The following is a 71017-nucleotide window of genomic DNA, read 5'->3' as shown; positions in this document are numbered from 1 at the left end:
CACAGGATCGCCAGGGAGGTCCCTGCAATTATTTTTACTGTTTCCATTTTTATGAAGTTTTTGGCTTTCAGCTTGTTTCCCCCATTAGACTGTGAGCCCCTTGAGGGCAGAATAATGTACTGTGTTTACCAAGGTCCACACTGTACATCTACTGTCTGGAGGGTGCCAAGCACATAGTAAAAGAAAAAGTGTTAGCACATAGTGGAAAGTATCAGTTGCTCAGCCATGTTCTACTCTTTGCGACCCCATGTACTGTAGCCCATCAGGCTCCTCTGTCCATAGAATCCTCTATGCAAGAATACTGAAGTGGGTTGCTATTTCCTCCTCCAGGGGATTTTCCTGACCCAGGGATCGAACCTGGATCTCCTGCATTGCAGGCATATTCTTTACCATCTGAGCCACCAGGGAAGCCTGCCATAAAGCACATGCTCAGTAATCATAACATGCATTTATGGAGCACTTGTTTTCATTCATTGTGGTTAACAATTACATGTATGTATTAACTGACTCATTTGAGCTTCACACCACCTATCTATGGGCAGGCATCTTCATACAAGTGGAATCTGAAATACAGAGGCCAAATAATTCACCCAAGGTCACACAGCTTGGCTGTGTCTAACAGACATTCATTGAATCAATGGATGAGTGATTCCCTGGCATGCACCTTGCTCTCTTTGCCTCCAGGCTGTCCCTCATCTCACATAGTAGTATCCACAATATTGTAATTAAGTGGGTCAGACCCTGGAAGGGGACTGTCTCAGAGCCTTCAGTGAGTGCCTGAGGCCCACGGGCCAATGTCTTCACCCTTGGGGCTAATGTGACTGATCCTTTTTAATCACCTTTGACCCCTCCTGTAGTCTCCTCTCTTCATTCCCAGCTTTACACCCTGCACTTCCACAAGTGAACTACTCACAGGTTCCTAGATTCTTTCCAGCCCCCTGCTTTTGCTCAAGCTTTTCCCTATATGGGGACCATCCTTCCAAACCAGAGGTTGGAAGAGATAAATAATGAGATTCCATTATTCTGGAAGATGCTAACGGGAAGGTGGGTCAGTTCTTTAAGCCACACCACCCCATTTCTGGTGATACTCCAATGCCAGATTGTATCTGGTCTCCAGCCACCTTATGATGGTGATGGTGAGGGAGGTGCTTATAGAACACCGTATGCTCATCCCCATTTCTCTGGTGGGACACAAAGTCCCAGAGAAGAGAAGGAACTTGATAAAAGCAAAACAGGAGATGAGATTCGGAGTGGGGCTAGAATGCAGGTTGCTGGCCTCCCAGCCCAGAGTACTTTCTGCAATGAGGCAGCTCTGTCTGGCATCACAGAGGGTCTGACCACCCAGAAAGAGCACCTCGATTCTGAGCTAACAGTGCCTGAAGTTCCGCCACTGGAGATCTTTTCCTCTGGGGTGCTTAGGGTGTTGAAGGCTTCTCAGTCTTCAGGGAGCCCCAGCTAATGATGAAAGCCCCTGTGATGAATCCTCCACTAAGCTTATGTCAGCCAGTTCCCAGGAAGATGAGTAGCTGACAGGCAGCCAAGGGTGAGATGCCGTGGGAAGGAGACCTTGACTGAGAGCAGGAGGAATATGGGAAGCACGAAGGCAAGCATAAAAACGGGGGCGGGGCGGGGGTGTCAGCCACGGAAAGGGCGGGGCTACTGTGACCTTGGGCTCGGGACTCAGGAAACTTGGCTTCACCAGAAACTTGCTCTGTGATGCTGGACAAATTTCTTTCCTATGCCGAGCTCTGATCTAGGTCAGTGCTGTGGAACAAACTTGCTTCAGGGTTTATCTTAGGGCTCTTGGTGTCAGGAAGTTGGGGCTCTGGGTGGTAATTGCCATGACAACTATCTCTGAGGTGATGGTGACCAAGGAGACTGTTGCCAAGTCTATGATTACCAGGTACAAGAACCAAGTGATTGGCTCTCAGTTCTGTCTTGGGACAGGTTGCTCCCTGCCACCTCCTACCATCACCTGCTAAAGTTTAGTGTTTGTGGGGCCAGACAAGTTGACCCAGGGATTTGTCAGGAGTCAGTCATTGTGATCTAGCGCCCTTGCTTATGCTGACAGGCTGTGTGACCTTGGGCAAGTCTCTGCTTTTCTCTCCGCCTTAGTTTCCTCATCTGGAAAATGAAGGATTTGCGTAAGGCCCTTTCATCTCTAAATTTCTATCAATTTGCTTTTAAACAAGAGCCAAAGTGAAAGTGAAAGTGGCTCAGTCGTGTCCGACTCTTTACAGTCCATAGCATTCTCCAGGTCAGAATACTGGAGTGGGTAGCCTTTCCCTTCTCCAGGGGATCTTCCCAACCCAGGGATCAAACCCAGGTCTCCTGCATTGCAGGTGGATTCTTTACCAGCTGAGCCACAAGCGAAGCCCAAGCAAGGGGGTCATTTCCAGGAATGATATGAAAAGTGTTAACTGTGATGACTGCCACTCATTAATGTATCCACACATTATGGGCAGCTACTAAGTCTTCAGTGGCTGTAAGTGGGGAGGTCTGTGTGGTTCCAGGGGAGGGTCTGGGGTGGCCATTACTCGGGGTGGGGTACTTGGGGGCATTCAAGGCAGGGGTTCTTAACAGCTAGTCGCAATGTATCTAAATCTTTTTCACAACCAATACGACCATACTTTGCATCCTGGCTGAACACCAGCCCCAATCATATCTATGATAGTGGAATTGCAGGCATTGTGAGCAGCAAAGAGAGATTTTCCAGGCAAAGGGGCCGCACTGGTGAAACCAATGACTCTCAAGCCCAGCCCTGGTCAACATCTCTGAGAGTAGAATCAGTCCCTCTTCCTGGCCAGGGCACCTCCCTGAGTCAGCTGTGCACAGTCCCCAGAGACTCGGGTTTGCCAGTGTCTCAGTTTCAGGATGGCTGATGCCCAAACAGGCGGGCAAGGCACAGCAGGAGCTGGCAGAGCGGGAGAGCCCAAGGAGGAAGCAGGGAGCTCGGGGGACGCCTGCTCCTCCTCTCCCGAGAGACCAAGCCTTGGGCCGATGCCAGACCCTTGGCCTCCCGGATCTGGTCCCCTCCCCTCTGCTTTCACCTCCTTGCCTCTCCCAGCAGGACTTTGCAAACAGCCTCTCCGGATGGGGGTGGACAAGGCTGCCGCCTCCTCCCCGCGCACTTTCCATTCCCAGCCCTGAGCCTCAGCCAGGGTTTCTCAGGAAAATTGGCTGAAAGAGACATTTTCCATGCTCTTGACTCCTCTGCTGGGTGGCTGTCCCTGCCTCCACTCTCTTGTCTCTTCTGCAGCTGGTCACCCAGACCCAGCAGGAGGGGAAATATTTGGTCAACGGGTTGCTGCTCACTCACAATTTAATTTTATATGTTATTTTATCTCCCTGGACCTCAGTTTCCTATTCAATGAGATGAGCTAGCTACCCTGGGAAGCAGGTTTGGGAGTCAGACATTGTTGATTTAATCCTTAGCTCTGCAGGTTCCTAACTGGGTGACTTCGGACAAGATACTTAGTCTCTTGGAGCCTCGGTTTTCCTCACCTGTAAGATGGTGTTGTCTCTTACTGTTGTGAAGATGACTGAAACAGCTCTGGTAACTAGAAGAAAGAACACCCCTCTACTCCAGGCAGAAAAGTATGAAGAATGGAGTAGCCCAGGCTAAGATTTCACTCCAGGACTTGGAAGCTGCAATTTCAAAGCTTTACTGGGATTTTGGGCAGTGAATAGGTACAATCGTTGAAATATTGCTCAACTTTGGAAGAATCGGAGAAATGCAAGTCAACAGTGAGACACCTTTTCTCCCAAACTTCTTTCACCCTGTGCCTGAGAGAGAGAGTGTGTGTGTGTGTGTGTGTATGTGTGTGTGGTGTGTAGTGTCTGTGTTTGTGTGTGCTTCCTCATACCAACAAGCAATTCTTGGACACCTTGCTGGTATCAATTCTGACACCATCTACCCAGAGATAGCATCCAATCATGCAGGCAAAGGGCTCAGTCCCAACAGACCGTCCTCCATTTTGGATGCCAATTGCCAGTCTGGGTTGTTACCTATACTTCTGGCTGACTGGCTATAAATTAAAGGTTCCCACGATCCCCTTGGGTTTGGTGAATGGCGCACAGAACTCAGGAAACCCTTTTACTCACTAGCTTACTGATATATTACAAAAATATTAAAAGGACATGGAATCAACAGCCAGATGAAGGGTACGTAGGGTGAGGTCCTTGGAGTCTGCCAGGGAGATACATGGAAACGGTCTGGTTTCCCCAAACTGGAAGCTCTCTGAATACCCTCTGTTGGGTTTTCCCCTGGGCGTGATGGATTAACCCATTGGCCGTTGGTGACTGATTGAACCTTCAGCCCCTTACCCCTCCCTGGAAATCACAGGGTGGAAACAAAAGTTCCACCCCTCTATTCAGGGTTGGTTCCCCTGGCAACCAGGCCCCATCCTTAGATGCCTTCCAAAAGTCATCTTCATGAACATGTTGTGGTGACACAGGGTTTATGAATAACAAGAAACTCGTTTCATCTTTATGGTCTTGAAGCTAGTTTTCAAGAAACGAGGACAAGAGACCAAATATTATAACAAAACATTCTCCCATTGCTCTTATGACTTATCCCAAGAGTTTTGGGATCTGTGAGGCAAGAACAGTGGATGAAGACCCAATATATATGAAGAATGTATTTTGGTTGTCTGAATGACCAAATATATATTTTCTATAAATTACATTATAGCAACTGGTAAAATTTAGTGTGGGGAATTGGGCAGTGTTGATATGAATATAAATAAAAAGACCTCTCTTGGAGGGCAAGCTGGCAGTCTGTCAAAATGTAAATGTACATGCCCTCTGACTTAGTGAATGTGGATTGGGTAATTTCTCCTCTAAGTGCAAGAATATTTACTGCCACACTACAAAACAGTTACATTAACCTAAATTCACTCACCTTCGATTGGTAAAATATGTACATCCATATTGTAGAATATTTTGCAGCAATGAAAGAGAATAAGTTAAAGAAAAATGGACGGACTGAAAGGAGAAAAAGACCCATCACAGTCAGAAGATTTCAACACTCCTTTCTCACAAATTGGTAAAACAAGTAGACATAAAATCACTGAGTATGTAGACGACTTGAACAGCATGTTCAATCACTTAGACCTAATTGACATTTTAAGAAGACTACACCCAACAATGGCAGAGTGCATACTATTTTCATGCACACATGGAACATGAATTGTGATAGACCCTATATATAAAACAAATCTAAAATTCTCAGTTGGATTAAATTAGAAATCAATAACAAAAAGGCATATAAAAACCTTTCAAATACTTAGAAATTAATATATTTCTGCATAATCTATGGGAAGAAGAAATCACAGAGAAAAGGGAAAATATTTTGAACTGAGTAATAAAAACACAACATACTACAATTTGTAGGATGCATCTAGAGCACTGCTTAGAGGAAAATTTATAGTTGATAGCTTTTTTTTTCCAATATAGCTTTATGTGCTTATATTATAAACGAAGAAAGGTCCCCCCAAATAATCTAAGTTTCTATGTTAAGAAGCTAGAAAAAGAAGGACAAAATAAATCTCCAGATAATAAGGTTCATCTATATGTACTGGCATGGATAGAAGGGTGGGATAAATTAAGTGAATAAAGCAAATTATAAGGACTTCCCTGGTGGTCCAGTGGCTAAAACTCTGCACTTCCAATGCCGGGGGCCTGGATTCGATCCCTGGTCAGGGAACTAGATCCCACAAGCCATAACTGAGTTCACATACTGCGACTCACGCCACAGCTAAAGATCCTGCATGCCACAACGAAGTTCAAAGATCCCAAGTGCTGCCAACTAAGACCTGGTGCAGCCAAATAAATAAATATGAAAAATAAAAGCAGATTATACATAATATGTATAGTATCAGGGGAGAAATATCAATAACCTCATACATCCCTGGAGAAGGAAATGGCAACCCACTCCAGTATTCTTGCTGGAGAACCCCATGGATAGAGGATCCTGGTGGGCAAAGAGTCAGACACGACTGAGTGATTAAACAAATGCAGATGACACCACCCTTACGGCAGAAAGTGAAGAGGAACTAAAGAGCCTCTTGATGAAGGTGAAAGAAGAGAGTGCAAAAGCTGGCTTAAGACTCAAAATTCACAAAACTAAGATCATGGCATCCGGTCCCATCACTTCATGGCAAATAGATGGGGAAACAATGGAACCAGTGACAGACTTTATTTTCTTGGGCTCCAAAATCACAGCAGATAGTGACTGTAATCACGAAATTAAAAGACACTGTTCCTTGGAAGAAAAGCTATGACAAACCTAGACAGTGTATTAAAAGCAGAGACATTACTTTGCTGACAAAGGTCTGTATAGTCAAGGCTATGCTTTTTTCAGTAGTCATGTGTAGATGTGAGAGATAGACCGTAAAGAAGGCTGAATGCCAAAGAATGGATTTTGAACTGTGGTATTGGAGAAGACTCTTGAGAGTCCCTTGGACTGCAAGGAGCTCAAACAAGTCAATCCTAAAGGAAATCAATCCTGAATATTCACTGGAAGGACTGATGCTGAAGCTGAAGCTCCAATACTTTGGCCACCTGATGTGACTAGCTGACTCATTAGAAAAGATGCTGGGACAGATTGAAGGGAGGAGAAGGGGATGACAGAGGACAAGATGGTTAAATGGCATCACTGACTAAATGGACGTGAGTTTGAGCAAGCTCTGGGAGATGGTGAAGGACAGGGAAGCCTAGCATGCTACAGTCCATGGGGTCACAAAGAGTCAGACACAACTGAGCAACTGAACAACAACATCAAGGCAGCAATAGCTTGCTGCCCCTTGCTGTCCCTTCTTTCTTTAAAACATAGAATCCCTGATATTCCCTGATTTTGAGCTGGTATATGGCTATTCAGAAATAAAGTATCCTAGACTTCTTTGCAATTAAGTATGGTGATGTGACTAAGCTCTGGTCAATAATAGGATATAAGCAAAAGTGATACATACATTTTCTGAGAGGCAGTGTTTTTTTTTGAGCTCCTAACTACTTCTTGTTGGCTGAAATGTGGATGTGACTACTGCAGTATAATAGGTCAAAGATGGTGGAGTCACAAGATAGAAGGAGCCATGCCAGCCTTGGACTGTCTGCTTCTGGATTTCTTTTCTATGAGAGAGACACATACTTCTATCTTGTTTCCATCACTGCTATTTTGGATTTCATCTCTTCCAACTTTTCAGTCCCTTGTAGCTTTCATCCCTATGCAACTAAACACATATTACTATGACCCCATTTATGTGGGGAAATAGCAAACAAACGTATATATGTGTGCTAGATGGTTGATTTTTGACTTCGACACAGAAATCCCCAAGGTAATTTGCAAGATAATACATTATCTTACATAACAGTAAGTCCAGAGGCGAGACAGCTTCATAGTTGGCTCATTCAGTGGCTCAACTTCATCACCAAGGGCTCAGGGGCTTCCCATCTTTCAGCTTTGCCACCTTCTGACTAGATGCCATCATAATTGCAAGATGGGATCAAGCTCTGGGAAACATGTTCATACACTTCAATGACCAGAAGACAAAGGACTTCCCCTTTTTGCTGCAACTCTTTGTTTGCTTGCTTGTTTTTCATCTCTTTTTCAAAGGCAAAGAAACTTCTTCAAGAACCCTCCAAGTCTGTAGGTCCATCTTTAATTTAAATTAATTAATTAAGCTGTGTTGTGGGGCTTGTGGTCTATTAGTTTCCTGACCAGGGATTGAACCTGGGCCCTTGGCAATGTGAATGCTGAGTCCTAAACACTGGACCACGAGGGAATTACCAGGATTTGTTCTTTATTTCAAGGTGGAAAAGGAGAACAACAGGGCAAAATGTGACTCTTGACAGTGTGGAAGAAAAGAAATATGGCCAAATGTCTGCTACAGTGTATATCTAAGCGGGCTGTAAAATCACAATGGATACACCCCAAATTGCTAACAGTAGGTACTTTTGGGCAGAGGAGTGGGATGGGGGGAGAATGAAAGGAGTCATGTAGAAAGTACTAAAACTGTTATCCAATAAACCTGACCCGCTTCTCTGTTGCTTGCAAAAGGGATGACTCATTGGCTCAAGCCAGGTATGGTGATCTCATGCCTTTTTGACTGATAGTTGCTTTCTCAAAGTCCCTTGCAGTTAGCGATGGCTATGAGACTCAGTCTTGTAAGTGAAGATACAAAAGGAAACTGTCAAGGGAATAACTTTCTCCTTAATTTAATAAAAAGAAAACCTCTTTCTGTCCTTTCCCCGTCCATTCTTGCTTGAAATACTGGTGTGAGGATGTGATGCTTGGAGTTGTGGCAGCCATATTGCAACCATGAAGGAAATGCCTAGAGGTTTACGGGGATGCAGACCCAGTGTCCTGATATTATAAGGTGGGTGAATCAACCTTAGAATTGCTTACTTCTGGACATTCTATAAGAAAATATCCTTATAAGGATTTGTATCATGTGCAATTGAGGGCAGCTTAACAGATAAATGCATTTTTATTTTTACCGTATCTTTTATGTGGTTCTGATTTATCTTTATAATTAAAATGTATTATTTATGTAATTCAAAGTTCAATTTAAAAAATGTACCACTTGGCATTGGGCACCTTTGGAATCCCAATAAGTCTGAAGAGGCACTCTTGAACAAAAAGAACAAACTGTTCTTTATAATTAAGTACTAACTTCATGGTATGAGGGGTGGCCTTGCAGACTAGGGGGTGGCTTAAAATACATTTCTCTATCGCTATTTGGGTTTAGACCAGAGGTTACAAACTCTCAGCCTCTGGTCAGAATCCTTCTGGGGGACATGTTTTATTTTTCCTGTCTAGGGCTTAAAAAAAATTGGAATTAGCAGTAATTATTTAGGAATTGGGATACTTCACATAAATATCTGGCTTGTTGCCTTTCTTAGAAAAACTGAAATATCTGGTAACAATGGGTTCACATCCTAACAGGACTAACAGGAAGCTTAGTTCTGTCTCTCTAGGCAAGGCAGGACTTCAGTTTGCCACGGAACTTGATGCTTCCTAATGCTGTTACCCTGTTGACTTCACTGATTTATATTCTCTGATTCTGTGAGCACTTGCATTAGTGACCCTTTTTGGTTTTGGAGTCACTGTGCACATGTGCGTACATACACACGTGTATATAAGATGCAACTGTTTCCTAGACAACAGACTGTGAGAAAAGGCATGGAAACTTATTCACACAGGTGGGCAGACCTTAAAAAGGACTAAGTTTGGAGTGGTCACATTTACTGTGGGCTGTTTTGTAAGACTAGAAGCGGTAAAAAAGAGCCAAGAGCACCCTTGACTGCCCTGCTGGAACACCCGGGGTCTTAAGTGAAAGTTGCTCAGTCGTGTCCGACTCTTTGCAACCCCTTGGACTGTAGCCCACGAAGCTCCTATGTCCATAGGGATTCTCCAGGCACGAATACTGGAGTAGTTTGCCATGCCCTCCTCTAGGAGACCTTCCAAACCCAGGTCTCCCACATTGCAGGCAGATTCTTTACCGTCTGAGCCACCAGGGAAGCCCAAGAATACTGGAGTAGGTAGCCTATCCCTTTGCCAAGGGATCTTCCAGACCTAGGACTCGACCCCAGGTCTCCAGCATTGCAGGCAGATTCTTTACCGTCTGAGCTACCAGGGAAGCCCAGTAACTGGGATCTTAATACAACCCCAATAACTCAGACTTCTGAAGATTACTGCTGAGGGAGGGGGATAATTCTGAAGAAAGGCTTACATCTGTCAGTAGGGAGTAGGGTTTTCCGAAAGGTGAATGGAGATTTCCTCAGGGTAGGCTTGAAAAAGCTGGTGCTTTTGGAGAGAAGCATGGGCTTGAAAAAGGAAGACAAGCTCAGACTCTGGGGACAGTGTCCTATGTCCCTGACATCCCACTAGGAAGGAACCCCTTTACCTTAGGGCCTTCCTTGTGTATTCATTAGAATAAGACTGAGTTTGTGTGCTGGGAGAGAGTAAAAACCTAGCCACAGTCTTCCTACAGCCTCCACTTTATCCTGCCATGGGTTGGCTCCCCGCTCCCCTCAAATGTCCATGTCCTAGTCTTTGGAACCTGTGAATATGTTACACAGAAGAGGGAAATTGAGGTCACAGATGGAATTTCAGGTTGCTTATCATCTGACTTTAAGCCAGGAAGGTTATTCAGGATTGTCGGGGTGAGCTCGGTGTAATCACAAAGGTGGAAGTGTGAGGCAGGAGAGAGAGAACCAGAGAGATGGCAGCGTGAGATGGACGTGGCTCCACGATGCTGGCTTTGAAGACGGAGCAAGGGGTCACAAGCCAAGGAAAGCAGCTGACTTCTAGCAGCTGAGAAAGGCAAGGAAACAGTCTTCTCTAGAACCTCCAGAAAGTAATGCAGCACTGCAGACACCTTGGTTTTAGTCCAGTGAGACTCAAGTTGGACTTTTATTCAATGGAACTATAATAGGGCTCCCCAGTTAGCTCAGCTGGTAAAGAATCCTTCTGCAATGCAGAATGGGTTTGATCCCTAGATTGGGAAAATCCACTGGAGGAGGGGATGGCAACCCACTTCAGTATTCTTGCCTGGAGAATCCCCATGGACAGAGGAGTCTGGCCGGCTATAGTCCATGGGATCACGGAGTTGGACACGACTGAGCAACTAAGGATCCACGTAAGAAAATAAGTTTGTGCTGTTTTAAACCATTAAGTTTGTGGTAATTTGTTACAGCACCAACAGGTAACAAAAGCACCAGGCCACCGGGAGAGGCCACGTGTAGGTGAGACTCCACTTTACTGTCAGGATCAACCTCCTCCAACGTGAATGATTCCAGCTCCAGACGTGTGAGATCATTCTAGTCACTCTGGTCTTTGTCAGTTTCCCAGTTGAGGTCTCAGAGAAGAGCCGTACCCACTTTGCTCTGCCCAAATTCCTGACTCACAAAATCTACGAGTATAATAAAACGATTGTTTTTATGCCACCAACCTTTGGGTGGTTTGTTATGCAGCATAGAAACTAGAAGAGTGATCCATCTTAGCCTTGAACTTGAATCAGGTGGAACTGGGGAAAATGACACATACTGCTGAACCCAGAGCTCCCATCCCATCGTTAATATTATTTTTCACTAAATCCTGAGCTGAACAGAAGGAAACAGGGCCGAAATTGAAACTGAACTTGTATATTTCTTCAAGCTGTTCCAACTAGAATATTCAAATATTCTTGAGACAGAATTCTGAGAAAGAATTCTACCCTAACCCCTTCACTCCATATATTTTGATTTGCCTAAGGTTACCCAGTCATGGCACAGCTGAGAGATTCTTAATTTTTAAAAACAATTGAAAAAAAAACAACAACACAGCAGCCAATTGTGTCTTAACCCTCCTTAACTTCCTTCAGAGTACACAGTCTTGTCAAAGTTTGAATAAAGGAAGGACTGAACCGTGCCTGTGAGATCCCACCATCCAAAAATGAGGGAGTTCCAGCCTGAACCTGATTCCTTCCTTGGGGGTCCCTGAGTGGAAGCTCCATGCCCTTGGCTGAGAAGCTGGAACTTTCCATCCAGGCCAGGATCAAATACGGACCCTCAGTGTTTGAGCAGCCAGGCTGGGGTGTGTAGGGATCCAGGTGGCCCTCATCTCATCTGAATCGGGCCAGCACAGCTTGTGGCCCTCCCCTAAAGCAAAAGGAGGGGGGGAGACTCTGAGGAGACTTGGGGCCCCTGGGGAGACATTCATCTTTCCAGAGCTTTATCACTTTTTCCATAACAGTACCCTCCCTTCAAGGTGGAAAGTCCCAGCTGGCGGCTAAGGATACTCTCAATACGCTTTTGTTCTTCACCCTGCTCCCAGCCAAGGCAGCAGGGTGCTGGGCAGACACCAGCTGCGCTGAACTTTCTGCACCACTGAACAGCACCATATAGATGGCCCATCACAGCATGGGACTAGACTGCCTTGACTCCAATCTTGGCTCTGCTATTTGCTAACTATTTAATCCTGGCAGGGTTTGAACCTCTCTCTGCTATACTTTCTCCATCTGAAAACTGGCATGGTGATATGACCCGTTTTGAGGATTTAATATATGAAAAGCACTTAGCACAGTACCCGATACATGATAAGAGTGAAGGAACTGTTTTCTGTTTTTATTACGTAACCTTGGGCAATCCTCCTTTCTCTGGGCCTCTGTTTCCCCATATGTACAATGAAGATGGCAGTTCCTACCTGCCTCTTGACAACTTATCTGGTTGTGAATCCTGACTACCCTTTCTTGCTGTGTGGCCTTGGACAAATTTCTTTGGCTCTCTTAGCCTCAATGTGCTCATCTGTTATGTTACTTAATGATAACTATTAAGTAGATGGTGATGATGAAATGAGAAAATGCATACCAAATATGGAACATGGGGCCTACTACATAGAAAGAGCTAAAACAAAGTTAGCTTTCGGGTTTTTGTTTTTGTTTTTGTTTTTGGTTTGTTTTTATGTCTGAGAAAGAACTTTCTAAACTGTCATAGGCTATGTCCCTGGGAGGAATATTGTGGCTTTCTGGCATGCTTTCCCAGCCATGCCTTATTCATAGACTCCTAGAATCCGAGAGATTGGGATTGGAAGGGCCCCTTTACAGATTGGTTAATAAATCGATTCAGCAAGTATTTACTACGATGAGTAGTAATCTCCTACGATGACACAGGTTTTTTCCCTAAGGTTTTAAGATATGATAGTAAGAACCAGCATTTACTGAATCTTCCTAGACACAGGAACTGTTATAAGTCCTTTACACATCTTAAGTCATTTAATCCGCCCATCAATCCTGAGGGAAGGAACTGGCATGAATCTCATTTTATGGATGGGAAAACTAAGGCACAGAGAGATGGAGGGGGCAGGGGCTGAACACCGACCCCTGGTTTAGGGTCCATGCCCTCCCGCACTGGGTTGTCTGGCCGTGTTGACTGCATACCCAACCTTGTATGCAGTCTGCACTGTTTTATTTTTCCCTCCACTTCCTCCCCCTAATCCTGGTCTCAACAATTTTTCTCCACAATCTGAGTAGCTTCCCTTTGCTTTCTGGCCCTCAGTTTCCCCATCTGTGAATTGAGAGAATAGGATTATTTTCATGACCACCCTGATTTTTGGTGCCTTATCAGTTTGTAATTATTTTAAACGTATACTTGTTTTCTGCGCGTTCCAGGGAGTAACACCCTAGTCCTTCTGTTCACCACCGTCTCCCTACAATCTGGCACTCTGCCCTGTACCTAGTAGGCCCTCAATTAATATCTGTGGATGAAGAAAAGAAGGAATCGTGGTGACTGTCCCCAGATTTTCCCAAACCAGTTCCTGTGTTCTCTCCCCGGCCCCTCTTCTTTTCTCCGTGGGGCCTCCTCCTTCCCTCCCTCCCTCCCACCTCCCAGGGCCGGCTTGGGCCCTCCATCCGGCCTGCATTTTTCCGGGTTTGATATCATTTTTTCCACTCTCCCGCCTGCTGCCGGCTGCCTCTGCCAACTTTCCACAAGGATAGCCCCTCCCCCATGACCACAGGCCTCCAGAGACCGCTTGGGGTGGGGGAAGACCCTCCTCCTTTTCCCTTCCCCAGGCTGAGGTTGGGACAGGAAAGTGTGCCATCACTGCCCACCGGCAAGATTGGGGTGGGGGCAGGTCATAGCTGGAGGACATGGTGGCTCGCCTCCCTGTGCTTTGGTGTCCTGGCAGCAGGGACTTGGCCCACATGTGGGGCTGAGGCATCTGAGCAGGCAGCTGGACGGGGGCAGGGGTGTCAGGCATCAGGGACACAATGGTCCAAACCGTTTGCATCTTGTTCTCCTCTCAAAGTAGTGTGACACCACTTCCCCTTAGGCTGGAAACTCCTGACCTGACCCCCAAGGCCCAGCCCCAGCCAGACTGGACACCTCATTCCCTCCTACTTGTCACACAGACGTAGGAGAAGGCTGGGCTCTGGGGTCTGGTCCTTACTCTCACTGGCTGGATGGCTCCGGGGCACTCACTTCCCCTCTCTGGGCTTCAATTTCCACAGCTGCAAAAATGAGTGAGTGGGATTACATTGGGGATTAATGGATTGAATTTCATGGAGTCCACCCACCCCCTTTATATTGTATGCAAAACTTGTGTCTGAAAGTCCATTTCCCTGAGAGTCTATAGTTTTTTGTCACATTCTCCAAGAGAACAGTGGGAGAGGTGAGGGACAAGGAAGCCTGGTGTGCTGCAGTCTATGGGGTCACAGAGAGTTGAACATGATTTAGTGACTGAACACCACCACCACCAAGAGAACTATGGATAAGCTGGGCCCAGCCTTGTAGTCTCACAAGCCTGGACTGAATTCTGGCAACTTCACTTACAGCAGCTGCGTGATCTGCAGCATAAGCCTTCAGTTTGTTCCTCTGTTTTCTAACTAGTTAAACATGGGTTGTGAAGATTAATTGTTGTGACAGCTTAGTATCCAGTCAGCTCCCAACAAACACCAGCTATTATATTGCTAGGGTGCAGGCTAAAATTCCTTTCAGAGAATATTTTGTGGATTTAAACTAAAAAATGGATTAATGAGAAAATAGGAGGTTATCACACTGAACTGTGGGTGTTTGTACTCTACTAGGTCTCCCTCAGAGTTGTGGGGCAGGGGCTGTGCCCAGCAGTTCCGGGAGGAGCCTGAATATACAATTTGTCCAGTGATCTTACTGACTAACCCTGACACCCAGAAAGTGAAAGTTAGTCCTTCAGTCCTGTCCATTTGGATCATTCGGATACCATGGGTGGAAATCTCCAGGCAAGAAAACTGGAGTGAGTTGCCACTCCCCTCTCCAGGGGATCTTCCTGACCCAAGGATCGAACCCGGGTCTCCTGCATTGCATGCAGATTCTGGGCCACCAGGGAAGCCCCTACCCTGACACCCAGATCAGCAGGCTAACCCAGTCTGCAGCCCTGTGTACATGGGCAAGCAGGACATGGAGACACCTGGAAGAGCCCCAAAGAAGAGGTCTGGGCACTCAGACAGGAGATCCTTTTGGTCTGGTTTATTGTGGGGGGCATTTCTGAGGGTTGGCCAGAGCCCAAGGACAAAAACAATTTTTGTTTTTTGCCTTTTTTTTTTTTTTTTTTTAATTTTTAAAAGATACCCACCGCATAAAAAACCCAATTTAGGCTTTGGCCCCCTAGTCTGTCCATCACTTCCCTAGGGCAGAGAGGTCCGTGAAGCTGTGGCTGGGGTGACGCTCTGTCCCTTGGGGCAGCGGGCGGCCAAGACCCACGATACACACTCTAACCACCAAGTCTCTCCCCTCGGTGGTGCTAGTGGAGCCTAGAACGCACCCCAGTGTCTCGTCACCTCTTGGAGGGCGGGTGGGCGGCCTCAGAGCACGGCCAGGTTGTGGCAGGACTTGGAGCGGGCCTTGAGAGCCCGGCGGCGTGCGCTACGGGCTGTCAAGCGAGCCAGGAAGCGTCGAGCACGCTGCCCTAGGCTCGCCCTTCGTCTGGGCGCGGGCGGCTCCCCGACTGCGCAGTCCCGGCGGCGCAAGCGCAGTTGGCGCACCACGCCTTCGAAGAGCTCCGCTACGTTGTGCTGCAGCGTGGCTGACGTCTCGATGAACTTGCAGTCGAATACCACAGCGCAGGCGCGGCCCTCTGAGGGGGCGGGGTCAGATAAGCCGTGATAGAGCCACAACCGGAAAAAGGAGATAAAGGTAGCAGAAGGTGTGGTCAATTTCAACCAGGAAGCACAGTTTTTCCTTTCCCCATACCTCGTGCTCCATGCCAGGGGACTCAGACATAAATCTGGCTTTGAGGAGTTAGTTCACAGGCTAGTGATTGATACTGGTGGCAGAGATTAGGCTGGGAAGACAGGGAGGTTGGGAGCAGTTAGGTCCCACAAGTCTTGAATGCCAGAGAAGGGTCTAATCTGTGCATCAGAATTATCTGGGGGAGCTTGTTAAAATGCAAGTTTGCTGAGCCCAGCCACGGAGATTCTGATTCTGTAGGTGAGGCTTGGAACCTGCAATTTAACAGTCTCCCGGGGGGCATGTTGCAGAATTTTGGGATGTCTGCTTATAAAGCATATGGTCTTCCAGCTGCAGGATGCCACTGGACTGGATGTAGGGCCCTGGGGTCTAGTTCTCAGTGGCTGGTGACCTTGTGGAACTGGCTTCCCTGCTCTGGGTCTGTTTCCATAGTTTTTAGATTTTGCCCTATGAATAGGGCCATTTTAAGATCTGTATCTTGGGATATTCCCAAAGTGACACAGGGAATTATGGCAGCATTTGCCCCCCAATCTGTCTAAAGTATAAACCTCATTCCCATCCTACTAGTTAGATCATCCCAGCCCTTCTTCCTCAGCCAGGGTCTCAGTACCCTGAGAAAGACCTGTATCTGTCTCATCTGATACATCAATCATATTAAAATATTCTCCATCCCACTTTAAATACAATTTAAATATAACTTTAAACATTTTGGTTTGCAGTTGCTGGCTGACAAATATTATGTTTTGCAGACAAAGCTCTGTGAAATTTGAATTTGTAATTTTCTAACTATTTTGGAACCAATAATTGTCTTTTTCAGGTCTCAGATGTAAGTCCCTGAAAGCTTACAGGCACTGGGCCTGTCATGCCTGGTGAACTGTGTCTCTGACTAAGGGCACTGGGGCACACAGGGGAACTTTTAGGCAGAGAAGTGACAAAGTCCGCTCTAGTCCTGGAGAACTCTGGCAACTGGTGAGGAGAACCCATGGAATGGGGACAGAGAAGTATAGGGGTTGGCCCAGGCTAGAGTGGAGATGCCAGGATGGGGCAGAGGCTGTGGGCATGGCAGGGAGAGGGAATGTGGGGTTAAGGGAAGTGGACTTGACAGGATTTGGGGACTGGTTAGAGGGAGTGAGAGAAGAGGCAAAAATGGTTTCTAGCTTTCAGGTTTAGGCAAATAGATGTGGTGGCCAGGGGATGGGGTGGGGTGGGATGGAGGTAGGGGCTGGAGCACGAGTTACTGAGAGGAAGATCACTGGAGGAGACAGTGACAGTGGGGCTGAGAGAAAGGCGGAGAAGGAGGGTGGAGGGCTCACCTTCCACGGAGACTTCTCGGCAGCGTGCCAGATCTGCCTTGTTGCCCACCAGGATGATGGGCACGTGGTCCGCCTGGTGTGTGCGCCGCAGCTGGATGCGGAGCTCAGAGGCACTCTCGAAGCTGCCCCTGTCTGCGATGGAGTACACGATGACGTAGGCACTGCCCACCTGCAGGCATGACTCCTGGCTCCAGCTTTCATCCTGCAGGGCAGGGAATCAGAGGGTACTGAGGCCCTAGCTGAGAAAGGAAGGCTGGGATGGTCTAACGGGTGGGATGGGGCTGAGGTTTATACTTTGGACAGATTGGGGGGCAAATTCTGCCATGATTTCCTGAGTCACCATGGGAAACCACCAATCCTCTCTGAGCTGCAGTCTCTCTGCTTGAAACATCTGGCTAATGGCACTACTTCGCTTCATTCTCTCATTCATCGATTCCTTCTTCAGGCGGGACAGAGGGGCTTCCCTGGTAGCTCAGCTGGTAAAGAATCTGCCTGCAATGCAGGAGACCCTGGTTTGATTCCTGGGTCAGGAAGACCCGCTGGAGAAGGGATAGGCTACCCACTCCAGTATTCTTGGGATTCACTAGTGGCTCAGATGGTAAAGAATCCACCTGCAAATCGGGAGACCTGGGTTCGATCTCTGGGTTGAGAAGATCCCCTGGAGAAGGGAAAGGCTACCCACTCCAGGATTCTGGCCTGGAGAATTCCATGGACAGAGAAGCCTGGCTACAGTCCATGGGGTCACAAAGAGTAGGACATGACTGAGAGACTTTCACACACACATAGGCAGAACATTGGAGACAAAAGATCTATTTGGTTCCTGTTCCTTCTAAGGAGCATTCTGGCTTTGCCTGTTCAGCTCTTTTGTCTGGTTTGAGGAGGGGCTGGTCTTGGTGGACAGTTCTTTTGACCTTTTGCAGTCCAGAGTTAAGAGAGAAAGGAAGGGAGAGAAGTGAGGACAGAAGGCTGTTTTCCGGGGGAGGACTTTTTCTGGATAGTCTTGGAGAGTTGGAGGAGCAACGGTGGGTGTGAGGAAAGGGGGTGGGTGAGAGGCAAGTGGCCTTTTAAAAAGTGGAATCCTTTCAAGATGTTTGACAAGGAAAGGGAAGAACTGAAATAATTTTGATATTCTGTTTTGGATGATGGTCTTTTGACAGGGACAGCACTCAGACTGAACCACCTGGGTACGAGCTTTCTAAGTGTTTAATAAGACACAGTTCCTGCCCTCCAAAAGCTCATGATCAGGAAGGGATGCTATGGAAATGGAGATATAATGCAGTGTGATAAGTACCATTAAGAGAGGCATAGGCAAGTGGCTGCAGGAACCATGGGGCTTGAGGCAGGGGTAGACCAGAAGAGCTCAACTGGGCAGAGTTGAGAGGGCTTCCAAGCAGACTGGTAAGTGGGGTTAGAAAGGATGAGCAGGCTGAGCAGGAGGGGAGACAGCAGGCAGGAGTGGGAGATGCAGAGTGTGGTGGAAGCCTTGTTTGTTAGGGGCAAAGAAGCCAGGAAAGTTTTCTGATAACCAAATAAGGTAGATAAGTAGGGAGGCATTGCTATCCATTATTCTCAAAGTGGGTAAGTTCTCAACAGTCATACTGATCCTTCCCAGATAACTCTGAACTGAGTCAGACAGATGTGGGTTCTCATTCTGGGTTCTTAGCTTTGACTATGGACAGGTTCATTTCTCTCTCTGAGTCTGTTTTTTCATCTGTAGAATAAGAGGGTGGGTCTCGACCATTCACTCATTCATTGCACATATTTATTTGTGAAGGATTTGCTATGTGTTAGGATCACAAAAGCTGGTTGGTACATGGATTGGTAGGTAAGAACCCCTTGAGGGTTGATTAAAAATGTAGATTCAGAACTCTACTTTTATAGGTTCTATTTCATTAGGTCTGGGGTGAGACTTGAGACTCTGATTTTTAATACCCTCCAGGTGACCCTGATGGACAGCAAGGCTAAAGTACTACTGGTTGAACCAACAGCCCTCCCAATCCTGTCAGATTTTGCCTCTCTGATATAAAAAAATATCATCTAGCCCAAGGATGGAAAGAATGGATGCTTATTTCAGTAAGGCTGCTGCTGCATGGACCCTCTTTGGGAAATGCCTTCACAGACACTGGCCAGGGAATCTGCAGGGAAACCAAGGGCCAGACAAGAAGAAAACACTTTCTTAGGCCACACAACAGTTGGGCAATTCCTGCCACCTAGTCCAGTATTCTTCCTACTCTGTCTCCCACATGGGACTCTTAGTCTGATCACTCTTCTTAAGTCCCTGGACTCTGCCCCATAGGATTCTCAACTGTATCCAAAAAGTGATACCAGACCCCAGACCCCAGTCTGTGAGCTCCATGAGGCCAGAGGACACGTCTGCTTTATTCACTCCTGGGTCTTCAGTGTCCTGGTCCATGGTATGTATCCACCAAGGTTTCTTTCTTTCTCCCTCCTTCCCTCCCTCTCTCTTCCCTCTTTCCTTCCCTCCCTCTATTCTTTATTTAATAAAAAGCTTGGGGGTATGAATCAGTCATTGGATCCCCAAGGCTTTCCACTGGGGCAGAAGTATGTGGGACCCAGAAGGCTGCTGCCATGTGGATGACCCCAAGGGTGGCCATGTGCAATGGGGCTGCAGGGACCCAAGATCAGACCCTGGGGTGGGCCTTGCACACCTGGCCCTCCCCTTGCCTTGGCTGAGGTGTGGACCAGCCAGTATTTCTTAATGAACAAGTGAAGGAGTAGAACCTTGGATGGAGGTTCAGAAGGTGATGCTCCCAGTGGGGATAGAAAGGGGCAGTCCTAATGCATAAGAGCGCAAACTTGGATTTCCCTGGTGGTCCAGTGGTTAAGAATCCACCTGCTAATGCAGGGGACACAGGTTTGGTCCCTAATCTGGGAAGATCCCACAGGCCTAAGGGCAGCTGAGCCTGTGTACTACAACTACTGAAGCCCTTGCAAACTAGAGCCTGTGCTCCACAAGAGAAGCCACCACAATAAGAAGCCCACTCACTGCAATGAAGAGTAGCCCTATTCGCTGTGACTAGAGAAAGCCATTGCACAGTCAAATAAATAAACAAATATTTTTAAAAAGAGTGCAAACTTTGGGGTCTTATAGATCTGAATTTGAATCCTACTTGCTATCTGAGAACTTTGGACATGTTACTTAACCTCTCTGAGCTTTTGATTTCCTCATCAATAGAATGAGAATCAGAAGTACACTCACTCAAGTTTTTGTCTTGACCGAATATCATAATATATATGTCTAGTGCTTAGCACTTGGGGCTGACACTCAGGAAGAGGGTACTCCATCAGTATCAGCTGCTCTTAAGAGAATCATCATCATTCTTATGATGTTCATTTGGACCTGGGTTTCCTTTTATGCTGGTGAAAAGGAATTGGTCCCATAGCTCCTTCATCCCTAAATTTGGGCCTATCACTGGAGCTGTCAGCCATTCTTGTTAATGACCCGACACTGTCCCTCTAAAGCCCCACTCTGTGGACAGGGCCTCCCTGAGTGTTGGGGGAGGGGCCTACCCCTTAGAGAGATGGGATCCAGGTGATTTTTGGATCCTTCTCTTTGCTTAGTTGTATTTCTTCAGGGTTCTACAGTGAGCATACCTGTACAGCAAGCAGAAAAGAACTCCAACAAGTTAAGGAAAGCGTACTGGGGACATGTCCTTGGCTGATGCTTGCTAGTCCATTCCTGCTTTGGAATGGGCAAGCAAGGGACATCCTTGGTGTCCTTTTTTTCACTAGCTACCAAGTTATGATTAATAAGAATTATCTTTATTGCCAATTCTTCACTCGTGTTCACCAATTTTTTCATGCTCCAAACTGTGCTTACCTCTGTGAAACTGCATAAGAATGTTTAAAAAAAAAAAAACTAGCTGGTAAGGAAGGCAGGAATGATCCACCCATTTATCAGGTGAGAAAACTGAAGCTCAGAGAGGGTAAGCCAATTGCAGAAAGCCTATATGTAAGACAAAGGAACGGCGGTGTGGGCAGGTGTTCCCTCCTCTGTGCAATGTGAGTGGATGAAGTGGGATGACGGTGCTCATGAGAGGAGGTTTGCAGGGTTAGAAGCACATCCTGGGATGCTATCAGGAGGGGGTGAATAGACTGGGAAGACAGGGTCAGGGTCATTAGGTTCTTCTGGCTTCGGTGCTGCTGAGGAGCTGTGGTTTAATGGGCCCTGCCCTGTCCCTGCTCTGTGGTGTCCTACGAGAAGACAGGAGTCTGGTACTAGCCTTAGCGCTGCTGCTGTGCTTAGTCGCTCAGTTGTGTCGGACTCTGTGTGACCCAGGGACTGTAGCCCACCAGGCTCCTCTGTCCATGGGATTCTCCCAGGCAAGAATACTGGAGTGGGTTGCCATATCTCCAGGAGATCTTCCTCAGCACCCCTCCCCCCCATCCTGCCTGCTGTGCCATACCAGCTTCTCAGCCTCCCAGGTGTCCATGACCAGCAGCGTGGTGTCCTCTCCATCCACTGTGAGTGTCCTCTCGTACACATCTTCTGCAAAAGAAGAAAGCCGGGTTTCAGGGAGGAGACGCAGGCCTGGGGAAGGGTGTAGCCCTTCCTAACCCCTCTTTTGGGTCACATCGCGCCCTCCACTTCTCTTTGAAGTGTTCACTATACTTGTTTGACATCTGTTCCTCCTGATGGGTCAACAAGCCCAGGAGGAGTCCTGGCTCCCCAGCTCCCAGTACAGTACCTGGCACACAGTCGGTGCTGAGAAAGCTTTTGTTGGTTGGTTTGACTGAACGGATCTGGAGCCGTGGGGTTAAAGTGGGGCTGGGAATTCTCCCAGTCCTGCTCTGTCCCTGGCTTAGAGTGTGCTTCAAGAAAAGATCACGTCACCCTCTCTAGACCTCCATCTCCCCATCTGTTATACATACCAGTGTACATGTATAGACCTTTCATATAGGTTTTCATTCTGTGCGACCGAGGCTGGAGAAAGAGCCTGGTCAGAGTATCTCCACCTCATCTCTGCCGTTAGGCCTCCCTTCCCCCTGCCCACTCCACACACACACTCATCCTGGGTCCTTTCCACCAGCCCTGAAGGGACCCATCTTCATTTCCTCTGTCCTGTCCCTGATCCCCATTATCCTGGGACCCCCAGCCCTCTCAGGTCACTGTGCCTCTTGGGAATAGAGGAACCCAGGGCCCCAAACTTAGAATTTGGGAGTTTCCATTTTGGGCAGGATTTCAGTTTGGCTGCAGGTCATGGTGGACATGGATGGTTGTCTGTGGGGCTGGTAGGGTCTGAGAATTGGGAGAGTCCACTGTTTCTTTATAACTGGGACTTGTGGAACTCAGAATTGCTTCCCTTATGACAGGAAAATGAAGCACACACCTCTCGTCCATGAGAAACTAGCAAACTTCTCAGCCACTATTCAAGGAATTCCCCCTCCTATATATCTTTGTGCGGGTTATGCCCTGTACAGCTCTAGGGGGCCTCATTCACTTCACAGCCTGGTTGAATGACGCCCCTTAGGGTTGAGCAGGGCAGGAGTTGTACAAAGGTTCTTGGCAGCCCTATGTCCCAGATGACAGGGATTTGACTCCTTCAACCACAGCCCAGCCCAGCCCACAGGGTCCCTACCTCCCAGCTGTTCGTGGAGGTCCCTCTCTTGCCTCCCTGCAAAGAGACTGGCCAGACTGGTCTTCCCGACACCAGGATCTCCGAGCAGGACCACGCGATAGAGGGCCTCCCAAGAGCTTTCAGAGTCGCTGGATTCAGAGGACCAGCCGTTGGGGGCAGGTGAAGGTTGCCGGGTAGGGGCGTTGAGGGAGACTGACTGGCCGAGTCGGGGATGCTGGGTCTGTGTAGAAGGTGCTGTGCCCAGAAGGCCAGGCTGGTGGCCCCGGGCGGACAGGGGCAGTGGAGTGCTGGCTCGGCGACGCAGGGGGGTCTTTGCTTCTTGCTGAGTATTTAGGGTCATCCTTGGGAAGGGGAGTTTCCTTCCTTCCTTCCTTCTGCAAGAAGTGGGAGTGGGTGGTGAGCCAGGTGAGGTGCTCTGAGCCCCTTCTGTAGTGTCCTGATGAACTGCTGCTCAGGCTTCCTCCAGAGGCCTTTCTTGATCAGATGGGAGGAGGCAGCACTTCAGATCCTCTAGATGGGGGCTTTCTGGCTTCAGGCCCAGAGTGAACTTGGGTCAGGCTAGGAGGGGTGAGTACGCATGAACACACACATGCATACACACCCAGAGGTCACTTCCTATGCTTTGAGGACGATCCACTCCCCCCAGACACACAGGCAGAAGGGCAGCAGGGAGACAGGATGTCCACACAAGCATGCACACAGAGCTACCCCCTGCATTCAGAACGGGAGACCCATGTTCATGAAAGACACCTGAATTGCCCCCTCCTCCGCTTCCCCACGGTTGGATTGGGGATGGGGAGTACAAGGAGGGTTGAGAGCCCCTTGGTTGGGGGCGGGGGTGGGGTGGGGAATTCACTTCTGCTGCATCCCAGGAGAGCTGAGGAAGAGGCCCGGGAGGACAAATCCGTACTGCCAAAGACTGGGGGTCGGGGTGGGGGGTTTCCCTCCGGCTGAAACATGAGAGCCCCGGTGCCATGGGAACAGCGTGTCCGGCCCGCCCCCTCCGTGAAAAATTCAGGAGCGACTGGCACGACGGCCTCCAGCTGCTGTAGGAGGGCGGGGCTCGGAGGCAGCCAGACCCCAGGTCTGGTGACAAGAAGGGGTCCCGGAGGGGAGGGGGGGTGGAGAGGAGACCCACAAAGCCCAGGAGGGCATAGCATTCCCAGAGTCCGAGCTTCCCTAGTCCCGAGGATCCTGGGTGTGAGTCCCCAGATCCCTGGAGGGTTCCCAGGCTATCTAGCTCTCCCGACCCCAGATCCGGGGACCTTCACCCGGGGGGGTGGGTTCGAGGGCCCCCTCCTCCTCCCAGCTTGCTCGGCAGAACCCTTCCGCCCTTCTCCCCCCGCCAACAGACGCCTTGGAGAACTCCGCTCCAACTCGACTAAGTTGGTGGCGGGCTGGGTGGGCCTTTACCTTGGAGTGGGGAGGGATCCAGGGTCCTCGGCGGCCGCAGCTGCCCGGTGCTCCAGGCTGTACCACTGCCTTGCCGCGCAGCCCCTCGGCCGGGTCCCGCCCAGCTCCCCGGGCCGGGGAGGAGCCGCGACCCCGCCCCGTCCAGCCCCGCCCCATTAGGGCAGCCCCGGGGTCTCCGCCCCAAGGCTTTGGCTGCTGAATGAGTTTTTGCAGAACTCCGCTGACCCATCGCTTTAAGTTCTTTGCCAGGGAGGGGGAATAAGAGAGTGGAATGACACGGGTCCCAGATTCCTGATCCTGGATCCGCTTTGCATCCACATCTATCCACTCCAGCAATGGGGCGACCAACTCTTTGTTGTTCTTGTTCAGTTGCTAAGTCATGCGGGACTCTTTGCGACCTCATGTACTGTAGCACGCCAGGCCCCCCTGTCCTTCACAATCTCCCAGAGTTTGCTCAAATTCATGTCCAGTCTGATGATGCTATCTAACCAGCTCATCCTCTGCTGCCCCCTTCTCCTTTTGCGTTCAGTCTTTTCCAGCATCAGAGTCTTTTTCCTATGAGTCCACTCTTCATATCAGGTGAGCAAAGTATTGGAGCTTCAGCTTCAGCATCAGTCCTTCCAGTGAGTAATCAGGGTTGATTTCCTTTGGATTGACTGGTTTGATCTCCTTGCAGTCCAAGGGACTCTCTTGAGTCTTCTCCAGGGCTACCCTGATGACTCAGTAGTAAAGCATCTGCCTGCCAAGGCAGGAGACTTGGGTTTGATCCCTGATCTGGGAAGATCCCACTTGGTGTGGAGCAGCTAAGCCCATGCACCGTAACTACTGAGCCAGCATGCTAGAGCTCGGAAGGCACTGACTCCTGATGCTCTCCTGCCCTGGAGCTCATACTCTGGAACAAGAGAAGCCACCACAATGAGAAGCCCGTGCACTGCAACTGGAGAGTAGCTCCTGGCCACTGCAACTAGAGAAAAGCCCTTGCAGCAACTAAGACAAAGCACAGCCAAAAAAAAAGTCTTCTCCAACACCACAATTCAAAAGCATCGATTCTTCAGCTCAGCCTTCATTATGGTCCAACTCACATCCGTACATGATTACTGGAAAACCCATAGCTTTGGCTATACAGTCGTTTAGCTTTCACAAAAACCCCTTGGGAAACTTGTTAAATATTCGGATTCCTGGCCCCACTATGTAAGAAAGACAGATTCAGCAGTCCTGTAGAGAGGTTTGAACATCTGCATTTTAAACAGAAGGCTAACTGATCCTGATGCAGAGTTCATAGACCCCACTTTGAGTAACTGCTTTGGATGGAGAATTAATTTTGGAAGGGGGTTTGGGGGGCAGAGGGAGCCCAAGAATTCTGCCCTGCAGGGTTCTGAATGTCTTGTTTTGATCATTCATTCATTCAACAAATTCTAAAGTAAGCGCCCCTTATGCAACTAGGGCTGTCCTGTGCCTGGAAGAATGGCTGTCCCCTACTTGATGAATATTTACTGAACCTTTAAAAAAAAGTATTTATTTATTTTTGGTTTTGCTGGGTCTTCGTTGCTGTATGTGGGCTTTCTCTAGTTATGGAGAGTGGGGCAACTCTAGTTGCAGTGGCTTCTCTTGGAGAGCATGGGCTCTAGATTCCCAGGCTTCAGGAGTCGCAGCTTGAGGACCCTAGAGCTCTGACTCTAGAGCTGTAGTTGAGATGCAGCTCAGATTTAGTTGCTCTGCGGCATGTGGAATATTCCTGGACTAGTGATCTGACCTGTGTTGCCTGCACTGGCAGGCAGATTGCTAACCACTGGTCCACCAGGGAAGTCCTTACTGAACTCTTGTTCTGTGCCTAGCATAGTTTGATCACGTTGCCTAGATTATTAACTCATTTAATCCTGATACCACACTACAAGGATTAACATAGTGTGGCTTACCTGAGCCTGGCACTCAGATCTCTGTGTACTGTCCCTTTCTATCATGGTCTGTGCTCCTCCTCACCCCTTCCAGTTTTCCTAGGCCTGTAGGAGGAGAAAAGTGACATTGTGAACTTCATATAGAAGAGAAGTTGGCTGTAGGAAACTTGTGGTTTGGCCATCCATGGGTCTTTGAGCAGGATGCTTCCTTTTAGGTCGTGATGGACTAGGGTAGGTATGCTTGTGGACCCCATACGGACCAGGCTGTGCCTGTAGGTAGGCCTCATCGTCATGGCTGAGGGGGTCCAGGCGTCCAGCTCAAGGCAGCCCCCACAGCAGCCTGGCAGACTTGCTCAGTCCCTGCAGGGCTTTGGGCAGATGCTGAACCCCCCTGCCCCCCATGCCTGGTTTCCTTCTGTGGTATGGCCCTCTAAACTTCCATTTGCTACCTACAAGATGGGCTGTGAGTGGTGCAGCATTGTTTGGGAGTGACACAACTTTTAAAACACTTATTTATATATTTGGCTGTTCTAGGTCTTAGTTGTGGCCTGCAGAATCTTCCATCTTCATTCCTTGTGCCATTTGGGATCTTTAGTTGGGTCCAAATGCTAAAGATCCCGAGCGGCACAAGGAATGACAGTATTCTGGCTTGGAGAATTCCACAGACTGTATAGTCAGTCCATGGGGTGGCAAAATCGGATACAACTGAGCAACTTTCACTCCCTGGCCAGGGAATTTTTTCTTTAATTGGAGTAAAACTCATTTATTTATTTTTAATTGGAGGATAATTGCCATACAATGTTGTATTGGTTTCTGCCGTACAACATGAATCAGTCATAATTATATATATGCCCTCCCTCCTGAACCTCCCTCCCACCCCTAAACTAGGTCATCACAGAGCACCAGGCTGGCTTCCCTGTGTTATATAGCAACTTCCCACTAGCTATCTATTTACACATAGCAGTGTATATATGTCAATGCTACTTTGTCAATTCGTCCCATCCTCTGCTTCCCCTGCTGTGTCCACAACTGACCAGGGATTGAACCTGGGCCCCTTGCAATGGGAGTTCGGAGTGTTAGCCACTAGACCACCAGTGAGACTAGACCAGTGGGAGTGAGACAACTTTGAGTCCCATCTCTGCAACTCTATTGCTGTATGCCTTAGGCAAGTCACTTCCCTTCTTTGGGTTTCAGTTTCTTTATTCAAGGGCTTCCCTGATAGCTCAGTTGGTAAAGAATCTGCCTGCAATGCAGGAGACCCCAGTTCGATCCCTGAGTCGGGAAGATTCACTGGAGTAGGGGATAGGCTACCCACTCTGATATTCTTGGGCTTCCCTTGTGGCTCAGCTGGTAAAGAATCTGCTTGCAATGAGGGAGAGCTGGGTTCAATCCCTGGGTTGGGAAGAACTCCTGGAGAAGGGAACGTCTACCCACTCCAGCATTCTGACCTGGAGAATTCCACAGACTGTATAGTCTATGGGGTCACAAAGAGTCGGATATGAGCAAGCAAAGTTGCAACTGAGTCTTTATTCAAAACTACAGTCCGAACAGGTCACATTGTTGCTACAAAACTTAGAGTTGCCTACCAAATAAAAGCCTGAACTTGGCATTCAAGGCCCATTGTGCTCTGGCTCCAGTCCTCTGCAGCGCCATTTCTGGTCTCTCCGAACAAACCCTTCGCTCTAGTTAATACTCTTTTAACCACATTCTGTTCCTTCAGACTGGAATGCCCTTCCCTCTACTCATCTTTCAAGATGCAACTCAGGTGCCTAGGTACCAGACATTGTTATGAGCTCTGTACATGTATTATCTCAGTGGTCCTCAAGCTTTAGTGGTGTGTAAATTCACCTGGAAGACTTGTTAAACTGTAGCTTGCTAGGATTCACCCCCAGAACTTTTGATTCACTGAATTTGGATTGACCTTGAGAATTTGCATTTCTAACAAGCTCTGGTTATTGGACCACCTCTCAGGTGGGGAAGCTGTCCAGGTTCTGACCCCAGGACATTGCTTCAAGACATTCTGTCCCCAGCTTCAGAGCTCAGCAACCTGCAGATGGTATGGTTGATCAGTTCCCCACATAGCTGGCTAAGATCCAGCTACATCCTTGGGCCCACAAGGCCTCAGACTCCCACTTAGGTCCCCTGCTGCCCACACCCCTGCCTTGATCTGCAGCCCGATAAAGGCTGATCCACAGGCAACAAGACTCAGTGTGCTTGGTTCCTTTTCTCTTGTGCTCTCCCCAGTGGTTCCCTGCCCCCTCCAGAGCCCTGTGGCCATGACACAGCTGCTTCTGCTTCTTGTGGCTCTCCTGGTCCTGGGTCATGTGCCAACAGGTAACATCACTTGTGTGTGTGTGTGTGTATGTGTGTATAGAAATGAAGGACAGATTCTCAGCTGCTGGGGGATAGAGGAGGCCTGGATCAGTGTTTAAGTTCTGGCCTCACCACTGACTTTGCTGGGCAGTTTAGAGCGAGTTGCTAAATCAGACTGCACTTCAGTTTCCTCAGTTTAAAAATGGGATTCACTCAACAAATATTCATTATGAAAATATTTACTGTGTGCCAGGCACTATTACAATTTCTGGGAATCAAGCAGTGAAAGCAAACAAGGTTCTTGCTTTCATGGAGCTGATATTTTAGTCAGTAGAGACAGAAAATAACCAAATAAACATATAATATGTTAGGTAGAGATAAGTACTATGAAGAATAAAAGAGAGACAAGGGGCTAGTGTGTCAGGTGCATGGGGAGAGTGATGAAGAGCTGATGGGGTGGTGAGAAAGGGCTCCGATCCTTTTTTTTTTTAAAAAAAAGCTTTTTATTTTGGAACATTTCAAGCTTACACGAAAGTAGAGAGAGTGATACAATGAACAAGGCAAGTTAAAAATCTGTTTATTATGGAAAAATTTAAACTTATACAAAAATAGAAAATAATGTAGTGTTTTTAAAAGAACCCTTTTTATTTTTAGAAACTTTCAAGCATAAAAAAAAATAGTATAAAAACTCACATGTATCTATCACCCAACTTCAACAGTTATCAACTTGAACCAGCGCTGTTTTGTTATTCATCTGCTGCTTCTTCCTCAGTGAACTATTTTGAAGTGAATTTCAGATCTTTTATATGAGGGAAGCATGAGCAGAGATCTGACTACAGTGAGAATACAAAGGAGATCATTGCAGGCAGAAGGAGCAGCAAGAACCAGGGAGGCAGGAGGCGATAGGTGTGCTGGAGGAGAGGTGAGGAGGCCAGGGAGGCCAGGGCGAGGGGCACAAGGAGAGTGGAGAGGGGTGAAGTCCAAGATATGAGGAGGGGACAGCAGATCATAGAGCAGAAAATAATAACCTCTGTATCTCAGGATTGTTGGAAGGTTGAAATGCAATGATATACGAAGAGCAGTTGTTGTAGGAACTGCCTTCCCTTGAGAGTCAAGGTGTTGCATTCTGGTTCCAGACTCACCACTTACTGGTGAGGAGTCTGGAAAATCCCTCCCCTTCTTTATCTGGAACCAGAAGGGTTGGCCAGAGTGAGCCCTGGGTGCTCCAACTCTCTAAGCTGTCATTCTGATAAACCTTTCCATTTATTGAACATGTACTGTGTGCCTGGCACTGTGCCCTCTGAAAGAGAGGTGTACAGATGAGGAATCTGAGGCCAAGGTCACTTATCTGGGAAATGGCAGAGCTAGTATTTGGACCCAGGGAGTCTGAGCTGGGTTCACACCAAACTGTTAACCATTGCACTGCATGCCCCCTTCGGAGTGTGGGTTCTTTGCCTCATAGAAATTTTGATACCAGCTCTGTATCATTGTAAAATTCTCTACCTTGGCAGGACGTGATGGGCTAAATAACACTTATGGGTAGACCCAGGGGATCATGGGAGGATTCCTTGGGATGTCTTTTAATCCAGAGACAGGCAGGCAAGCTTTCCCCCTCCACCTCCCACTCAACCTCAGTTCTTCTGAGTTTCTGGGTCATATATCTGGAAATAGCGCTGTAACAGGCCCATCTAAGTGGTCCTCCTCTCTCCTCCCTTCCCACACCTGTCCTAATTGCATCACAGCACCCTGATCACTTATTTCAGAACACTTACTGCAACCCTCCTTATTGTATATATTTGCTTGAGTTTTCATCCCCTTTTCCCAGTTGACTGACAGTTCCTTGAGGGCATGGCCACGTTGTCCCTGTACTCCCAATGCCCCATGTTTGTTGAATGAATAAACGAAGGAGCTGCCCCTCATCCCCCATGCTATGATCAAAAACCCTTGGAAGGGATATTGACCCAGTCTTAACTTTCTCATGGCCTATTTTTTTGGAAATTTCTTCACTAAATCCTAACATTAAAAAGGTCCCTATGTATAAAATACAGTTTGAATAATGGTTACAAATGTGGACTCTGGAGCCAGACGGCTGTGTGACCTGGGACAAAGTTGTTAACCTTTCTGTGCCTCAATTTCCTTACTCATATACTGGGAATATAACAAGACAAACTGTAATCTAATACTGCTGTTATGAAAAGTGCTTAGAGTGTATTTGGGGTGTGGGTTAACGTGGACGAGAAATTCGTCTTTGACTTGTAACCAGTGGTCTAAATTGTGACGAATGGGTTAAACTGGACTGAGATTGTGGTTTAAATTGTAACAGGTTGTCTTATCTATGACTCATGGTCTAGCCTGTTACCTGTAGTCTGACCCTTGACCTGTGGTCACAGCTCAACTTATGACCTGAAGGCTGCTCTATGAGCACAGTCTAAGAGCTAACAGTGGGCATGTGTTCTACCTTGTGGTCGGTGGTCTAATCGGTGACCCTGTTCTGTAGTAACATCTGCAACCAGTGATCTAACCTGCACCCCCTGGGTGGCTCTGTGACTCTGGGCCTTCCTCTGCACAGGGAGAAGTGAATTCAAACGATGCTGGAACGGCCAAGGGGCCTGCCGGGCTTACTGCACGAAGTACGAAGCCTACATGCACCTGTGCTCGGATGCCACCTTGTGCTGTCTGCCTTACGGACTCAAGCCTGTCAAGACTGAAAAGGTCTAGCTGGTTCTGGGACTGACACCCTTGCCCTCCAGTAAAATGCAAGCTGCCAGCTGTGTCCTCTTGTCATTGCCTCACCACCCTCAGGGCTGGAGTGAGGGGTGTGGGAGGTCCAGAGTGTGGGAGGGATGGAAGGATGGTTGATGGAAGGAAGTGTATTGCCCAAGGAGAGTGGGCACTAATAGCCACTGTAAATGGTTCTGGTCCAGCCTGTAACACTTTCACTCTAACTCTGGAAAAATTACTCAGCTTCCATAAGCCTTTCCAGACTCCTCATCTGTAAAATGGGGATAATGATACTATCAGGAGGTTAGGAGTTTATAGAAGGGATGCAAAAAAGAAAGGTAGAGTTAATAGTAATGATAACAAGAGTTAAGTAATGGGAATAATTAGTAAATAATAGAGTTAACAACAAGCTTCTGTTGTTCAGAATGGGATAGTACATTTGGGTTGAAGGGCGGAGCCTGCTGAGAGCGAAAGGATTTTTCTATGTTTGTTTATCTTCTATGTTAATATTTCAAGAGTCTGCTCAGATGGAAAGGACCATGAGGATTTTCTGAAAGCAAAGTCCAATGCAGGGGACACGGGTTCAATCCCTGGTCAGGGAACTAAGACCCCACATGCTGCAGGGCAACAAAGCCCAGTGAGCTGCAACTAGAGAAGCCTGAGTGCCATGTGCAGGGAAGACTCAGAACAACCAAAAACAATAATAATAATAATAATAATAAAAACCAAGACCTGCCCCCTCCTGCCCCCAAACCCCTAAAGTACTTAACCTCAGAAGACATTTGAAGCCTGGAGCCTGAGCATAGTCTTGGCGGCTTCCTGCTGTGCCAGGTGTTAACTCTTTAATTTCTGGTATGAGAGGGATCTGGGAATCCCTGGACCAGACACAGGAAGCTGCAAGTGAAGGGGGAGACACTCGAGGGCTTGGGATGGTAGCTTTTACCAACCAACCAGGAGGGAAGCAATGCGTTATTTAATAACAAAGCATACCAACAGAACATCAGTCCTCGCCCTGCACCTTCCTTAGTTTCTGGGTGGTCCAGACCAGAGGTCCCCAACCTCATTGGCACCAGGGCCCAGATTCACAGAAGACTAGGTTTTCCATGCATGACGAAAGGGCTGGTTTCGGGATGGTTCAAGTGAATTACATTTATTATGCCGCTGAAGATCTGCCAGGAGGTGGGGCTCTGGCAGTGTTGTGAGCGATGCAGGGGTAGCTGTAAACACAGATGAAACTTGCTAGCCCGTTGCTCACCTCCTGCTGTGTGACCCGGTTCCTGAAAGGCCACGGACTGGTACCAGCGCGAATCTCTGGCCCCGGGAATCAGGGACCCGTGCTCTAGACATTGAACCTATTGCCAGTGGGCCTGTTTTAGAACCCAGTGTGGTAGAGGTGAGGTGGGCATGGTGTCTAGAGCCTAGAAAGAGGATAAGAATCCCAGACATGGCCACAGGACCACAGAGATCTGACATGGAATGGGGGTCAGTCTCCTGTTCTGCCCCCAGGCCTCAGTGAGTCTGAGAGAGGCCAGAACAGTTCACCAGCAACTTGACTTAAGTGGGAAGCAGTGGATGTTTTCGATGACAGGCCCAAACTCTCCAGACTCCAGCGAATGCCGGCCAGCACCAGACCAGAGAACCTCCTCGCTCTTACCCCGCCATTGTGTTTGGGAGGAGCAGGGAGACAGAGGAAGAATCCAAAACCCCGAGAAATTTTACCAAAGAGACTAAGTCCCTAAGAACTCAAGAAACCTCAGGAGACTATTTAAATTGTTGAATTAAACTGGATTGAACTAAATTTAGATCTGCACTCAGACTCCCCGGCCCTCCCTCTCACCCTCCCCGAGTTGTTTTACAAAGAATACAGAAGCTGTGTTTTCTTTGTACACTCTCAGACATAGTACAAGGGAATTTGTAACTTTTCTTGGAGGGAAGATGGTGATGATTTCTAAGTGAGGAGTCAGACAGACTCAAGTTCATACTCTGCCATGTATAGGCCACAGGCTGTGCCAGTGGGGCGAGTCACTTCCCCTGTCTGATACCAGGGACCTTCCATGCAAGATGGGCATAATGACAGCTTTTTGTGGGGTAGCTGTGGGGTCAGAGTGGATTGTCTGGCCCTTCATAAGTGCTCAGCAAATGAAAGCTGCAGCAACCACTATTGCTTCTACGGAGCGAGAGACACGGCACTGGCCTTCTCCGTTGAATTTCAGACCTACCGAAAATCTGCAAGAACAGTACAAAGAATTCCCATAGATCTTTCACCCAGATTTCCCAAATATGAATATTTTACCACTGTAACCTTTTCATTTCCTCCTCTATATATACACGTATATATATGTATAAATATAGGCGGGCATGCTAAGTCCCAACTCCTTGAGACCGCATGGACTGTAGCCCTCCAGGCTCCTCTGTCTATGGGATTCTTCAGCAAGAATATAAGAGTGGGTTGCTATGCCCTCCTCCAGGGAATCTTCCTGACCCAGGGATCGAACCCATGTCTTTATGTCTCCTGCATTGGCAGGTGGATTCCCTACAGCTGAGGCACCAGGGAAGTCCTATGTTGAGTCTTTTTGTTGAATCATGTAGGATCTTTCATTGAGGTGCATGGACTCTTGGGTTTATTTGTGGGTTTATTTGCTCTGTGGCATGTGTGATCTTAGTTTCCCAACCAGAGATCAAACCTGTGTCCCCTGCATTGCAATGTGAACTCTTAACCACTGGACCACCAGGGAAGCCCCACAAATATAGTTTATATAAGTGTGTGTATGTGTGTGTGTGTATATATATATATATATATCAGATATGACAGCCTTTTATAGAGAAATAGTTTTGGATTTTTCCTAGAAGCCAAAGGCATTTTCTTACATAACCACAGTACAATTATAAAAATCAGGCCATTAACATTCACAAATTTCTGTTGTCTAATCTTGATCTACAGAAAACCCCTGGATCACACATTCCATTCAGTTGTCATGTTTCTTTGATCTCTTTTAATCTGGAACAGTTCTTCATTCTTTCATGACATTGATGGTTTTGAGGCATCCAGGCCGGTTGTTTTGTGAAATGTCCCTCAGTTTGAGTTTGTCTGATGTTTCCTTATGATTGGCTTCAGCTTTGGCAGTTTTGGTGGGAATTCTACTGAAGTGATGCTGTGGGTCTTTCAGTCATGTCAGAGGGCAGCCATTGTCCTTCCAAGACTGAAACAGGACAAAACAGATGAGACGTTTCTGAAGTTTACACACGTGCAGGGCTATTTCCCACCTGGTATCCTAACAGACCCTTATTTAAGCCTACATTCGACCTCCTAAATCCCAAGGATGCATCTAACAAGCCAAGGAAACAGGGCAATTCTAGGGCAGAAGATTCCTCAAGATACTTTATGAATGAGGTTCCAAGCCCAGAGAGACAAAGTGACTTGTCTAAGGCCACACAGTTCCCAAGGCACACAGCTAGAGCTTGGACTTAAAGCTTTGGACTTCAAGTCAAGACTAGTTTTGAAGTAAAATAGGAGCCACCCATTGGTAGGACGGGCCAGTGTGAAGGGGAAACGTTGGGAGGAAGGGAGCTCCATGGCACTGGAGATGTGCAAGGTGAGCCAAGTAGGTGGGGGATGTTAGAGAGGAAGTTTTGCTTTGACATAGGTGCTTAGACATACTATTCAGAGCATAGACATTCCCAAAGAGTCACTGAATAGCTGAGTTAAGGATAATACTAGTATCAGTTAGCCTTTAGCAAGTACCAACTGCTTTATATATATCATCTCACTTAATTTTCACAGTTGTTTGATATTATTAATAGTTGTGGCACTCGGGATCTTGGTTGTGGCATGTGAACTCTTAGTTGGAGCATGTGGGATCTAGTTCCCTGACCAGGGAATGAACCTGGGCCCCTGCATTGGAATCTCAGTGTCTTAGACACTGAAACACCAGGTAGTCCCCTTTTTGTACTTTTTAAATAACATTTTTTTCTTATTGTAAAAATGATACATGTCCACTGGAGAAAAGTTAGAAAACAGAGAAGCACAAATAAGAAGGCAAAAGTCAATATTTTCACTATACATATATATCCAAAATTAAAAAAAATCCATAAAAATGTGATTTACAGATAAAATGGAGTCAAATTGTACATTTTTTGTGTGTCTTGGTTTTTTTAAACTTGTCTAAGTATCATGAACATTTTCATTTGTGCTTTGTCTTCCAAAACAAGATTTTTAGCACTAAAATGCCTCTGGAAATTTCTTTAAAAATTTCGAACTTTCATAACTTGAATAATATGCTTAGAACACATTGTGGAAAAATAAAACATAGATGAGCTTCAAAATATTCACCACTTTTTCATAATCCTTGTTAGCTTTTGTTACATACTTTGTCAGAATGGATATATACATTTTATATAATCACTGAAAAGTATATATATATTTTAAAAGTTACATGATATATATAGTGCACATATACAAAATATGTAATATTCATATATATGTATTTTCACATGCATCAGAGTTTAGAGTAGAGTTCAGTTAGAATGGAGGTTAGAGGAGTTTCTCATCCTGCTGATCAGATGGATCCCTTAGGGCTTACAAGAAAGGAAAAGAACAAAGTTAAAATGATGGATGCTGTAGGAGGTTCAGGGTGGGATTGGGGGACACCCCACCCCCTTCCCCACCTGGGTTTTTGATGGCAGAATTGTTGAGTGGACTTTTTGTACTGGGCCAGGGCTACATTTAAGTCTGAAAGCCAGGTGACAATCACATTTGGCCCAAATAATTCTTTTAAAAAAATTTTGTGTATTTATTTTAGTTGGAGGATATTTACTTTACAATACTGTGATGGTTTTTGCCATACATCAATATGAATCAGCCATAGGCATACATGTGTCCTCTCTATCCTGAAACGCACCACTCCCACACACACCCTTCTTTTCCCTGCCCACCCCATCCCTCAACTTACTCTTGAATCAGGACATTGCCTTTCAGGAGACTGACAGAGATAGTGAGGTTTCCTCCATCAGTGGAGCACATCGTGTTTCCCTGGTAATAACATCAAAGTAAGTGATTGTTTATCTTTAGGGGCCATTTTAATGAAAGATAAATATCTCTATGCAGTGGAATTACACAGTGCAGTGTGATGTCTTCAATGACAGATATTTTCTGTGTGTAGGGATTGGGAGAAACCCCTTCTCCTGTTCAGGCAGCCACTGGCTCAAGGAGGGATTCTCCTGGCTTATTTAAACTGCTATTGTTCATATTTGCAAGACATTTATCTGACAAAGGACTCATTTCCAGAATACACAAAGAAAGCTTACAAGTCAGTAAGAAAAGGCAATGTAATAACGGAGCGGGCAATATTTAAATAGACATTTTACAAAAGAAGGTGTATAGATGGCCAATAAGCCCGTGAAAGATGCTCAAAATCATTAGGCATCAGGGAAATGCAAATTAAATTCATAGTAGGATGTCATTACCTACCACCAGCATGATTAATATAAAAAAGACTGACCATAATGAGTGTTGGTAAGGATATGGAGCAACTGGAATGCTAATACATTGTTGATGGGAATGTAACATGGACAACCACTTTGGAAAAACAGTTGCAGAATTACTTACAAGAATAGAAATATGTACATATGAAGACTTCCCTAGTGTTTGTGGCAGTTTTATTCATAGTATCTCATAACTGGAAACAACATGTGAATGGATAAATTGAGTTACATCCATATAATACAATAATAATAAACAACAATAACAATATACTGAAGCACACAGCATGAATTAACCACAAAAAAACATTATGTTAAACAAAAGAAGCCAGATACAAAGGTGTACACACTAAATGATTCCATTTACGTGAATATTTGAAAAGGCAAACCTTCCAAATGCCTATCAACAAATAATTGGATTAGGAAGATACAATGTCTGTCAAAGGATTACTACCCAGTCATAAAAAAGACAAAATACTGCCATTTGCAGCAACATGGGTGAACCTAGAGAATATTATGCTTAGTGAAATAAGTCCAATAGAGAAAACAAATACATGGTATCACTTGCATGTGAAATCTAAAAAGTAATAAACATGAATGTATATACTAAACAGAAACAGACTCAGACGTAAAAAACAAACTTATGATTACTTAAGGGGAGAATGGAGGGGAAGGGATAAATTAGGGATATTGGATGGACAGATACAGACAGTCATATATTAATATAACATAGATAAGCAACAAGGATTCACTGTACAACACAGGGAATTATACCCATTATCTTGTACCAACCTATGATGGAATTTAATATGCAAAAATTCTGAATCACTATACTGTACACCTGAAACTACAATATTGATTATCAATTATACTTGATTATCAATTATACTTGATAATTGATTATACTTGATAATCAATTAGAATTAATATTGTGATCAATTATACTTCAATTAAAAAAAATTCCACTTGAAGAGTCAGATCAGTTCAGTTCAGTTGCTCAGTCGTGTCCAACTCTTCACGACCCCATGAACTGCACCATGCCAGGCTTCCCTGTCCATCACCAACCACCGGAGTCTACCCAAACCCATGTCCATTGAGTCAGTGATGCCATCCAACCATCTCATCTTCTGTTGTCCCCTTCTCCTCCTGCCCTCAATCTTTCCCAGCATCAGGGTCTTTTCAAATGAGTCAGCTCTTTGCATCAGGTGGCCAAAGTATTGGAGCTTCAGCTTCAACATCAGTCCTTCCAATTAACACCCAGGACTGATCTCCTTTAGGATGGACTGGTTGGATTTCCTTGCAGTCCAAGGGACACTCAAGAGTCTTCTCCAACACCACAGTTCAAAAGCATCAATCAGATAGATAAAGGAAAAAAAAAAGTAAAAACTAAGTTGATGCTGAAGCTCCAATACTTTGGCCACTTGATGCGGAGCCAACTCACGGGAAAAGACCCTGATGCTGGGAAAGATTGAAAGCAGGAGGAGAAGGGGGAAGAGAGGATGAGATGGTTGGGTGACATCACCGACTCAATGGACATAACTTTGAGCAAACTCCCAGAGATGGTGAAGGACAGGGAAGCCTGGCAAAATGGAGTTGCAAAGAGTCTGACACAACTGAGCGACTGAACAATAACAATCAAGTTGATTTAAAAAGTAAGAAAATAAGTTGAATACAAAACCAAAGCCCCACTATCTCTCTCTCAGCACATGTAGTTCAATTTGGGTAAATTATTTTGCTTGTGATGCAGCTCCATTTGTCTCAAAAAAATTGAGAATCCAGGGAGAGACTTAATGGCTAGATCAGATTCTCAAAGGGGAGATACTGCCCTCTAGGGGTTACTTTGGGAATTTTCTGGAGGCATTTTTTGATCAAAGTGACTGCGACCCCTGCTGGAATTTGTATATTGAGCACCTGGGAAGCCCCCGGCATCAACATGAGTGACTGTCCTGGAAAGTGAAATATTGACCCATTTCCCAAACAAAATTCAAATGTCCTGCTAGATCATTTACTTAGGTGAGAACTCGTCTGTAGTTCTCTAAGTCCAGAATCTAAGACTGTTTTGCAAGTATTTTTTGCCCATTGAGTTTTCCTGGAATGAAACTACCACGTAAATCAAGGAATGATTATATTTTGTTTTGGTTAGCACTTTATCCAAGTTGTTTACCATTTTGCAAATTCAGGACACAGATTGCAGGCACTTTAGTTTGTATTTGAATTTGCGTATGTAACACATTCATTCCTTGGGGCCTGCTCCGGGAGTTGGTGATGGACAGGGAGGCCTGGCGTGCTGTGATTCATGGGGTCGCAAAGAGTCGGACACGACTGAGCGACTGAACTGAACTGAATTGAACTGCAGTGAGAAGGTGATATATGAACAAAGACCCAAAGGATGTTAGAGACGAGTAGAGGATTGGGGATGACAGTTTCAGTCAGAAGGAACAGCAGCTGCAGAGGCCTCGAGTTGATGAAACAGAGCAGGAGCCTACACATAGTCTTTGCCTCCCATATCTTCAGCCTGTTTTCGTCTATGGAAAAAACTTCAGCCAAAGAATAAGTTTAATCAGAGAAGTGAGAAAATTCAGAAATAAAGAAAAAGAGTCCAACAAGACTAAATAGTCATTTAAGCAAAATCAAGGACCTCCTTCTCAAGGGCTATCGATAATATTCTAAGCCACAGCCTGTGAGCTACCTTGTTTTACTGAACTCCCCTTCTGCCACCTGCCACCACCATTGCCAACATCCAAAATAAAACAAACTTTCTTTTCTGCCATCCTTGCCTTCATATTGGCATTTGAGTGGCGAGCAGCTGGCCCGCACTTTCAGTTACATTGGGATGATGCCTGGTGTGTCTGAGGACTCGCAAGGAGGCCAGGATGACTTGAGTGGAGTGAACCAGCTGAAGAGTAACTGAAGATGAGATCAGAGAAATAAGGATCCAGACTGCATGGAAAGGAGGGCACCCAATAATCAAATGGACAAAAGCAGTCAGGGGAGACTGGACTGAAAGAACAATAAAGGTTTGGGGATTGATGTGCTGCCTGAAATGGATTCCCTGCCATTAGTATCTACATTTGCAAAACAATTTTTAAACTTGGAAAGTCCTTCACGATCTAGCCCTTGTCCACCTCTTTGGTTTCATCACATACTATTCACTTACTCTCTTTTAAATAGCATCTATTTTCCTTTAGTCTTTTTTTCTCCTAAAAAGCATTGCTTATTTACTTTATTGAGGTATAACTGATATATAATAAACTGTACTAAAGTGTGCAATTTGATGTCATACATGGCATCCATATGAAATTATCACCAAAAATCAAGATAATGAACTTATCACACCATCCCCCCAAATTTCCTTGTGCCTCTTTGTAATCTCTTAATACTCCTCTGTTTCTCCTCCTCTTACCCTCTGTCTAGTACTGATGTACTCTTACTATAGATTAATAGTTTCTAGAACCTTTTACTTAGAGAAGGCAATGGCACCCCACTCCAGTATTCTTGCCTGGAAACTCCCATGGACGGAGGAGCCTGGTGGGCTGCAGTCCATGGGGTCGCTAAGAGTCAGACATGACTGAGCGACTTCACTTTTACTTTTCACTTTCATGCATTGGAGAAGGAAATGGCAGCCCACTCCAGTGTTCTTGCCTGGAGAATCCCAGGGACAGGGGAGCCCGGTGGACTGCTGTCTATGGGGTCGTGCAGAGTCGGACACGACTGAAGTGACTTAGCAGCAGCAGCAGCAGCGGAGCCTTTTACTACTGGAGTCATACAATATATTTATTTTTGTGTGTTTTATTTGGCATTATTATTTGGAGAGTCATCCACGGTTTTCTGAGATTTAAAAGTTAATTGCTTTTATTGCTGGGTATTCTGCTATACAGATAAACCACAATTTGTTTATCCATTCACTTGTTGATGGACATTTGGATTGTTTCCCTTTTGGGTTACCACAAATTAGGCTGCTGTTCACATTTATGTGTAAAGTCTTCATGTAGACCTATGTTTATACTTCTTCTGGGTAAATACCTAGGTATGGAGTGGTTGGATCTTGTGGTTCATCAGACTTTTAAAGAAACTGCCCAACTGTACAAATAGTGTAACTCCAAAGCGGTTGTACTATTTTACTTTCCCACCAGCAGTATATAAGTGCTTCCGCTGCTAATGCTTGTTCCTCATCAGCAATCATTATGATCAATTATTTTAATTTTGGACACTCTGCTATATGTGTAGTAGTATTTTATTGTGATTTTAATGTGCATTTCTCTAATATCTATCCATTTTCATGTGCTTATTTCTTACATGTGTAATTTTTTCAGTGGTGTCAGTTCAAATATTTAGCTCATTTTGTTATCCAATTTTGTTTCCTTATATTGAGCTTTGAGAGTTCTTTACATAATCTGGAAAAAACATTTTATAGGACATGTAATTTTCAAATATTTTATTTTCTGGGACTTTTAGCTGATTTAGCTTTTTCATTTTTTTGTGTTCATAGCTTTTATCTCCTTTTGGAAAAACCTGATTTTTATTATACATTGAGAAAGCAAAGTAATATTTTAAAAAATATAAAAAGTAAAAAACAAGAAGACAAGAAACATCTCTATAACTACCACCCAGATAAAAAATTAGAATATCAGCATTACTTCTTGCAATTCCTATATTCTTAGAATTAACCATCATCTTATATTTGTGCTTTACAGATAGTTTTGTCATCTATGTCTATGTCCCCAACAAAATATTTGTTTATCTCTACACAATTTTCAACAGATACTGGAAAAAATTCTGTTAGTTTTTTGATTGGAATTTCAATGAATCTAGGAAACGGTGTAGAATTGACATCTTTAGAAAATTGTTTTAAAAGTCCTTATTGAAATTGTTACAATATTGCTTCTGTTTTTATGTTTCGGTTTTTTGGCTATGAGGAATGCCGGATCTTAGTTTCCCAACAAAGGATCGAACCTGCACCCTCTGCATAGGAAAAAGTGAAAGTGAAAGTCACTCAGTCATGTCCTATTCTTTGCAACCTCGTGGACTACACAGTCCATGGAATTCTCTAGGCCAGAATACTGAAGTGGGTAGCCTTTCCCTTCTCCAGGGGATCTTCCCAATCCAGGGATCAAATCCAGGAGATATATATATATATATATAGGAAGGTGAAGTCTTAATCACTGGACTGCTAAGGGAGTCCCAGAATTGACATCTTGAAGATACTGAGTTATCTAAGTCACGAAATATTATGTCTTTATTAATTTAGGCTTTTTATAGTGTCCTTCAATAAGGGCTTCTGATATGCTCCATAAAAATTCTTGAACATGTTTTGTTTGAAATGTTCACAGTTATCAGGAAATACTTTTTCTTTTGGTTGTTACTAGTTTGATTATGTTATGTTATTTTGATTCTCTTTGTGTCTATCTTGCTTGGAGTTCACTAAATTTTGTGAGTGTGTGGATTAATGTCTTTCCACAATTTTGGAAAATTTTCAGCCATTGTCTTTAAAAAACATTTCTTCCCAATTCTCTTTCTTCTCCTTCTGAGACTCCAGTTACCTATATGTTAGACCATTTGGTATTCTCCCATAAGTTTCTCATGTTCTGCCCTATTTGTTCTGCATTTTTTTCTCTCTGTGCTTTGATTGCATTTCCTATTCATCTGTTTTTGAGTTACTGGTTCTTTCTTCTACTCTGTTCAATCTGCTGTTAAATGCAACCAATAAATCCTTAATTTTAGATTTTGTATCTTTTAGTTTAGAATGCCCAGTTTATTCTTAGAGATCCCATTCGTGATATATTGATACATTGATGATCACGAGTGGAATCATTCCTCCAGTATTCATGTCCTTGTGTAGTTTTTCCTATATTGACCTCAGGTCACATGACTTCCTTTGCCCAATGGGTCTTATAAAAACATAACATCACAAGTTTGATAAATGATGCATATTGGGGCTTACCTTCTTAGACCTAGCCATTGTGTTAGAAGCCAAAGTTAACTTCCTTGAGATGGGGAGGCCATATGGAGAGACATGTGATTATATCAGTGACCCCAGGTGAGAATAGCAGAAGAACCAGTTAATTAACACACATAACTCTGAGAAATAATGAATAGTTGTTATTTTAATCCACTAAGTTTTAGAGTGGTTTGTAATGCATTGATAGAAAATTGGTACTTTTTTTTTCTGTGTATTGATTATTCTTTCAGTCAATCTTTTCCTCAAATTTCCTTGACAAATTTATAATATTTAGAAGTTGTCTGTTGCTTTTACAACTAAAGATATAAAGAAGGAACCATAGTGAGGTGGATAGGAGGGGGTGGAGTCATGGTAGAAGTCAAGACCTATCCCCCCTGGGGTGGGCGATCCACACATAGGAGGGTAATTACAATTGCAGAGGTTCTCCCCAAGGGGCGAAGGGTCTGAATCGCAATCAGATTCCCCAGTCCAGCAGTTTTACACCAGGAAGATGAGAACCTAGAAAGTTTGGCTTTGAAGGTCAGTGGGGCTTACTTTGGGGACAGCCAGAGCACTGTGGGAAATAGAGACTCCAGTTTTAAAGGGCACGCACTCTGGGATCCGTCTGCTGATCAGACCCACCTGCTGATCTCGGAGAACTTCCTGGAGAGGCAGGAGGCAACTGGAGCCTACCCTGGGACACAGACACCGGTGTCTGTGGACACCGGTGCTGGTAAGTGGCAGTTTGGAATCCTCCCTCTAGCTTTACAGTTCCAGGGGACCTGATTCCACCCATTAGCCTTTTGGCACTAGTCCTGGGACACCTCAGTGTCCAGAAGGAGAAGAGGGCATCAAAGGATAAGATGGCTGGACGGCATCACCGATGCAATGAATATGAACTTGGGCAGACTTCAGGAGATGGTGAGGGACAGGGAGGCCTGGCGTGCTGCAGTCCATGGGGTTGCAAAGAGTTGGACACGACTGGACAACTGAACAACTGGTACACCTCAAGTCAAGCAACTAGCTGGGAGGGACACAGCCTCACCCCCCAGCAGGCATAACTGCCCCAAGATTCCCTGAGCTCACAGCTGCCTGGGAACCTGGCTCTGTCCACCAGAGGGCCTGGCCCCAACCCTGCACACCAGGGCACCAGCACTAGCTCTGGGACCCCGAGAGCCCTGCGTCCAGTGACTCTGGGATCTTGCTCCACTCAGCAGTGGGTGGGCACTACTAGCCCCAGGACCCCAGTCTTGGGACTCCCAGATCCTGCAGACAACAAAAATGCTTTTAGTTCTTGTATTTCCATATAGGTTAAAGGAAAATTTCAGAGTTTCAAAGCAATGATTTATTAGATGATAACCTTTCACTAACTGCCAGCATAATGGTGTTATTGTATGTAGTGTAGATTTCAGAAAATTCCACTGAGTGCTTGTGAAATATAATGAAATGGTTTTGACTTAAACGGACCACCTGAAAGAGGACTTTCTGAGAACCACTGGGTAGACTAACAGGCAAACATAGGGATCAGCCAGAGATGTTTATTGATAGAGTTCAAGAATCTACTGGGGTCAGACTCAGGGTAGCTTCATCTGCCTTTTGATAACTTCAGGCTTCAAGGAACTTAGATTTGCCATGGTAAGTTTTTTGGCAGGTACCTGGACTTCACACAGCACAGTTTATTATTTGTGCAGTAAACATAGACCTTTTCCTTCTTGAAGCATTTATGGCGGCACTTGCCATGAAAATTCCAGCATTTTCGGGTGCCACCTGAAAAGAAAGAACAGAGACAGTGTCAGCCCTAAGAAGAGGTAGATTCTGGATTTGAAAGGTCTGTAAAAGGATTAAAACCGATGTGATAGAGGGTCCTCAGTGTCCTTTGACTTTCATCCTGGTCCTTCTTTCTCTTTTTTCCTTCTCTTTCTAAAAATTGCGGTAAAATACAAATAACATAAAGCTTATCAGTTTAAGCATTTTAAGGTGTACAGTTCAGCGGCGTTACATAAAGTCACAATGTTGCGCAACCATCATCACCACCTAGTTCCAGAACTTTCTAATTATCCCAAACAGAAACCCTGCACTCATTAACTGTTCCCATTTCCCTTCTCTCCATCCTTGGGCAATGACCAATTTGCCATCTTCTCTATAGATTTGCCTAATATAGATATTTTATGTCAATGGAATCACATAACCTGTAGCATTTTATGTCTGACTTCTTTAACTTATTCACTTATTTTCAAGGGTCATTCATGTTTTGTTTTTTTTTTTTTAATTAAAAAAAACTGAAGTACAGTTGAATCCGGATGTTTCATGGATCTGCTTCTGTGCTCTGTTGTTTATACTGGTTCTCAGTCACATTTTCTTATTTCCCTGTGTGCCTAGTAAATCTCTGTTGTTGTTGGTTAGTTGCTAAGTCATATCTGACTTTTTGTCAACCCCATGGACTGTAGCCTACCAGGCTCCTCTGTCTCTGGGATTTCCTAGGCAAGAATACTGGAGTGGGTTGCCATTTCCTCCTTCAGGGGATCTTCCTGACCCAGGGATTGAACCCACGTGTTCTGCATTAGCAGGCAGATTCCTTATCACTGAGCCACCAGGGAAGCCCAGTAAATCTTTAGTAGTGTAATAAACATCATAGTTGAAAAAAACTGAAGTATAGTTGATTTACAATATTATGTTAGCTTCAGCTGTATAGAACAGTGATATATATATATATATATATACACACACACATATATTGGGGCTTCCCTGGTGGCCTAGAGGGTAAAGCATCTGCCTACAATGCGGGAGACCTGGGTTAAATCCCTGGGTGGAAAAGATCCCCTGAAGAAGGAAATGGCAACTCACTCCAGTACTCTTGCTGGAAAATCCCATGGAAGAAGGAGCCTGGTAGGCTACAGTCCATGGGATCACAAAGAGTTGAACACGACTGAGCGACTTCACTTTCACTTTTCATATATATATTTCTTTTCGGATTCTCTCCCTTGTAGGTTATTACAAAATATTGCATATATTTCCCTTTGCTATACAGTAGGTCCTTGTTGGTTATCTATTATATATATATATAATAGTGTGCATATGCTAACCCCAACCTCCTAATTTCTCTCTCCCTTACCCGCCTTTCCCTTTGGTAACCATAAGTTTGTTTTCTATATCTGTGAGTCTATTTCTATTTTATAAATAAGTTCCTTCGGATCATAGTTTAGATTCCACATTAAGTGATAGTATATGATATTAGTCTTTCTCTATGACATTTCATTTAGAATGATAATCTCTAGATTCACTCATGTTGTTGCAAATGACATTATTTCATTCTTTTTTTATGGCTGAGTAGTGTTTGGATCATATATATACCTGCCTGCCAATGCAAGAGACGAGGGAGATGCGGGTTTGATCCCTAGGTCAGAAAGATCCCCTAGAGGAGGAAATGGCAACTTATTCCAGTATTCTTGACTGAAGAATCCCATGGGCAGAGGAGCTTGGTGGGCTACAGTCTGAGGGGTCGCAAGGAGTTGGACATGACTGAGTGATCAACACTTTCACTTTCTTTCAGGACTGTGCCTACGCAGAGCAAGGCTCAGTAAACACTTGCCAAATGTGAAAAACTAAACCTTAGAGCAAGAATACTGGAGTGGGTTGCCATTTCCTTCTCCAGGAGATCTTCCTGACCCAGGGATTGAATCTGTTTCTCCAGCTTGGTAGGCAAATTCTTTACCACTGAGCCACATGGGAAGCCTATCCTTAGAGCAATAATTTAAAGAAAAAGGTATAGTTAATGAGGCAATGGTAGATAAAAATTTGAATCATAAAAAGACTCAAGTAACCTGTAAAAGGGCAAGGAAAGAAGATAAAGTAAACAAAGAAAGGATAGGCAGATAGAAAACAGAAAGATGGTAGGTTAAATGCAACCATATTGATAATTATATTAAGCATAAATAGTCTGAACATCTCAATTAAATGGCAGAAATTGTCCAATTGGATGAAACAGCAAGATCTATTACATACTGTTTATAAGAAATTCATTCTAAATGGAGAGACATAGTTATGTTAATAGTAAAAAGAAAAAAAATCATGAAATCACTAAGCCCATGGGCCAGCACTACTGGAAAGTGAAAAAGTGAAAATGTTAGTTGCTCAGTTGTGTCCAACTCTTTGTGCCCCTGTGGACTGTAGCCCTTCAGGATTCTCTGTTCATGGATTTCCTAGGCAAGAATACTGGAGTGGGTTGCCATTTCTTCCTCCAGGGGACGTTCCCAGCCCAGGGACTGAACCCAGGTTTCCTGCATTGCAGGCAGATTCTTTACTGGCTGAGCCACCAGGGAAGCCCCAGAACTACTGGGCCCATGTGTAATTCTGTGTTTTTTTTTTTTTCTTTTTTTGGGGGCTTGTCTGGGATATGAATAATTCTGTGTTTTATTTTACAAAAAAGATAAGGCACTCCCCTCCACAATTTAACAATAAAATCTGATATTTTAATTCAAGAATATCAAGATGAACTGTTGTTGAGAGTGAGAGGAAAGACGGTCTCATATACTTTGTTTCAGCCTCTCTGGAGGCTACTTGGCACATTTTCAGATGGTGCAGTCTTGACCGTCAATTTCCTTTCTAGATGTCTATCCAAGGGAAATACACATGGAGACTGAGAAGCCTGTACAGGAGATACAGTTACAAGCAAGTTAGAGACAGACAGCTGCCCTCAGAGAACTTCCATTCAAGTGGGGGAGAGGAGATGAGAAACAACTATTAAAGAAATAGCTACCCAGATATTTGATTGACTAGACTTAGGCTGAAAATTATAAAGGAGGAACTCTGGGTGCTATGAGGAGGTATAATGGAAAAGGATGTGACATACCCCACCTAAATCTAATCTCTGCTGGGTTCTTGGGCTTTATACATATGTCCTGGATTCCACAATTAACCTAATTTAAAAATTTTAAAAATATTAAAGTGATACATACTTCATTCCCCTTTAATCACAAGACCCTTTGGTTGCTAAAAAGCAGAATTGGGCAGAGTTTCTGGCCTTTGGGGGGATGGTAAACAATAGAATGACAAAGTTCATTGCTCAGCTTAAATAAGATGAGTTGTTGTAGTTTATATAGCAAGACAACACATTTAAGAACCTAATGTATTTAGAAGGATCAGGGGGTTCCAAATTTCAAAGAATTCCTTTATATATTATTAGCTGAGCCTGGTGGATTCAGGTAAAACTACCTCATCGCAAGCCACAGGAGGCAAAGGCTGAGGGTCTGGACAAAGAAACTTCCATTCACTCTCCTTTACCACCACCACAGCTAATAGAAAAGAAAAGGAAATATTCTCCCTAGAGGAAACTGGGGCACTTAAATCTAATTTGCAGCAGCAGCAGGAGGCCTTAGAGCTCCACCAGAGCCCACATCTTGTCTCTGCCAGCCGTGACAATGAAGGACCTACCAGCAAGCTAGAGAGAGGCCTTCCTCTCCTCCAACACCCCCTACCTCCCTGCACCCTGCCCCAGGGCCCCTGGACTAGGGCCTGTTGGTCAACCTGAACATTTAAGAAGTACAGATAAGTCATGTGAGAAAGGCAGGGGGCAAGAGACTCTCTTGCTACAAACACCCAGACTGGCCTGGAGAAACTACTAGAGAAGAGGGGATTTACTTTCTGCCCTCAGAGGGTAGCCCAGGGAAATTGCTAACAGTACCAACACATTATGGTGCCATCTGGAGGGGAATTAGACTAGAAATGCCTGAGGGAAGTGGTTGAGCATCTCCCTCTCCTCTCCTGTGGCATAATCAGGAAAGTCCTCAGTTCCCTCTTGTCTCCAGTGGAAACAGAACAGGTGATGAGCTGAGAGCCTGAGATACCTGCCAGCAGTAGACCCCCGTGCAGAAAGGGAGTGGGAGGGGCTGCGTGTGAACAGCCTAAACCTAGGGATTAGATGGAAGATTTGACTGAGATGAAGGGCTGAGTCAGTGGGCTCTCAACAGGACCAGGAAGTTTCCTCAGTCATGGATCACACACAATGAGGGACCTTGCTGCAGAAGTCAGTGAAGGTCCAGCACTGGGCTCTACCTCCTCATGAGCCTGCCCCAGGGCCTTCGCACTGCACATTCCCACCAGCTTGAATATTCTCCATAAATCCATAGGGTTCACCTCTTATCCTCCCTCAGGTCAGGGTGAGCCATTCCATGAGCACCCCTTTAAAACAGCAAATTTACATCCCTGTGGTATTTGCTATCCCCTTTCCCACCTACTCTGCTCATCATACTCACCACGTGACATTTCATGTTTCACTTATTTAAAAAAATTTCTGCTTCTCTCAACAGAATGCAAACTCCAAGAGGCTAAAGACTTTGCTTACCTTGTTTGTTCTCATGTGTTCACTGCACTACCTCCTGCACCTATCACAGTGCCTGGAATATGAAATTTGTTCAACATGTTTATTGATAGCTCAGTTGGTAAAGAATTCGCCTGCAATGCAGGAGACCCTAGTTCGATTCCTGGGTCAGGAAGATCCGCTGGAGAAGAGATAGACTACCCACTCCAGTATTCTTGGGCTTCCCTTGTGGCTCAGCTGGTAAAGAATCCACCCACAATGTGGGAGACCTGGGTTCAGTCCCTGGGTTGGGAAGATCCCCTGAAGAAGGGAAAGGCTACCAACTCCAGTATTCTGGCCTGGAGAATTCCACGGACTGTACAGTCCCTGGGGTTGCAAAGAGTCAGACATGACTGAGTGACTTTCATTTTCATGTTTATTGAATGAGCCAATAAATTAAATCATGACAACTAGTTAACTTCTAAATCCAGGTGCTATCCTCAGAAACAGAAAGGGAACAGGAGAAATTCTCAAAGACTTACTCAAATATTTATTCAAAAGAGACTGAGTTAACTTGAAACTGTTTTAAATCAGAACTGATGAGCATTTATTAAACTGTGGAGTTTAGGCACAGTCCCTTAGCGCCTTCCACCACCCCTCTCCCCAGCCATTGCATCAGCAGGATGGAATTTCCTGGGAAAATTGAAATGAGTTACATAAAATGAAGAACCTACACTTTTTTTTTTTTTGCATACCAAAATTTCAGTGTGTTCAACGTTGTTCCCTCAAACTGACGTTACTATACACATGCCTTTGTTGTAGCAGATTGAGAAATGGGGACATTGAAACTCTGAGCCGCTAAGCTGCTTACTGGAGGTCACAGAGTTAGAAAATGATTGAGCAGTGTTTAACCCAGGTTCTGAGGCTTTCCTCTCTATCCCCAGCTGAGTAGTATTTCAGACATTTGCCACAGGCAGGAACAAGGGCTGAGGTGAGGAAATTTATACATTACAGCCCTGTGGACAGGTGAGGGGAAAGCCTTGGCTGAGCAGAAGTTTCTGTCAATTGAGCAAGAGGGGCCAGATAGCGATGCTAGAGTTGGTGGAATAGCCCTTTTTTGCTTAAGCTTTCCTATGGCTCCTCACCTGGCAGTCAAGGCTCATTAAGACCTGGACCTTGACTGCTTCTGCAGTCTTAACCCTTGCCACACCCTTAACCTTGGGCTTCCAGATCCTGGGCTTCCCTGGTGACTCGGACGGTAAAGAATCTACCTGCAATGCAAGAAAGCTGGATTCGATACCCGAATTGGGGAGATCCCCTGGATAAGGGAATGGCTACCCACTACAGTATTCTTGCCTGGAGAATCCCATGGACGGAGGACTCTGATGGCCTACAGTCCATGGGGTCTCAAAGAGTCGGACACTATTGAGTGATTAACACTCTCAGTTTTACCCCTTGCCACACCCTTAACCCACCCTTCCATCATGGGCTAGTTTCCTGAAGGCGTGCTGTCTCCCACATTCGGACCTTTGCTATTAGCTGACTTCCGTCCGGGACACCCCTCCTTTTCCACCTCTTCTCCCTCCCCTTCTAATTTCTAACCACTTTTCAGGACTCAGAGTATCCCTCCAGGAGATCTCTCCTGGCCCTCAGCCTGGGCTGGCCCCTCCCTTGTGCACCTCAGGACCCCCAGATCCCCTCTAACACAGCTCACGGCACTCTGGGTAAATGCTATTTCACATGTCTCCCAGTGAGTGCCTCCCAGTGCGGGTGTTCAGTTACTTCAGTCATGACCGACTCTTTGCGACACCATGGGCTGCAGGGATCTCTCCCACTCAGGGATCGAAACCGAGTCTCTTCCGGCAGGCGGTTTCTTTACCACTGCGCCATCTGGGAAGTCTGAAGCCCTCCCAGGCCATGTCATTTATCTCTGTGGTCCTAGCTTCCCAACACAAGGACTGGCACAGAGATGGTAACAAGTTAAAGATGAGCTTTGCTTTCTCCTTAAGGTGGTTGCGATTTGTATTAAGCCTAGATCATTCTGGGGCCTATTTTGTGACATGGCCACTATTGTGTATCCTCCTCCTGCTTCTCCTACTCCTCCTATGCATTCTTCTTCAAAAGCTAACCCCCCTTAGCATGCTCCCTGGGACAGCAAGATGAGGTGACTGAGCAAGAAGCTCTCCATGTTGTAGTTGGTACCTAGATCTCGGCTGCCTGGCCGCCAGGGAGGGCTCCTCCTCCACAAGGTGACTGCAGGAGGCCCGGCAGCCCATCCTCCCCGCCGGTGGGATTCTGTGTCCAGATCTCTCTCTCCGCACCCTGTGCTCCTCCCCTGAAGAGGTCCCGGTTACCTGGAGTGAGCTGGGACAAGAGCAGCAGTCCGGCCAGAATCAGCGAGAGGAGCTTCATGGCTACAAGTGGCCAAGGGAAGCGGCAATGGCAAAGCAGCTCGGCAATGTGATGCGATGGCAAAGCTAATGATGGAGTGTTCTGGCCTCTCTGGCTCCCGCTCCTTTGCTCCAACCGGAACAGACGTCACTCGCACGTGCCCTCCACCGCCCACGGGCACGGCCCCCGCACGCCCTGAGCTGGCCTGCTGGCTTTTCTCATTTAGGTCACGCGATAGGGTTCGACTGCCAATCAAGGGACCACCAGGGGGCGCCACACACGCGGAACCCAGAAGGTCAGGGAAGATTTCGTAGAGAAGATCGCAGAGAACCGTGTTTTGAGAAACAAAGACCAAAACGCCAGGTGGATGAGCCCTCGTGGCTTTCCAGGCAAAGGGAAGTCTGTACAGAGGCTTTTGTTGGTATTGAACATGAGAAATATACTGTAACTGGGGCTAAAATCGGCAGGAGAATGGAAGGAAGAGATGCAGCTCCCAGCAGGAGTCTGGCTGTGCCCTCTCACAAGTATTAGCAGCCGTAGCCCCCTGCCATCTCAGGGCTACCCATGTGGTCAGGCCTTCTGGGGGCCAGGCTGTGACCCATCCTCAGAGGTCCAAGAACCAGCCATTGTAGTGGGGAGGTCCCTCCTCTGAACTCTAAGGATTTGAAAATCCATTCTCTTTCCTCAGTTCCGGCTACCTAAGGGTAGTAGCTGTATTCTCTGGTTGCTGTTGTTCAGTTGCTCAGTCGTGTCCGACTTCTTGTGACCCCATGGACTGCAGCACGCCAGGCTTCGCTGTCCTCCACTATCTCCCGGAGTTTGCTGGAATTCATGTGCATTCAGTCAGTGATGCTATCTAACCATATCATCCTCTGCTGCCCACTTCTCTTGTTGCTTTCAGTTTTCCCCAGGATTAAGGTCTTTTCCAATGAGTCGGCTCTTTGCATCAGGTGGTCAGAGTATTGGAACTTCAGCTTCAGGATCAGTCCTTCCAGTGAATATTCGGAGTTGATTTCCTTTAGGATTGACTGGTTTGATCTCTCAAGAGTCTTCTCCAGCACCACAGTTCGGAAGCATCAATTCTTCCACACTGCATCCGTACATGACTACTGGAAAAATCTGTGGTTATTAATACCTGTTTCCTCAGGGTCCTCTTTTTGCTGTTTCTGCCTTCCAACAGCAATGTAACTGATTCCATACATTAAGTATGCTATGTGACTTCCGTTTCTTGACTGGACCCTATTTGACACAGATGTCAAGGGTATAAAAGCATGATCCCATGGACAGAAGAGTCTGGTGGGCTACAGTCCATGGGGTCGTAAAGAGTAGGACATGACTTAGCGACTAAACAACAACAATGGCTTACGAGACATATTAACGTTGAAAACCATTTTTGTAGGGACAGAAAACAGATTGAGGAGGTTGAAGACTGAAAGGTAAGTGAAGCAATGAGATCAGTAAGTGTAAACAGCTCTTTCTAAAGCCTTTAAGATGAAGAGAAGACAGTAGCTAGGAAGGACTCAGTGCCTAAGGCCTAGAAATCCACGATTGCTGTTCATTTCTGTTGCGTGTGTGTACTCAGTCATTTCTGACTCTTTGTGACCCCCAGGACTGTAGCCTGCCAGGCTCCTCTGTTTATGGGATTCTCCAGGCAAGAATACTGGAGTGGGTTACCATTTCCTCCTCCAGGCGATCTTCCTGACCCAGAGATAGGACCTGCATCTCCTGTGTCTCTTGCATTGGCATGCGGATTCTTTATCGCTGAATCACTTGGGAATCCCTTCATTTCTGTTAAGGAAACTCATTTTTTCAAATAGACTCAATTAGGGAAGCAGCAGTACTGCTATCAGCATTATGGGCTAAGGAATTTACGACAAGGATGAGACTATTCAATTGTGGGAAGGGCTGGGAAAGTAAAGAGCTCTCTGGGGTCCTGAAGGAGCTGGTGCAGAAGCCTGTGAAAGGTTACTTGCTCTTCAAAACCACTGCCTATTTTAATTCATTTGCTGTTCAGTTGCTTAGTCTTGTCCAACTCTTTGTGACCACATGGACTGTAGCACACCAGGCTTCTCTGTCCTCCACTATCTCCCTGAGTTTGCTCAAACTTATGTCCACTGAGTTGGTGATGCTATCTAACCGTCTCATCCTTTGCTGCCCCCTTCTCGTTTTGACTTCAATCTTTCCCAGCATCAGGGTCTTTTCCAAGGAGTTGGCTCTTGGCATCAGGTGGCCAAAGTATTGGAGCTTCAGCAACAGCCCTTCCAGTGAATATTCACAGTTGATTTCCTTTACAATTAACTGTCTTGATCTCCTTGCAATCCCAGGGATTCTCAAGAGTTTTCTTCAGCACCACAATTTAAAAGCATAAGTTCTTTGATGCTCAGCTTTCTTTATGGTCCAACTCTCACATCTCTACACGACTACTGGGAAAACCATAGCTTTGACTATATGGGCCTTTGTTGAGTTCATAGAGAGGTGTTTAGTTTTGGGCCTGAACCTGGGTCAGTTTGGTCAGAAGGGCTGGCATTTGGGAAGGAGAGCTGACGTGTAGCAGGAAACAATGAAGACAGGCTGAAACTCGCAGACACCCCTTACCACCTCTAACCAGTGACAGCCTTCAGAACACAGAGATGCTGCTTCATTTCCAACTCCCCAATATCATGCAAAAAAAAAGAAAAGAAAGAAAAAGAAAAGAGAGAAGAGAGTTTGTGGCAAAGCCTAACTTGATTCCATACAGGGAAAGGAATTGCAAAATGTAATTTCATCCTAGTTTGGGCTACAAAAACAGCACCAAATGCTTATGTTCAAACTCATCACATTGTATGCATTAAATATACGCAGTTTTTTTTTTTCTACTCAACAATTTAAAAAAAAATTGCGAAATGCAGTTTTCTATTTGGTGGCTAGGGAATGGGGCAGAAATGTATCTATTGGATGCTGTCCTCCCTGAGAGAAGAGACCCTACTGTCTAAAGTGCCTGGATACATAGAGAATTTTGGTGTGGAGGGTGGAAGAAGCAGAGCTAAAAACATACAGTCCTGACTCTGACTTTCTGTTAACTTTGCAATTTCAGATAAAATTCAAACTCTTCTCCCTGACTTACCTGATCTAGTTGCCATGTGGCTCTCTGGCTTTATCTCATATCAGTTCCCACTCATGCCCTATTCTTCAGCCATACTAGCCTTTACTCTTTCCATTGAACACACTATATCTGCTTGCACTTGCTATGCCCTTCACCTGAAATATTCTTATCAATTTTCTTGTAATTGGCTCCTTTGTGTCACTCATGTCACTTTATATTGAATTTATCAAGCCCCTGCTGTATACTATTCCAGGATCATGAATTTTTAAGTCAGATAGATTTAGGTTGACCCCACTCCAGTACTCTTGCCTGGAAAATCCCATGGATGGAGGAGCCTGGTGGGCTACAGTCCATGGGGTCGCTAAGAGTCGGACATGACTGAGTAACTTCATTTTCATGCATTGGAGAAGGAAATGTCAACCCACTCCAGTGTTCTTGCCTGGAGAATCCCAGGGACGGGGGAGCCTGGTGGGCTGCTGTCTATGGGGTCGCTCAGAGTTGGACACGACTGAAGCGACTTAGCAGCAGCAGCAGCCTGACCTTCAAATTGTTAGCTTTCTTTTTTTTTTTTTAATTTATTTATTTTAATTGAAGGCTAATTACTTTACAAAACTGTTAGCTTTCTGAAATTGTATAAATAACTTAACCTCTACTGACTTAAGGTTTTCATGGATAAAAAGACTTAACGTTACATAGCTCACTGAATTGTTAAAAAAATTAAACGAGTAAAATATATACAGTTCTTAGAAGAATACTTAAAACAGAGTAACTTCTGATTAATTGTTAATGATCATGACATTAAAAAATCATTTAATTAATCCCAAAATGTACAGAAAAAAGCATGTAAGAACAATGCCTGGGGCTTCTTCTGGAAAGACTCTATGGTTTTCTGCTCATATCTGTCACTTGAAGACTGGGCTTACCTGGGAATGTCAGAGTTTCAGGAGGTGGCAATACTGAACATTGACAGTTTAGTAATCAGTGAACTAAAGGAGACAGGAATGGGTGAATTTAATTCAGATGACCATTATATCTATTATGATGGGCAAGAATCCCTTAGGAGAAATGGAATAGCTTTCATAGTCAACAAAAGTCTAAAATGCAAGCACTTGGTTGCAACTTCAAAAATGACAGAATGATCTTGGTTCATTTCCAAAGCAAAACATTCAACATCACAGTGATCCAAGTCTATGCCCCAGCCACTAGTGCTGAAGCTGAAGTTGACCAGTTCTATGAAGTCCTACAACACCTTCTAGAACTAACACCAAAAAAGATGTCCTTTTCATCATAGGGAATTTGAGTTCAAAAGTAGGAAGTCAAGAGATAACTGGGAGTAACAGGCAAGTTTGGCTTTGGAAAAGTGAAACAGGGCCAAGACTAATAGAGTTTTGTCAAGAAAACATAACAGTTATAGCAAACATCCTCTACCAACCATCCAAGAGATGACTCTACACATGGACATTACCAGATGGTCAATACCAAAATCAGATTGATTATGTACTTTGCAGCCAAAGATGGAGAAGCTCTATACAGTCAGTAAAAATAAGACCTGAAGCTGACTGTGGCTCAGATCATGAACTCCTTGTTGCAAAATTCAGGCTTAAATTGAAGAAAGTAGGGAAAACCACTAGGCCATTCAGGGATGACCTAAATCAAATCCCTTAGGTTTATACAGTAGAGGTGACAAGTTGATTCAAGGGATTAGATCTGGTAGACAGGGTGCCTGAAGAACGATGGATGTAGATTTGTAACATTGTACAGGAAGCAGTGACCAAAACTATCCCAAAGAAAAAGAAATGCAAGAAGACAAAGTGATTGACTGAGGAAGCTTTACAAATAGCTGAGGAAAGAAGAGAAGCTAAAGGTAAGGGAGAAAGGGAATGGTATACCCAACTGAATGCCGAGTTCCAGAAAATAGCAAGGAGAGATAAGAAGGCCTTCTTAAATGAACAATGCAAAGAAATAGAGGATAGTGATAGAATGGGAAAGACTAAAGATCTCTTCAAGAAAATTGGAGCTATCAAGGGAACATTTCATGCAAGGATGAGCACAATAAAGGACAGAAACAGTAAGGACCTAACAGAAACAGAAGAGATTAAGAAGTTGCAAGAATACACAGAAGAACTCTACAAGAAAGGACTTAATGACTCAGATAACCATGGTGGTGTGGTCACTCACCTAGAGCCAGACGTTCTGGAGTGTGAAGTCAAGTGGGCTTTGGGTAGCATTTCTGTGAACAAAGTTAATGGAATTGACAGAATTCCAGCTGAGCTATTTAAAATCCTAAAAGATGATGTTCTTAAAGTACTGTTCCTAGTATGTCAGCAAATTTGAAAATCTCAGCAGTGGTCATAGGTCTGGAAAAGGTCAGTTTTCATTCTAGTCCCAAAGGACAATGCCAAAGAATGTTGAAACTACCCCTCAATTGTGTAGATCACAACACACTGTGGAAAATTCTCGAAGAGATGGGAGTACCAGACCACCTTATCTGTGTCCTGAGAAACCTGTGTACTGGTCAAGAAGCAACAGTTACAACTGGACATGAAGCATAAATTGGTTCAGAATTGGGAAGGGAGTACAACAGCCATATACTGTCACCCTGCTGACTTAATTTCTATGTAGAGTATGTCATGTGAAACACCAGGCTGGATGAATCATAAGCAGGAATCAAGACTGTCAGGAGACTCAGTTTTCTTATTTGTAAAGTGAAAATAATAATAGTTGTCTCATATGATTTTTGTGAGGAACCTTGGTGCAGAGTTGAATATTCAACAGATGATGGCTATTATTTTTACTTCATTTTTAGATCCATGCAGAATAAACTTGTAACAATGGCTATTTCTAGAAAGAAAGGGATATCTGGGGAAGGTAGTGGAAGGGAGACTTAGATTTTGGTGTATTTATCTTTTTATACTTTTCAAACTCTATACCCTCTATATACATTACCAATTCAAAATAAAGATTGGTTTTAAAACTAAAAAAAAAAAAAAGATTGTCAGGAGAAATATCAACCTCAGATATACAGATGATACCACTCTAATGGCAGAAAGTGAAGAGGAACCTTTTGACGGGGGTGAAAGAAGAGACTGAAATTCATTCAGTGAAAGTCTGAAAGAATGCTTTCCCTTCTCTACTCCTCCACTACCAAACTGGAAAATCACATTTGAAGAAACGAGTTTGCTCACCTTACACTAAAACAAGATAATAGTGGATCTCTAGGACAGATAATGAGGTACTTTATAGAATTTAATAAAGACTACACATTTTTTTCAATGTGTAACATGGAGACTTGGAAAATTGTAGATTGAGTTATAACAAGGGCTGAGATCTATTTTTAAAAATCCCTCTGGCTTGTGTGATTTCCCTCTGCTGTCCCTTAAAAGGTGGAAGTAGATAAAGGGAGGCGTATCAGCTGAGGGGTGTGTGGTCCGAAGGTGGATGCATGGGCATTGGATAGCAAGGAGAAGCCTGAGGGAGGCAGGATGTTCCAGGGCCAACTGTCCCCGTGGGCAGCTGAGAGCACGTGTCTGTGACACGTGTTCCAGTTGATTAGAAGGAGCAGAGAGTCCAGAGCTCTTCTTCATTTGGTGTCTCTTTGCCAGAACTGAGACTACCTCCTGGGCTCCCTGAAGTCATGAAGACTTTTCTACTAACTTTGGCTGCACTGCTGCTCTCATCCCAGGTCATTCCAGGTAACCTAGGCCTTTTCTGGGGAGAGATGGAGGGGTGGAGAGTGGATCTTGGTTGGACACTCCAGGGCTTGGGAGAATGGGCTGGCAGGCAGAAACATGAAGCACCATTAATCTGGGGGAAGAGGAAAAAGCCCCCAGTTCCTGAGTGAGACCCCACCCCACCATTTAATAGCACGCTACTTGGCTCCTCTGAATTTCAGTGTACTTATTATTTATCCATTTGAAATAATGAAGTTGAGGGATCAACCTTAAACACACTGAAATTTTGTTGTGCAGCCAATGGAGCTTTTTAATTTTTCAAACCCACATAAGAAGGGATCTGGCACTTAAATGATCATCTTTGCCAGTGAGAGGTGCCAGGTCTTAGGCAGCAACTGTAACCTCCAGAATTTTCCTCAGTGCCCCAAAATCCCTTCTCTTTGGTCAGTTCCAGGGGTCAAGGGCAGGGGGTCAGATGTGTGAGGAGTGGTGGGGGAGGACATGGGAAGCAGGAAAGAAGGAAGCCAGTAGTGATCTTTTCTCATGGTGTCCTTGAAACCACTTGGATTTGCACTAATCACACCTGCCTTAAGTGAGGTTGAATCTCATGATTACTGTTGCCCGTCTGTGCCAGCCCCGATACTGGAGCCATGGAAAGGTTTTAAGCAGAGACAAGGTCGCTTCAAACTTGCCCAAACCCTCCTTTTAAATTGACTTAAGTTTCTACCCTCACCGCCCTCCAGATATCTCTTTAACCTTCCACAGTGTTGGGATGTGGGGGGATTGCCTGAGAGCAGTCTGGACCCACACCCATGTCTGCTCATGGTGGACACGGCCAACAGCATCACCTGACGATGGGAGAAGAATCTCCAAATCCTGGGTTAGTTAGAACCGGCTTCATCATTTATTAGTTCTGTGAACCCCAACAAGCCACTTGGCTTCTCTGAGTTCCAATTTAGTCACTTTGAGCTTCCCTGGTGGCTCAGTGGTAAAGAACCCACCTGCCAATGCAGGAGATGCAGGTTCAATCCCTTGGTGTGGAGAAAGAAATAGCAACCCACTCCAATATTCTTGTCTGGGAAATCCCATGGACAGAAGAGCCTGGCGGGCTGCAGTCCATGGGGTCCCAAAAGAGTCAGACACAACTTAGTGACTGAAACAGCAACAAAAATTACTAGGTTTAGGGTTCAGCATTGAATACACTGAAATTTTAGTGTGCAGCAATTGTATCTTTCAGGAACTTTCATTCTGTTGGTGAGAAAGTTGGAGGTTAGAAAGGCCCCAGGGACTGTAGGTAAACTCAGCATACAATTTTATCCTTCTTCTCTGGTTTGAAACAGTCTCTTGGATTAATGTACTCTGCTTTGGGTAAATGTTTAGTCTTGCAGTGTTTCTCCTTTTCCTCTCTCCCTTTCTACTTCCCTTGATGGCAGCTGGATTTAGGGGCTAGTAGCTATGCCATTACTTAGTTAAAGAGTTCATTTATTCAATAAATATTGTAGAATTCACTCCATGTGTCAGGCAATGTGGTAAGCGCTGGAGATAGAGCAGTGAACCCACCCACCGACCAACCACCCATCCAAAATCCCCGTTCTCTTGGAGCTTACATTCTCTGTGGGGAGGCAATAAACAGAGTAAGCAAGAAAATGGACAGCAAGCATCAGAGGAGGGAGATGTAGAATTTAAGAAGGGATGTAAGGGAATGCCCCATTGAAACAAATTAGAACAAAGACATGAAGGAAGTGAGGGGGTGAGCCATGCAGATATGCTGGGAAGAACATTCATTTATTAGCTGAACTACTTATAAAAGAGATGCTTCTCTTCACCTGCTATTTGGTTACCTTGTGATTTTGAGAGTTCAAAGGGGAGAGGAAGGACAAATGCTTGATTCTGTCTTTGCTTTTCAGTTTGCAAGTTAATGAATTCATTTTCTGTTAACCTCTGAGGACAGACAGTTTGTTTCTCCTAAATATTATTATTTTGGACTCATGGTTCTAAGCCACAGTTCCAATCTATTGCAATTATTTCTATTGAGGCACAAAGTTTTCTATTCTTGACCCGTGGGAATTTCTTCCATTTAGCTCTGGGTATGATAGAATACTTTTAGGCTCATCTTACAATTTCTTAACTAAAACTGGAAAAGTCACATTGCCCAGGTATTGGTTTCTTTTATTTTAGTGGGAAATGATATTTTTAGACTATAATATGAGTCCTAAGAATACTAATTTTTATTGGTCAACATTTCTTACCTTTTTTTCATTCATTAGAATTGGAAAAATTTCTATCCATCCATCTGTCCACATACTTAGAAAATAAAATACTTGTGGGTTTATACTGGTACTTCCAATTCAAATAGCGAACACAAATTCAGAACAATTTCTATACCACATTGTATTTTTAAAAATTGAAGTATAGTTGATGTATAATATTATATAAGTTTCAGGTGTATGACATAGTGATTCACAGTCTTTAAAGGTTATATTCCTTTTAAAGTTGTTGTAAAATATTGACCATATTCCCCGTGGTATACACTGTAACCTTGCAGCTTATTTTTTTATATATAGTAGTTTGTGCCTCTTAATCACCTACGTCTATCTTGCCCTCCCTGGTCCCCCTTCCCAGTGGTAGTTGATTCTCTGTATGTAAATCTGTTTTTTTTTTGTTGTTGTTGTCATATTCACTGGTTTGTTTTATTTTTTAGGTTTATTATTTTACTTGGCATAATACCATCCAAATCATTCCATGTTGTTGCAAATGGCAAAATTTCACTCTTTCAATGGCTGAGTACTATTCCATTTTTTGTATAGACCACATTTCTTTTTCCATTCGTTTCTGTTGAAACCAGTATTTTTTCCTTGTGTTGAGAATCTTGGTTTTCAAGATCACAGAGGATGATAGAGTTAGAATATTCCATAATTACTCATTTGATGTCTCCCTTGTCACATATACAATAGTTTAAGTATACTGTATAACAAAATCAACAGTACCAGAATAACATGATTACTCAAACTAGTCAAAATTTGTGCATAGACTGTCACCAGTATTCTCCCATTTTTGAATTGTAATGTCTCTATATTGTCAGAACATATATCCACTACACATTTCAGTATGTTGATACCAGTTTGTTTTTGTCCTTTGTATTTAGAAGTTAGTTTTTTGATTATAACACTTTTCTTTTCTTGAATATCTTGAAAATAATGACACCATTTTTTTCTGGGATAAAGCATTGCTCTCAAAAATCCAAGTACAGTTTAATTTTTTTTTCCTTTATGTCATCTTATATTTTAGGGGCCTAAATGCCCAAAGCTTTGTTTCCTTTTGTCCAGGAATTTTAGGAGAATGTATCTTGTCTTGGGTCAATATTTTCAGGTATGCTGTATACTTTTGCAGGACATGCTTTCAAATCTTCTGTTTAGGAACATTTATTGAACCTAGTTTGTAGTATTTTTTCCATTCCCTTGATTTTGTTTTCTTCTTTGGTAGTTTCTATTATTTGTATGTTGAAATTTTTCTGTTTGTCATGAATATTTATGACACTCATTTATTTATTTATTTATTTTTTTCATTCATTTATTCCTTTTTATCTCTTTCTTTTTGATTAAGAAATCCTTTTTATCATCCTGTATTTATTTTAAGCCATTATCTTTTGCATTTTTTGATCATATGTTCCTTCTAGTTTAATCTTTACTTATAAAATAATTTTTAAAACATGTGACTCTTTCTGAGGTTTTCTGTAATGTTGTATCTAAATTTATTTAATGCTTGTGTTTTTATGCACTATTTCGCTTAATCCCAACAATAGCTTGAGACAAGTGCTGCTGCTGCTAAGTCGCTTCAGTCGTGCCCGACTCTGTGCGACCCCGTAGACGGCAGCCCACCAGGCTCCCCCGTCCCTGGAATTCTCCAGGCAAGAACACTGGAGTGGGTTGCCATTGCCTTCTCCAATGCATGAAAGTGAAAAGTGAAAGTGAAGTCGCTCAGTCGTGTCTGACTTTTAGCGACCCCATGGACTGCAGCCCACCAGGCTCCTCCGTCCATGGGATTTTCCAGGCAAGAGTACTGGAGTGGGGTGCCATTGCCTTCTCTGACAAGGCAAGTGCTATATCTCCGTTTTAGAAAAGAGGAAATGGATGATCTGAGAAATGAAATAACCTGCTTGAGGTCTTCCAGTTGGCTTGTGTTGTAGGCAAATTTCAAATCTAGCTGTATGAGTTCCAAGAGTCCATGCTCCTAATCATTATAACCCACTGACTCTAAGAGAAGGACCATTAGGGGTGGGCTGGGATTGGAATGGGGTGTCCAGAAAGAGTGTGAGACTGTAACACCACTGTAAATCTGGAGGTGATGCCCCCATTTTCAATGGTCCTCCTTTTCCTGCCTGGCTGTCTGTCCTTTCAAGCCAGGATTTATTTCCCCATAGTACTGATCCTGGCTTCCTTCTTTTTTTCTCTTTGTATCAGGCAGCACTGAAAAATGCTGGAATCTTCATGGCAAGTGCCGTGACACATGTTCCAGGAATGAAAAAATCTATGTTTTCTGCCTGAGTGGTAAACTGTGCTGTGTCAAGCCCAAGTTTCAGCCAAATACATCGCCACAGTTAATTAATACTTGAAGCCAAGGGCACAAAAATGAAGATAACGTTGCCCTGAGCCTGTCCTCAGCTGATTCCTGGGTTTCATTAAAACGCTTTTGGCTGACTTCTGTGTGTGTCTCTTAGTATACCTAACCAAACTCCAGTAAAAGAAGTGGGTAAGGAAGCAAACATTGGAGAGGAACCTGGACCTACTATGTGCCAGATACGCACCTACTACCTCACCTATTCCTTTCAAGTAAACTAAGAGGAAGATACTGTCATCACTTTTATTTTATGGTTGGGGAAGCTCAGGCTGTTGAAGTCATTCATCCAATTCCAGTTATATAGCTAACATGAGCAGGTGTTGAGATTACATATTAGCTTGCAATTAGCTCCATGCCTTCTGGACATTCATGAATATACATACAAAGGCATATTGTATTTCTTTGAATCTCTCAAATGAAAAACTGGGGGGTGGGTAGGACTTCCTTGGTGGCACAGTGGAAAGAAATCAGCCTGCAATACAGGGGACACAGGCTCGATACCTGTTCTGGGAAGATATCACATGCCATGGAGCAGCTAAGCCCGTGTGCCACAACTACAGAAGCCTACACTCTGTCGGGTCTGCAAGCCACAATTATGAGCTCCTGGGCCACAGCTACTGAGCCTGCACTATAGAGCCCATGCTCTGCAACAACAGAAGCCACTGCAGTGGGAAGCCCATGCACCACACAGAGTAGCTCCCACTGGCCGCAACTAGAGAAAGCCCCTGGGCAGCAGACCCAGCATGGCCAAAAAAAGAGAGAGAGAGGGAGAGGAAAAAACTGGGGTAGACAGCATTACATGCATGCTCATTCGCTCAGTTGTGTCTGACTCTTTGTGTCCCTATGGACTGTAGCCTGCCAAGCTTCCCTGTCCATGGGATTTTTCAGGTAAGACTAGTGGAGTGGGTTGCCATTTTCTCCTCCAGGGGATCTTCCTGACCAAAGGAATCAAACCCACGTCTCCTAGACAGCCTTATATGGGGTCCTATTTTCTGGGTTTGTTATAGAAACTCTTAAGCAGGAAACTGTTAATCCCCAGATCCAATTCTTACCCCATCACATCTCTCTTTTTTTATATCTAGTTTAAATTTTCATCAAAGTCATACATCCATATGATTTAAAACGTGAATTTATTTAAACTAAAAACAACCCCCAAAATGTTCATCCATGTGATTTTAAGTGTCAACTTCGAATAAAAAACTATAGTAAAATATAGGAGTCACCCATTTCCCTTTCTCCATTTCTTGCCTCTTTCACAAAACCACTTGTTTTTTTGGATTCTACTTCTCTAACTATTAATGTAAGAGATATGCTTACTTACATTGCTACTTATTTCTTTTTTTCAGTTTCAGGTGTTATCCATTGAATTCCTGCTACAGAAGATGAGAATTTAACTGTCTTTCATATCTTTTGAATACATTCAGAATCATTGGTAGCTCAGCTGGTAAAAAAAATCCGCCTGCAACGCAGGAGACCCTGGTTCAATTCCTGGGTCGGGAAGATCCACTGGAGAAGGGATAGGCTACCCACTCCAGTATTCTGACCTGGAGAATTCCATGGACTGTATAGTCCATGGGGTCACAAAGAGTCAGACACAGACTGAGCAATTTCACTTTCACTTTCTCTTCTTGTTGGCCTCTCTCCCTGGGCAGTCAGATCTGCTCTGCTCTGAATTGGTTGCTTCTATACCTGGTGACCAGCTGCCATCCTGGAACTCCATTTACATCATCCTGGGGTTCTCTTTGATTTTATCCTTAGATAAATGTCCTGCTTTTGGGTTTCGAAGTCTTTCTTAATATATTCCTTTATTTTGGCAGGGCATCTCCTGGTAGCTTCCTGAAAATGTCTGACCTCATGTGCTAACCTCATGCTTGTTTAGTAGTTTGGCTGCTCATTTCATATTGGAAATGATTTCCTCTGAGAATTTTGAAAGCATTGCTCCTCTATCTTTCTGCTGGGTGCTTAATGGGCTCTGTCAATCTGGAAACTCATGAACTTCAATTCTAGGACATTTTTTTTTTCCTTGACTCATTTATTTCATGATTTCTTGCCCTTTGGTTTCATGCTTCCTATTTCTGGAATTCTTATTTTTTTAATGTACAGTTGCCTGAATGATTCTCTGTTTTATATTGGTCTCTATTGCTTTTATCTCTGCCATTTTATTCTCATTCCTAGGCATTTCTTTGTACTTTGAGTCTCTAAAGTTTTTTCTCATTATTTCTATTTTATTCTTTTTTTTTTCTTTTAAAAATAACATCCTCTTCTTGTTTCATGGTTTCTGTCTTGTACTAGTTATATTTCCTCTGGAAGAATGCTCTGCAGTCCAGATAGACTTAATGTGTTCAGTCGCTCAGTCATGTCTCTTTGTGACCCCATGGAGTATAGCTCACTAGGCTTCTCTGTCCATGGGATTTCTCAGGGAAGAACACTGGAGTGGGTTGCCATTTTCTTCTCCAGAGGATTTTCCCCATCCAGGGACCATACCGTCATTTCCTACATTGGCAGGTGGATTCTTTACCACTGAGCCACCAGGGGAGTCCCAGACTGAACGTGTCCCCCCTATAAATTCATATATTGAAGTCCTGAACCTCAATATGATTATACTGATGGGCAGAGCCTTTGGGGAGGTGATTAGTTCATGAGAGTAGATCCCTTATGAATGACTTTATTGCCCTTCTAAAAATGACCCCAGAGAGCTCTCTTGTCCCTTATACCAAGTGAAGACACAATGAGAAGGCCATCTCTGAACCAGAAGCTGAATCTGCTAGTGCATTGATTTTGGACTTCCCAGATTCTATATCTAAGGGAAATAAATATTTATTGTTTAAACCACCCAGTCTGTGGTAGTTCGTTATAGCAGGCTGAACAGATTAAGACACATGGTGTGTATGTCTTTAGGTTTACGCCTCTGATATTGGGCCAGTTTCCCTGGGAAGGATCCTCCACAGTCCTGCTCAGAAGGTATAAGTTTGTCACTATCGTCAAAATGGAGATGGGAGAGAAATTGAGTTTTCACTTTATTTATTATTTATTTTCGGTTACACTGGGTCTTCATTGCTGCACATGGGTTCAGGCTTCTCATTGTGGTGGCTTCCCTTGTTGCAGAGCGCAGGCTCTAGGCTCACAGGCTTCAGTGGTCGTAGCACACGGGCTCAGTATTTGCGGCCTGTGGGTTCTAGGGCATGCAAGCTTCAATAGCTGTGGCCCAGGGGCTCATTAGTTGTGGCTGGTGGGCCCTAGAGCCCAGGCTCAGAGGTTGTGGTGCACGGGCTTTAGTTGCCTGTGGCGTGTGGAATCTTCCCAGACCAAGGATTGAACCCATGTCCCCTGTATTAGTAGACCTATTTCTATTCACTGTGCCACCAGGAAAGTCCTGGGTCTTAACTTTAAATATGTAAAAGTTTACTTGACTCTCCCGGGTTCAATATGATACCCTTGCTTTCAACTGGCATAGTATACCTTGCCCCTTGAACCAGACACTGTTTGTATTAACCTCCTCAGAGAGTAAGGCTCTAATTTTCTGCTGCGATAGTAGAGGGATGCTCATGGGCATCACTGAGGAACTCTACAGAGCTTCCCTACAGGGGATCAGACAGACACGGAGAAGGGAGCCAGGGCTTATAGCAACCAGGCCTCAGATCTTGGTGGACAACTGTCTTGCCTGAATAGAGTCTGGGCAGGAATCCTGACTAGCAGCTCTGCTCATCTGTAGAGCCAAGTGACCTCATCTGGCCAGGGAGTTCAGTTGAGCTCGGTTGGCTTTTCTGACTGATTTTGATTTCCAGCCAGTTAGCCATACCAGTTGTGGAGCCCATTCTATTACCACCCAGGCACGGAAGCCAATTCACAGCCCTGCCCCAGTGTTGAGTATAGCCTCCAATGCCTCTGGTCAGGAAACTTGACCAGAGTTCTGGGAACCCACAGAGCCCATTCTACAGCCCCACTTGGGCAGGCAACCAGGCCAGCATCTTGCTCAACTGTTCAGTTTTGCCTCTGGGCCTACCTACCCAGAGAGGCTGAACAATGACCCTGGGCAGCCTTAGAATTCAACCCAGAGCTGAGTCTAGCCTACAGTCCTGCCCTGCAGCTCAGCCCAGCCGATGGCCTTATCCAATTGCTAAACAAAGCCTGTGGCTCTACCCAGGCAGAGAATCTAGCCAGTGACACCACCCCATCATGAAGCATAGCCTGTAGCGCCATGCAACTGTAGAGTACTGTCTTCCCTTGGGTTGGTCGTCTAGATTAAGAAAGTTAATCTTACTTAGGAACATAGGTGTGCAAATCCTTTGAAAATTTCCCCATTAGTTTCTGAGAAATTTGAAACATGTTTATTTTCTAGCTTTTTTGTTAATATTACTTTTCCATTTTATACTATATTTTAATTTCTAATTGTGTGTGGTGGGAGAATATGGTTGGATTATTTTGCATGTAACTGTCCAGTTTTCCTAACACTTTATTGAAGAAACTATCATTTCCCTATTATATATTCTTGCTTCAGTTATCAAAGATTAATTGGCCATATAAACATGAGTTTATTTCTTTGCTCTCTGTTCTGTTCCATTGATCTATGTGCCTTTTTTGTCCCAATACCATCCTCTTTTGATTACTGTAACATGTAGTATAGTTTGAAATCAGAGGGCATGATACCTCTAGTTTTGTTCTTCATTCTCAAGATTGCTTTGGCTATTTGGGATCTTTCGTGCTTCCATACAAATTTTAGAATTATTTGTGGTTATACTGTGAAACCGGAGAAGGCAATGGCACCCCACTCCAGTACTCTTGCCTGGAAAATCCCATAGATGGAGGAGCCTGGAAGGCTGCAGTCCATGGGGTCGCTGTGGGTCAGACACAACTGAGCAACTTCCCTTTCACTTTTCACTTTCATGCACTGGAGAAGGAAATGGCAACCCGCTCCAGTGTTCTTGCCTGGAGAATCCCAGGGACAGGGGAGCCTGGTGGGCTGCCATCTGTCGGGTCGCACAGAATCGGACACGACTGAAGTGACTTAGCAGCAGCATACTGTGAAACATGACATTGGTGTTTTGACAGCAATTGCATTAAACTTGTATATTTCCTTGGGTCATATGGTCATTTCAACATTAATTTTTCCAATTTGTGAGCATGATACATCTTTCCATTTGTTTGAGTCATCTTCAGTTTCTTTCATCAATGTCTCATGGTTTTCAGAATATAAATCATAATCATCTGTTGTGGGTTGAATTGTATCCCCTCTTCCAAATATAGGCTTCCCTGATTGCTCAGTTGGTAAAGAATCTGTCTGCAATGCAGGAGACCCTGGTTCAATTCCTGGGTTGGGAAGATTCCCCTGGAGAAGGGAAAGGCTACCCACTCCAGTATTCTGGCCTGGAGAATTCCATGGACTCAAATCCTAACCCAAGTACCTGACAATGTGACTTCACTGGAAATAGGGTCTTACCATGTAAGAACAGGGTCTCCTATGTTCCTTTATTAGTATCCCATGGATCTTACTCCTAAAACAACCTGGTGTGGTGAGATCCATTCAAGGATCCTAGAGAGAACTTAAGCCTTTATAGTAACCAGAGCAAATATTTGTGCATTGACTCTATAAGGAGCAGGCACAAAGTGGGACTGTGGTTTATAAGTGCCAAATAACATAGAAGATGTATGTACCAAGAGAAGAGGCCTCTGGTCCCAATGTACAAAGAGAGTTGGAATCTGATGAGGTAGCGCTAGGGATCCTTAGGTGTAAACTCAATCAGCATGGCCTGTGTTGGTGGTGAAAGCATGGAGTTCTGCACCATTCCATTTTCTGTGCCTTTTTAGCACCCAGAGAACCATAGCATGGGCCTCCTTGTGACTCAGTGGTAAAGAATCTGGCTGCAATGTCTGAGACACTGGTTCGATCCTTGGGTTGGGAAGATCCCCAAGTGGAGCACATGGCAACCCACTCCAGTATTCTTGCTAGGAGTATCCCATGGACAGAGGACCCTGGTGGGCTAGAGTCTACAGGGTCGCAAAAGATCAGACATGGCTGAAGCAACTGAGCAGCTGCAGCAGAACCATAGCCTATAAGGACTGAGTTGATCTCTATGACCCATCTATTCCAATCTGTGCGTTGGTGAGCTTAAAGTCCAAGAGGAAAGGTGACTCTCTTAAAGTCACATAGCAAGCAAGTGGCACAGCCAGTACATGTTGCTGAGTATTTTCAACTCTTCCCTCGCTCACCCTCAATGCCAAAAATCCTTTCCAAACTGAGCATTTCTGGTACTGGGGTCTACTCTCAGAAAGTAATTATATAAACGTAGTCTTCCTAAAGTCTGAATGAATGCTTTCCCTTCTCTACTCCTCCACTACCAAACTGGAAAATTACATTTGAAGAAACGAGTTTGCTCAACTTACACTAAAACATGATAATAGTGGATCTCTAAGACAGATAATGAGGTACTTTATAGAATTTAATAAAGACTACACATTTTTTTCAACATACAGTCTTGGAGAGTTTTAGATTGAGTTATAACAAGGGCTGAGATCTATTTTTAAAAATCCCTCTGGCTTGTATGATTTCCCTCTGCTGTCCCTTAGAAGGTGGAAGTAGATAAAGGGAGGCATATCAGCTGAGGGGTGTGTGGTCCGAAGGTGGATGCATGGCATGGGATAGCAAGGAGAAGCCTGAGGGAGGCAGGATGTTCCAGGACCAACTGTCCCCGTGGGCAGCTGAGAGCACGTGTCTGTGACACGTGTTCAGTTGATTAGAAGGAGCAGAGAATCCAGAGCTCTTCTTCATTTGGTGTCTCTTCGCCAGAACTGAGACTACTCCCTGGGCTCCCTGAAGTCATGAAGACTTTTCTGCTAACTTTGGCTGCACTGCTGCTCTCATCCCAGGTTATCGCAGGTAACATAGGCTTTTTCCGGGAAGAGATGGAGGGGTGGAGAGTGGGTCATGGTTGGGACACTCCAGAGCTTAGGAGGATGGGCTGGCAGGCAGAAACATGAAACACCATTGATCTGGGGGAAGAGGACAAAGCTCCCAATTGCTGGGTGAGACCCCACCCCACCAGTTAGTAGCACGCTACTTGGCTTCTCTGAGTTTCAATGTACTTATTTATCCACTTGAAATAATGAGGTGGAGGGATCAGCATTAAACACACTAAATGTTTGATGTGTAGGAAATGGAGCTTTCTAATTTTCTAAACCTGTGTAAGAGGGGATCTGGCACCCAAATGCTCATCTTTGCTAGTGAGAGGTGCCAGGTCTTAGGCAGCAACTGTAACCTCCAGAATTTTCCCTCAATACCCCCAAATCTCTTCTCTTTGGTCAGCTCCAAGGGTCAAGGGCAGTGGGTCAGACGTGTGAGGAGTGGTGGGGGAGGACAAGGGAAGCAGGAAAGAAGGCAGCCAGTAGTGATCTTTTCTCACGGTGTCCCTGAAACCACTTGGATTTGCACTAATCACACCTGCCTTAAGTGAGGTTGAATCTCATGATTACTGTTGCCCGTCTGTGCCAGCCCCGATACTGGAGCCATGGAAAGGTTTTAAGCAGAGACAAGGTCGCTTCAAACTTGCCCAAACCCTCCTTTTAAATTGACTTAAGTTTCTACCCTCACCGCCCTCCAGATATCTCTTTAACCTTCCACAGTGTCAGGATGTGGGGGGATTGCCTGAGAGCAGTGTGGACCCACACCCATGTCTGCTCATGGTAGACACAGTCAACAGCATCACCTGACGATGGGAGAAGAATCTCCAAATCCTGGGTTAGTTAGAACCGGCTTCATCATTTATTAGTTCTGTGAACCCCAACAAGCCACTTGGCTTCTCTGAGTTCCAGTTTAGTCACTTTGAGCTTCCCTGGTGGCTCAGTGGTAAAGAACCCACCTGCCAATGCAGGAGATGCAGGTTCGATCCCTGGGTGGGGAGAAAGAAATGGCAACCCACTCCCATATGCTCGTCTTGGAAATCCCAGGGACAGAAGGTCCTTGCAGGCTACAGTCCATAGGGTTGCAAAGAGTTGGATACGACTGAGCATCTAAGCAGAGCACAACACAGCTATGTTATTATTTGGTTAAAGAATTCACTTATTCAGTAAATATTGTAGCGTTCATCCCAGGTGTCAAGCATTGTAGTAGGTGCTGGACATAGAGCAGTGAACCCAGCAATCAATCAAAAACACCAACTATACAAAATCCTCGTCCTCTTGGAGCTTACATTCTCTGTGTGGCGGCAATGAACAGAGTAAGCAAGGAATGGATAGCAAGCATCAGGGGAAGTGGATGTGCAATTTAATAAGAAAGGATGTAAAGGAATGCCCCACTGAAATGAATTAGAATAAAGACATGAAGGAAGTGAGGGGGTGAGCCATGCAGATATGCTGGGAAGAACATTCATTTAATAGCTGAACTACTTGTAAAAGAGATGCTTCCCTTCATCTACTATTTGGTTACCTTGTGGTTTAAAGAGTTCAGAGAGGAGAGGAAGGGCAAATGGTTTGACTCTATCTTTCCTTATCAGTTTGCAAGTTAATGAATTCATTTTCTGTACCTCTGAGGTCAGTCAATTGGTTTTTCATAAGTATTATTTTGAACTCATGGTTCTAAGTCACAAGTCCAATCT

General features: G+C 44.8%; 3 protein-coding genes across 5 annotated transcripts; 1 reads left to right on the top strand and 2 right to left on the bottom strand.

Moving 5' to 3' along the window:
• Positions 1-15036: 15036 nt before the first annotated feature.
• Positions 15037-24177, bottom strand: REM1 (RRAD and GEM like GTPase 1). Of its 3 annotated transcripts, none has more exons than XM_014479478.2 (5): positions 24029-24159; positions 22616-22989; positions 21443-21525; positions 17016-17217; positions 15037-15589 (listed from the first exon to the last, which is right to left on the bottom strand). In XM_014479478.2, exons 2-5 carry the CDS (start codon positions 22953-22955, stop codon positions 15318-15320), a joined length of 897 nt encoding a protein of 298 aa, XP_014334964.1. In that variant the 5' UTR covers positions 22956-22989; positions 24029-24159; the 3' UTR covers positions 15037-15317. The 3 variants fall into 3 exon arrangements, with proteins under 3 accessions (XP_014334964.1, XP_005887982.1, XP_070237631.1); XM_005887920.3 differs by having other exon boundaries at positions 15038-15589; positions 22616-23173; positions 24029-24177; XM_070381530.1 differs by having other exon boundaries at positions 15038-15589; positions 22616-23144; positions 24029-24133.
• A 4010-nt stretch (positions 24178-28187) lies between these two features.
• DEFB124 (defensin beta 124) lies at positions 28188-30971 on the top strand. The gene is made up of 2 exons (XM_070382113.1): positions 28188-28257; positions 30806-30971. The coding sequence occupies exons 1-2, from the start codon at positions 28200-28202 to the stop codon at positions 30952-30954; spliced, it is 207 nt and encodes a 68-aa protein (XP_070238214.1). The 5' UTR covers positions 28188-28199; the 3' UTR covers positions 30955-30971.
• A 12928-nt stretch (positions 30972-43899) lies between these two features.
• DEFB123 (defensin beta 123) lies at positions 43900-51186 on the bottom strand. The gene is made up of 2 exons (XM_014479509.2): positions 51023-51186; positions 43900-44140 (listed from the first exon to the last, which is right to left on the bottom strand). The coding sequence occupies exons 1-2, from the start codon at positions 51078-51080 to the stop codon at positions 43995-43997; spliced, it is 204 nt and encodes a 67-aa protein (XP_014334995.1). The 5' UTR covers positions 51081-51186; the 3' UTR covers positions 43900-43994.
• Positions 51187-71017: the final 19831 nt, after the last annotated feature.

The sequence above is a fragment of the Bos mutus genome, chromosome 13, assembly GCF_027580195.1.
Source record: "Bos mutus isolate GX-2022 chromosome 13, NWIPB_WYAK_1.1, whole genome shotgun sequence".
Taxonomy (NCBI): Eukaryota; Metazoa; Chordata; class Mammalia; order Artiodactyla; family Bovidae; genus Bos; species Bos mutus.
The sequence above is the reverse complement of the archived record's forward strand: the minus strand, read 5'-3'. Positions and strand labels throughout refer to the sequence as shown.

Bases quoted from the DNA above. Each gene is read 5' to 3' on its own strand.
- REM1 (XM_005887920.3), bottom strand. From the start codon at position 22,955: ATGACCCTAAATACTCAGCAAGAAGCAAAGACCCCCCTGCGTCGCCGA. The intron at 17,218-21,442 runs GTATGGCACAGC...CCTGCCCTGCAG, and splicing joins CCTGGGAGGCTGAGAAGCTG to GATGAAAGCTGGAGCCAGGA. The intron at 15,590-17,015 runs GTGAGCCCTCCA...CCGCCCCCTCAG, and splicing joins CCGAGAAGTCTCCGTGGAAG to AGGGCCGCGCCTGCGCTGTG.
- DEFB124 (XM_070382113.1), top strand. From the start codon at position 28,200: ATGACACAGCTGCTTCTGCTTCTTGTGGCTCTCCTGGTCCTGGGTCAT. The intron at 28,258-30,805 runs GTAACATCACTT...TCCTCTGCACAG, and splicing joins CCTGGGTCATGTGCCAACAG to GGAGAAGTGAATTCAAACGA.
- DEFB123 (XM_014479509.2), bottom strand. From the start codon at position 51,080: ATGAAGCTCCTCTCGCTGATTCTGGCCGGACTGCTGCTCTTGTCCCAG. The intron at 44,141-51,022 runs GTAACCGGGACC...CTTTCTTTTCAG, and splicing joins CTTGTCCCAGCTCACTCCAG to GTGGCACCCGAAAATGCTGG.